General features: G+C 37.1%; 3 protein-coding genes across 4 annotated transcripts in view; 2 read left to right on the top strand and 1 right to left on the bottom strand.

Moving 5' to 3' along the window:
• The window catches only part of PLGRKT (plasminogen receptor with a C-terminal lysine), an 8432-nt gene extending 5609 nt beyond the window's left edge, over positions 1-2823 (bottom strand). The window contains 4 exon segments of the mRNA XM_058824397.1: positions 65-156; positions 1214-1309; positions 2242-2381; positions 2686-2823. Of these exon segments, the coding sequence (XP_058680380.1) occupies positions 65-156; positions 1214-1309; positions 2242-2381; positions 2686-2823 (466 nt within the window).
• A 21914-nt stretch (positions 2824-24737) lies between these two features.
• Positions 24738-37022, top strand: LOC131571269 (programmed cell death 1 ligand 1-like). Of its 2 annotated transcripts, none has more exons than XM_058823917.1 (10): positions 24738-24899; positions 25976-26182; positions 27145-27191; positions 29256-29324; positions 30008-30358; positions 30817-31098; positions 32282-32392; positions 33992-34042; positions 34989-35054; positions 36027-37022. In XM_058823917.1, the coding sequence occupies exons 4-10, from the start codon at positions 29270-29272 to the stop codon at positions 36047-36049; spliced, it is 939 nt and encodes a 312-aa protein (XP_058679900.1). In that variant the 5' UTR covers positions 24738-24899; positions 25976-26182; positions 27145-27191; positions 29256-29269; the 3' UTR covers positions 36050-37022. The 2 variants fall into 2 exon arrangements, with proteins under 2 accessions (XP_058679900.1, XP_058679901.1); XM_058823918.1 differs by lacking the exon at positions 24738-24899 and adding an exon at positions 25309-25356.
• A 9907-nt stretch (positions 37023-46929) lies between these two features.
• LOC131571385 (programmed cell death 1 ligand 2-like) lies at positions 46930-56345 on the top strand. Its single transcript, XM_058824086.1, has 6 exons — positions 46930-46985; positions 48197-48559; positions 49605-49886; positions 51240-51380; positions 52145-52186; positions 54270-56345. Exons 1-6 carry the CDS (start codon positions 46931-46933, stop codon positions 54350-54352), a joined length of 966 nt encoding a protein of 321 aa, XP_058680069.1. The 5' UTR covers position 46930; the 3' UTR covers positions 54353-56345.
• The last annotated feature ends 15744 nt before the right edge of the window (positions 56346-72089 follow it).

The following is a 72089-nucleotide window of genomic DNA, read 5'->3' as shown; positions in this document are numbered from 1 at the left end:
TTCCATTTTATTTTTTATTTGGTTCCACAGTTTCTTTTCTGCAAAACATTTTCACAAGCCTTACACGCTGCTGAAGTTCTCCTAATGGATCTGAAGTGATGAAGATGACTTTTGATATTTGGAAAGCAATAGGATACCACATTGCTCCTCTTCAACCTATGGACCACATGATACACAGTAAACACATTACATATAAATTCTAAATTCCAAGTGCTAATTCTGCTCTGTGTGTACTAATCTCCTTTTCAACACTTTTATTTCTAAGAACTACCCCTTCTTCCCTGTGCTTAGCTGACTCTTCATAATAAAATCCAGAGAAGTTTGTTTAATGCTGTTGGGGAAATGGTCACAGGTATACAATCCTGCATGACCAAAATGTATTTGCACCTGCATGCAGCAGGAACTACAGCAGGTGTTGTCTAATTAACCTACCACTATTTCCCATGAAGCATGCAGAGTTAGGAAACCCAAGTGTTAGATCTGGAGGCTAAAGACTAAGTGCTGAAACAGGTTTTTATTTTGTTTCAATACAGTTGTGCCAGTAGCAGACAAGACAATTAGTTAGATTTAGTTAACTAAGTCAGTTTGTAAAGGTGACATGCCATGGTCTGATGCTGTTTTCACTTACAGTCTACACTCACTGAGCCAGTCTCCTTCACTAGGAATCAGAATTAACATAAATGCATCTCCATGAACTTCAACACAATGTATATAATTTAATAATATAGACAAGGGACAGCTATGAGGCAAGACCCCACTTTCCAGGACTCACCTTTCTTCAGTCTTAGCAGGACACTGCAGTAAGATCATCACCTGATGGCTGTGTTTGGTCATGAAGGTGTAAGTCCATGATTCATGTCTCTGTTCCTTTATATTGTAATCCCTAACCCTTTCCCCAAAAAACCAGCAAGAGAGTGGAATACAGAAGTAAATCACTACATCTGTCACTTCTTCCAGATATCCAATTCTTACATCAGCTGTATTTGACACAAGAAGATAAAATAACAGTCTTAAAAGAAATGAGTACTGTTGACTAGCAAAATATCTGATTTCAACAGCAGGAAAAGAAATGAGACATAATATTTCTGTCAAAGAAACCGTCAAATATCTATTACAAGATTTCTCCCAGCCATTTAAAAAAAACATAACAGGTTATCTGAAGCTTGGTTCTCTGTGAGAAGAGGACAGACTTACATACCTTTAATCCTTTTGCAATAGTGTCCCATAGCCCACATCATAATGATAGGAAAATACAAAGCATAAGGGAAGTATTGGCAGTAAAACTGCTGGGTTCTTCCTTTTTATTGCTCTGTGCAAGAAAAAAATATTTAGTATATTCAGCACATCAGCACTGTTACTCTAGGCTGACCTTGCCTGTCTAGGACTTGTGTATTCTTCTAAAAATCTCTAATCAAAGAGCAAGTTTTTATTTCCTCAGAAACATTTGTCTTCTGGTCGCCTTCTTTCTCAACCCAAGAGTATTTTAAAAATACAGTGGTGATTTTTGAAAATATTAACAAATATGGGTTGATCTAACTCGTTTAGCATGCATGTGCAGTGCCATATACCCAGCCACTTGCAACACATAACAATATAGATTCTATGTTCATTTCCAAATGCTACAGAGAACCCATAATGCATAAGGTGCATTTAATCTTCACTATATACACAAAACCACAAATATTTCCTAATTCCCTCTAAATGTTTTACAGTCCAAGAAAACATTATCAACCAAAAGTACTGTAGGGCAAGTTCTTCCCTATTCAATATAGCTTTATTAGCCAGGTTTCTTTTTCCCTTGGGTCAGTTGATTCAAATTTAGGTGAGCAGACTTCAGAATATGTCCACTTGTTCCCTGCATTAAAAAAAAATCTAGATGGAGAATGTGCTACTCACTAACAATTCATTAAATCTCAGTACAGACAATAAAATAGCGTGGCTTTTAAATACTCTCCCCTCTTCCACAATCAACTGTTATTTTATAGTGGACTTTTTGTACTTCAGATATTTTATTGTCATATTATTGTCAGCTCATGTCTCCACTTTTAAATAAATCTGAAGTACACACATAACCAGAACACACTCAAAGCAGTGTCCTTTTGTCATTTGATCAATCTCTGAGCAAATGGATAAAAATAATATCTGGATAAAAACTGGATAAAACCTGTAATGCAAAACCAAGACCCAGCAAAATAAAAATATATAATGTAATATACTTACATTTTCTGTTAGGGAATAAACTTCATATCCAGTTGTTAAAACTACAGTAGTAAGTGTCCAAAAAATGTCCTAAAATATTTGAGAAATTCTCACGTCCAAGCAATCAGCATGGCTATTTGCCTGTCTCTCATCAGGTTCTGCAGTCCTAGTTGCCTTTCCAGCTAAAGAAGGGAGACAATTTAAACAAATCTAAGTCATACATTTATTTTAAAGATTGACTCAATCTCTCAGTGATCTATAAATCCAAAACACTAACTAAGAAGGCAGTCTTTCATGGGTTTTGATTGAGAATGGCCTTCTTCAGTAATAGTTTCTACCCAAAAACCATTTAGGTCAATTAGCAAGTGCTTTTATGCAGAATCTTTCTAATTGTGCTTCTCAAGGTCCAGACAAGCAAAATTGCAGTGTTAGGTTTTGAGAGGGACCCAAGTCTCAGCAGGACTCTCTAGATTAAGATTCTCTGACCTTTGCATTTCCATGCTGATTCATAGCATACCTGCTTTCCCAATTCATTCTGCTTAATTCTAATATAGTTGCAATAATTTTAGAGTCAATCTTGGCAGCTCTTTGCCCTTTCAGGATTTCTTCTTCCTCATGATGCATCGTAAAGCTCATAACTCTTCTGCAACACCACAGTTACAAATATAGAAAAGCACTGTGAAGACAACAGATTTTTAATAGATAATAAATATATATCAAAAGTCCATAAGGAAATACTTCTATAACTAAAATTTAAAACTGTTCAAAAATACAATATAGTCAATATAATCACATGTCCAAGAAGAATTTTCTATGGTACAGAAGAATAAAAAAGCAGACAATTAGATTTTTTTTTTACTTACATGCCCCATCTAAATCTACTGTTACATTTTCATTTAAATAAGGTAAATTCAGTATTTCTCAGAAGTTCCTGTTAACTATACAGAACACAAAAAGAATTTCCTTTTTAGAGTGATGAAAAAATAATAATTGTGCCAAAAATAAGCAGTGTGAAACCAAAATGGAAAAGTTAGTTAACAGAACAAGAAGAAGTCTTCTTCACAGCAATGTTTATAATCCATCTTGTGGGGGAAAAATTGAATACCTGGGTTTGTATGTCTAGGCTAGCTAACCAAGTTGGATGAGAAGTTCAACAAGGTACAGGAAACAGAATACCAGCTGCCTAAATGAGTGTATTCTAGGGAAGAAAGAACAAAGACTGAATTCAGAAAGTTCTCTTCTAATGAATCTCTAAAACTAATTAAATATGTTCTTTTCTCCTGCTTTCTAATTCAAGAATAATTTAAAGGATTTGTAATTACTTAAGGTTTCCACCCATTTATTCATCTCCATTATTATTGATTTAGCCTGAACAGAACAATTTCTGTTAAATTGTTACTAATTATTTCTTCAGACTATGTTGATCTTGCTGTCTTATTTACAAGTTCATTCAGTGTCTAGATAGGTAGAAATCATTTTGAGACAGCATAATGAAAAAAGGACAGATCTAATTACATATAATTGTACACAGTAGGAAAAAGAACATTCACTATAGTCTCACAGTACTATTTCATCTGTTTCTCTTTACTCAAGACTTACATTGCAATTGTTGTTCTCACAAAAAATATCAACAGGCTTTACCTTTCTGATAGCCATAATTTTCAGATAGCTTTGTTTTGTTTTTTTTTTTCTTCAGAAGAAGTAATAATATAATGGCTGACCGACCACTTAATAAAATATCAAAATAATTAGATTTTATTTTGTCACCTACAAGGCAGTTGGAAATTCTAAAATAAACAAGTACGCTGCCCATTAATTAGACCCATTTTGGTCCCAAATATCCTAAGCCTGGTAAATTGCTGAGGGCTGACATGATAAGATAAAATAATGACATGTAATATCCATTTAATGACTTTATTTTCATCTTCAGTGTGATTATAGGTGTAGTTTCCACATATATGAAAAATATTAAGGGATCCTTTGTTTGCCTGTCAGCACAGATAAGGACCTGTGCTTCCAAGATGCATAGTATTACCCTAAATGAGCTTCAATTTGAAGAAGCACATGGTAAGGAAGTGGGACAAGGATATGCTGATGAAATACAGGTCTTGCTAAAAGGGAACAATGGAGAAGAAGAAAAACAGACAGTTTAACATGCACAGTGTTTAGAAAGAAGTAAGTATGGGATAAAAAGAAGGCTGTAAGTTCAAACTTAGAAAAGTAAAGTAAAGGATCCTAACAGGATTTCTTTAAAAACAAATACACACACACACACACACAAAACCCCAAAAAAACCCCAACAAAAAAACCCCTCATACTTGTTATACTCTGACATCTCTTGTGCTGAAAGAAAAAGATAAGTCACAAACAATAAAGTCAAACAAACACCATGCTGCAGGAGACTGTCATATCAAATTCCAGAAGTCCAAGGGTACTTCCATGTATATCTACAAGTAGTTCATATAAATAACCTATGATAATTGAAAACAACTTGTTTTCTATATTATAGACAGCAGCCAGATAACATTATCAAACATTTTTCATATTCTTTTCTAACTAGATCTTTTTTCTTTCACTTGAGTGAAATAACCCTCAACTTTCTCCATCCAAAAACAAGTGGTGGAGTGAAATGCATAGAAAAATGCCTGCAATTTCTTTTCTTTGAGCAAACTTCTTCTATGTTGATGTAAAATTTAAACTAGATGAAACACAATACTGTATTTAAATTAATTTCTTTTAAAAAATATATATATTGAAGGGAAGTTTTGGAATTACAAATCTTAGAAATGAACGTTCTCTTTGTACATGACAAAATGTGACAGCCAAGAAACAATTATTTCAGAGGAATACTAATCCAGAGAAGGCAGTAAAAAGCAGGTCTGGCTAAAAAAATAATTTAAATCTTGCTGCTACTGAAGGTTTATGTTTTTACAATGAATAGTTTACAAGATAGCACAGTGTAGCCCCAAGAAAGCCCTGAGATGAGTTTGGGGATCCTAAGTAAGCTACAGTACTGATGCTGAGATTTGTAAACCAATTTTTATTTAGTCACAATTTATACAGAGAAAACTTAGTAAAAATACATCAACACATGCTCCACAACCCCTTTGAAAATTCAGATACATGAATACATTCTTCAAAACCCCTCCAAAACCTATGTGGTTTTATGCCAAACCCAGATTATGTCTCTCAAATGCCAGAAGTTCCCTTTGTTCTGTACTCCGTTATTTCAACAAATATCTTCATTCACGCTTTCTATTTTCAAGATCAGTTTTGTTACTTTGTCATAGTTTCATCTTGCAAAACAAAAGAATACAGTGCTGTAGTTGTTAGGATTACAACAGGAATCTGAGTAATTAAGAGATTTAGTCTAAGTGCTCTAAGTGTTCCAGGGTAATTCCACACTGACTCCACTGGATATCAAACTCTCCTTAAGGAGAAGGAAAAACTGAGCAACAATTATGGCCAAAGTAGTCTTACTAAATACAGTTTCATCACATGACTTAAACTTAGCAGAATAACTGTAGAAAAACCAGTTTGGAGTACCCCCGAGCTCTTTTCAGGGAGCTCTGTAGCCACTGCGCAGCACAGCAGGGAACACCTCTCTGGCATATTCTGACAAAGCAGACAAAAGGCAGGGCACCTGCCTATCCTGTGCAATCAAATACTGCTTTAGCATTTCCAGACCTGACATCTGATCAGTTAAATAGATTTAAAATCAATTCTTGACTGTAAAAGCATATATACCTTTAAATAAATTTTGGATGCTCTAAGTATCAAAATGAAACACCTACATGTGCACTCAGGCAACTCCTCTAGACTACTCTTTTAAAAATTAAAACAATTCCTGTGCAATATCCTTATGCCTATCCATTTAACATGCCAATATTAAATGAATATCTGGAGCTTGAGTAGTTTTGAATGACCAAGATATCCTGACGTGCTGGTTTTAAACTGGTGAATAACTAGATGGTGGTAGACCTTAAGGCAAAAAAACAGTGCCTTAAGCGACTGCCTTAAGACCTTAAGACCTTAAGGCAGTCAGAATTTGAAAACATATGTATATAGGAAAAGAATCAGAAGTCTACCACAAAAAATGACTCGAAATTAGATGAAAGAAAACCAAACCATGTTTGACTGCAGTTCAAATCAATATTCCATTTTCAGCTGTTAATTTCCTAGTAATTGTGTCTTATTTTCCTCCACATGTGTTCTGTTGAAAATGTCAGTCACACTAGGATAGTGAAAGACTTTTGATCTATTCACATGCAGATTTTAGGAAAAACACCATGTCCACTATCTTAGGACTTACTTTACAACAATTTTTAAGATTACTTATTTCTCATTATGACAGAACAGAAGTAAGAATTAAGAATAGTAGGTATTGATTTTTACTGCAAAACATTTTATAGAATTTCATAGGCAACAAGACAAAAAAGTATGTCATTCAGACTTAGCAGAGATGGGCTGTATTTTATTTAGAAAAGTCTTACTGATGGGAGAAGCTGATTATTGAGAAAACAAGCCACAGGTGCACATCACACTTATCAGGTGAACAACCATCCAAGTGCCATTGTCTTAGGGAACAAATTCTCCTTCATTTTAATTACACAAATGGCCCATCTACATAGCCATAAAAACTTCAATAGGAATGATTTACACGACTAAATTTGTACTAAAAACTACAGATAAAGGATCTGAAGTGTAGCTTTAGAACAGGAGGAAGAGAGATACTGTAATTTTCCTAGCCAGGTTGCTGTGCATAGCACAAGAGAGCTGAAGCTGTAATGTGGATACATGGGTGCACATCCCAGCATGCTTTTCAATTACTTGTATCCTGTAACAATCAGACCATGATTTTATAGACACAGTTAATAAAATAATAAAAAAGTGGTAATAGCAACTTCTATATTGGCAAAAATATTGATTGCATAATTTTAAAAATTAAGTATAGTATTTCAAAATAAATGGGTACCAGTAGCAAATGACATTTTAAATTTTATAGCACTCTCAAGACGGCCCAATTAGAAATAACTTTCCCATTTTTTCTTTAAATACAGCTAGTAGTTTCTCAACACTGTGTGAGCAACTGTAAGGGGTGATTGGGATTTTGAAGTCTGTCACACAGAAACTGTTAGAGTAAAAGGAAATCAATGTTACAAAATGAATCATGACAGATGAAGAGAAGTGAGGCACAGAGGGAAAAGGTCAGTTACTGGGAAACTGATAATGCTAATAAACTAGTCAGTGGTAACCATCCTTATCATTTCTACTGATTATTCTTCAGACTGCCACAATGATGTCAAACCACACAAAAGAGCATTTATACCATCATTTAATTGATTAAAATCCAGTGGGAGAAAATTCTTATCTGAAATAATTTAATCGACTTTGACAACTTGCAAAAAAACCCCTTCTCTGGATTACAAGTCACATCTTCACTTGACTAGAAATTTCTCATACTTTAGACTCTTAGCTTGTTTTCTCTCTTCCATGTGTAGATGGAATGGATGCTACTTTGATTTTGTACCCCCAAATGGGATGGAAGGTGGTGTACAAATACTCAATAGAAATTAAAAGGAGAGCCAGTGTGAAATGCTCTCTTCTTCACTGCCCACATGTATTAAATATTATTTCAATGGTGTATTTTGTGTGTCTAAGTGTCTATGCAGAGGAAGAGACAGTAATCACCCCTCAATAAAGAGTCAATTTGCAACCCAATATGCTTAATGGCTCTCCTGGGAGATATGCTCTTTTACCCAATCTATCTAAAATACTGGGCTGAACAAACAATTAGCTTGAGAGCAGTCATGGTAGTAAATCTGTAGAGAACGTATTTCATGTCACTATCATTAAGACATAATTATACTGATGTCCTGGTAAACAGATATTTGGACAGGAAAGGAATTAACTACCTTAAAAGAAATAATCACATAAACACAATTTTTACTTATGTTCTGAAACCCAGTATATAAATCTAAGAAAACTGAAACTTTAAGAAACTTTTGGGATTCCCTTACACTCATGTAAAAGAGCTCTTCAGTTTTGTCACAGATTAATACATCTGTTAGAGGCCATGGCTACTCTGCCTATAATAGGTTATTTTCACTTACAGTTTTTCAGTGTTCAGACACTCTGAAAGCATTCTTTTAAAAAGTACTAGCTTCTAACTTCTGAGAGCTGTAATGAAAAATAAGGCTTAAATGATAAAAAAAAAGTGACAGTCACACATAAAAAACAATCTGCAAATCCCTTCCAAAACATGTATGAAAGTTAGTGTGCAGATAGTACAGCTATATGTGGCATTTCACCAGTAGATGAAAGACTAAAAGCTCACGTGACTTATCCTTGGTGTCCTTCTTTCTAATCAATAAGTAAAACAAGAAGCTGCTGCAAATGGTTCTTTGGCAAAAATAAATGAAAAATAGAATAGTGATACCTATCTCTACACCTCCATTGTAAGCCAGAGTGCAATACAAAGATGACAACTTAAAATAATTATGCAGTGTCTGCTTGTTTCTATGACCAGCATGCCCACAGACATCTCAGGAAATGGGCCTCTAGATCAAACAGTTAAAATAAATCAGACCTAAATGTTTTATCCTGCTGCTGCAAAGATTGTTTGCAGATATTTTTCACATCAAGTACACACAGCAATTAAAATTATTGGCACTGCAAGAAACTGCACTTTAAAAAGAAAACTTAATTTTTAAAGCTTCCCCACGCAAAGACAGATTACAAATTATTTACAAGCAAAGAGTTATCAGAAAAAGAAAAGGGTCTCACAATATTAGCCACAAGCCAGAATATAAACTGCACTGAAAAAAATCACACAGAATCACAAAATGTTCTGAGTTGGAAGGGACCCACCAGGATCAAGTCCCAACCCTTATCTGAAGGGTCACGGATTGAACCCATGGCCTTCATATTATTAGCACCAAATCCTTTATATTCCTTTTTTTGTCAATAAGGTACTGAAATTACACTCTTTACAAAGAAGAAATAATATCAAAAGCCCTTAAATCCATGTGAGATTTTGTGCTGCCCAAACACAGACTCAATTTAATGGCACTAACCCAGCATTCTTATTTTTCTTCTATGTGGCTTTTAGGCAACAAACATGCAGCAGAGTGCAGAAGAGCATACACCACCTGCATTTAATAATCTTATCAACAAAAGTAAGTGAAATTTTAAGGTACTGTTACCAGCATTCAGAATTCTTAGAAGTTTTATACGAGCTTTATAGAGACAAACCAAAGTAATTGAATAGCCAGTTATGTAAAAGCAGGTATCAATGTTGAAGGAATAGTAAAATAGATCAAAACATATAAAACATAGAGTGAATATTACAAAATCAAGTAATTTATATATCTGACTAATAACTGAGTAAGAGCTTTCCCCCACCCTCCCAAACTTAACATTCAGGAAATAGTATTCCATAGAAAGCAAGTAAAAGACTAAATTTTACTTCAGTGGACTTAACAATAGACTAGAACGACAGGTTTGCTCTATTAAGAGGAAAGGAACTATGGTAAATTTGTTGTGGCACAGGAAGCAGTTTAAGAAGGCATTTTTCTTTGAAGTCAGTTAAATTGCTCCAACAAATTGAGACTAAACATATAAAGGTAAGCTGGAGGTGCACTTCCAAGCAAGACAAAATTTGCAAGCTTTATTCACAATGATATGTACTAGTCACAGACATTTCCCCAAAAAATGCTGGTATAATTGATTCAACTGAATAAATTGAATTAATATTTGTCTCACTACTAGTGCAGCAACCAGTCTGTTTTACATCTTTTGTTGGTAGTCATTACATATTAGAAATAGCTATTAAAATCTGCTCTGTGTTAACCACTTCATTTGCCTCTTTACAGTGATCAGGCAGAGTACACAATCTGTCAGCTAATACCAACCAAACTGGCTTTTTCCCTACAAGACAGATGGTTCTAATCTTCCTCAGTACAGGTATCATTTATCTTGTTCTGTTCCATTTCATGAGGAGAAACTAATAAGGACATAGAATTGTTACCAAGAGCATTTATTTCCCAGAATTAAGCCCAGATCACCTAAGGGGCAAAACAATTTATGTAACGCTTCAAGACAAATGCATTAGTGATGTCGTAAGCGCTACTAGTATCTTGTCAATAGAAAACAAATCTAGCTATTTCCCACCCCAAAGGGAAACAGATGGTAGTAATCTGGAAAGGCAAAACTTGCTTACATTTTACTTCACAAGAAAGAACGGGAACAATTGGTTTCATTTTACTAGAACTAAAAAAAAGTCCTTTTGACTAAATTTCACCGAAAACTTTGGGGAGGAAAAGGTTAGGGATTTTCATGACCCTGAAGAAAATGACTCAGTGTCTGAGCCATTAAGAGAAATTAAATTTTTCAGGCATCATCATAGAGGTGGTTGATCTTTTACTAACAAAGATAAGGTGACAAATCTATAGATGGAAAAATGTCATCACAAAAAGTTTTATTAGGCTCAGGAAGAACTGCAGAACCTGTGTCAGTACTTTCCTTTTTTATCAATGAAAGAGAAGATGCATGAAGAAAATTTTCTTGTTCAGAAACTCATTGGCATTTCAACACTAGCCATGTTTCCTGCCAAGAGTCAAAACATAGTGCACACATGCATTTTAAGCACCATTTCATTTTAAGATCAACTGATAAATAATTGATAGCATTTTGACTGAGTAATGAGTTAATTGAATTTATTAAGGAAATAAAATAAACAACCGAACCCCAAAATTGTATTTGTAAATATAATCCTCTTTAAATGAAAGAGATGTCATCTCCCCCCTGCCCTTACTCACACTTTCTCATACTCTCTTTTTCATTTCTACTTACAGCTCATTACTCAAAAAGAGTTCCAGAATAAAGGACCAGGACATGCGCCAGATCTAAGTCCCTACCAAGAACAAACAATAGGCTTATGAGGTGCAGGGCCAGGAGTTGGACATGATGATCCTGATGGCTCTCTTTCACTCAGCATATTCTATGATTCTATGAATTCCTTGTACCTGTTTAAGATGGAGTACCAAGACTGAGCCTACTAGGTGTCAAAAAGACTTTAATGTTTTTGGTTTTCAAGTCTCGGTTTTTCCTCATCTAATTTCCATTAACATTTTGCATTTGTCTTTAAGAATATAGTCCAGTGTCTAGTTTCGCATAAAACCTCTGCTGATCTATCTTAATATTATCTATACATTCTTAATATATTTTTAATTCTAGGGAATTTAAAACAAACTGAGGAGAGGAGATCAGAGGAGACCCATGAGCTGCCTGATAAATAAATCAGGTCTTCCTTATCTCTCACTCACAAAATTCTCAGTATCTGTAGTAAAGGAAGTCCATCAAAGTGCTATGTGTAGAATCCATGATGCAGTTCAAATATCACAAAACCAATAACTTAAGGAAGTTACTTATTTGTACAGAAACATTATCTTCTTAAATATGCAGATACAAATACTGCTTGTACTTTATCTCTGCTAAATATGTAATCTCATTTTTCACTTGAAGATATGTTTAAAATGCTTCATTTGTCTCTTTTACTATATACATCCTGTCACATTTTACCATAGCAACTTCACTAGAAATTTCTTCAGAAGTAAGAACTTCAAAAACCACTAGAGGGTTACCTAGATTATCAAACAGAATCCAATAAGAAACAAACTTAAAACTCCTGCTGGAAGGCTCAAACTTATTTCTTACTTGGCAAACACAAACGTTACACCTTCTTTGTATATTTTCAAAATTACAAAGAGAACATACATTGAGAAGAAAATGTACAATACATTGAGAAGAAAAGCAAACAGCAGTAATAAACAGCTGTATAACTGAAGTTACAACATCTTGTTTTGAGATACACATGAGTGTCTGGATATAAACTGAAATGTAGTCCTATTCCATATCTTATAACAGATCTATATTTTTCAATTGTTTTTACATTTTTATTTCAGAAAAAAATTTGATATAATTTAGTCAAAAGATATGGCCAATTAATAAGCATCTATGGGGTACTTCTTTCATTTCAGATTTAAGGATAAACTGTTAAACATGAATAGAAAACTGCCTTGTAACTTTCATTTATTGCCATTCAAAACAAACCTCTTAAGGCAATACAATCCTGGCAGGAAGGTAAAGCAATCATTCTATGGTCTGCCCCTAACCAAGAGCTGACAGTGTAAAGGAAAGAAAACATATGATATTAAGTTGCATGTATCTATGGTTTCAGTGAGTTTTTGGTATATTTCTCCAAAACCAGATACTTTTGTCACACACCTTTTGTAACATTAAATTACATTCTAATGATATTAATATTTACACATTAGTATATATGATGAAATAATATCCCAAAGCATTTTCTTACAAAACTGAGAGCTTTAGTGCCATTTGTAGATATAGCAAACACTCACCAGCAGTTTCACTTCAAGCTGATTTGTGAATGCATGTGACTTGGCTTGTGCATACAGTGTGCAATGCATAGATGTTTCTCCACAGGCAAAAGCTGAAGAACAGATGAAAGCACAGAACCCTTGAATACCATTTTCAGAAGTAGAAATCTAACAATTTATAATTTGAATGAACTAAATAAGATGTTTTTTCTGCAAGAGATAAATATGTTTGGCATTTCCATGTTGTGTAAAAAGAAAATTTCACTTACAGAAGAAGATGCTGTAAAATTTGTATCTATGAAAAAGCAGACTATGCCTTACTGAACTAGAGGATAAGTTTCCCTAGCAATGTTTTATACTATCTGCCCACTTACTCCACAGTTTTAACTAGCTGAGGAAGAAATGCCTTTTGTTTTTATTTCCTTTATTAATTTGCATCACTGCCAAAACTTCAAAAGAAGCTGTTAAAACAAAGTGGGGCGGGGGAAGGGGGGGGGCAAAAGTATCCACTGAGATACAGAACTATAAGGGATTTTCCATACCACCATCTGGTCCTAATTAAAATAGGACAATGAAGTTTTATCATGACTCAAAATAAACCTAGATGATGTTAGTGACCCCAAAAGAAAGAAAATATTAAAAAAAAACAAGGAAAGATGTAAAAAAACAAGGGAAGATTTAAAAAAAACAGGAGAAAAAAGAAAAAAAAGAAAAAAAGGGAAGGAAATTATAAGTACTACCACAGCATTGTCAAAACAAAGAAAAATAAGCCCTTACTTTTCTAGATTTACTTGATCTTGACTTTTTTTTTAAACCAAGAATATAGAATCTTTTCCATGCCCACACAGGAGGATACAGGGAGCAAGTCTATAAACTCTCAAAGAATAACTGCTATGAAAGCAGATCTATGACTGTTTCCTGGCTATCCAATATTACCTGGAGAAAAGAATGCACTTTAGAGTCTGACATAATAAAACAGAGAGAGAGGAAGGACAGCAGCAAGTTGGGATTGAGACTATCCAGAGATTCATGCTGTAGACAGGTTATAATAAAACATTTTTATTATTGGAAAATACAAGATCTGTCAGAAGTATATTATTTTTCTAGCATGTTTATTTTCTTACAAGTTTAGTGGCTCCCATCAAAGATTAATTTAGGAGACTGTATTTGACTCCTGAAAGCAATGATGTTTTCCCACTGAGAAGAATATCTTTTTGTTTGGTAAGAAATCCTCCTGCTAGGAAAGAAAAAAAAACCCCAAAAGTCTACCAAAAAAACCCTCCAAATCACTCCAACTGCAACTCCCAAAAACCAATAAAACAATTACATGCCATAAGCACCAACTGTTTTTTTTTTTTTGTTTCCAGCACTTTCAATGATTCTTGGCTCCTCCTGTATAACTTATTCTCAAAAGCTACACTTCTCAAGAGTTTCAATCCTCCAGTCTGAGCCTGAAAGACTGGCAGAGCTGACCTGCTGTAATCTCAAAGCAATACTTTTCTAATATGTTTTGCTTAAATAATGGTTATAATCTTGTACTGAAATTTCTGATTTCAACTGACTTATGTATGTGCTAATACTGGATATATAATTCCGCATGCAGTGTAGGAGAAATGTATCTGCTAACACAGCAATATATATTACAAAACTTCCAAAATATACAGGAGATTGAACAATTCTTTTCCAGGTAAATTATTTCCACAAACAAGATTTTTGCTTTGTTTTTGCACTCTGGCAGGCAGGGCACATGGAGGCTTTAATTCCCAATTCCCTTCTCCATCCCTTGTCATGTTATTTCTGTGTCATTATCACTTAACATACTTCTAAAGTCTGTCTGACAGCTGTCAGTTAAAAGTTAGACCAAGTCACATCTTGTTTCAACAGACTGCTGTTGTGCATGTGGTGCCCAGTACAAGTGCAGACATCAAACAGTAACTGCTCATAATTCTCAGTCTGGGAAGAAAGAGAGGTAAGAAAATCCTCCCTCACAGGATCCAAAAAATACAGCGAGCCACAGCCTGCTTCTCTGAGTGTTAGAGAATCATGAAATAACTTGGGTTCAACCTCAGCTGTCTTACTCAGAACAGCTATGTGATCAGACCAGGAGACCAGGCTGCTGAGGGCTTTCATCCTGCCAGCTCTTGAAAACCTCCAAAGATGGAAGTATCACTGAGCTTTTGCTCCACTGCTGGATTGGCCTTGCAGGGGAAAAGGTTTCTCCTTACACTCAGTCTGCACTGTTCCCCAAGTCCTGTTTCAATGTATACCCATTACCTCTTGCACTTTCTGGCTGTACTTTCTTGATTACTCGCGGTTGGTGGGAGGCTGCCCTCAGGTCCTGCTTCCCAGAAGGCATCTCATTTCAGGCTAAGTAAGCACAGTGCACTTGGCCTCCTTGCAAGAAGTGCTCCTGCCCTTGGCCATCTTGGTGGTCTGCTGCAAAAGCTGCTCTTTTTCACCTATGTTATTCTTGCACTGGGGAAGAAGGGGGGCAAAAAGTGGATGCAGTATTTAAATGGATTTAACAAAGCACTGAACAGAAGACAACAGAAAATTTTGTCAACCTACTAGCTTCACTACAGCTTAAAAAGCCCTCATTTGTCCTTTTGACTCTCTCTTCTGTCAGGGTACACTGCTGACTTATGCCCTAGTTGCTGTTTTCCAGTGTCCCCTCATCTCTACAGAATTGCTCCCATTTTTCAGCTCTCAGTCTGTGTTGTGGCCAAGGACACTTAGCTGACATTTAAATCATGTCAGCTTTCCTGAACTCTTCTATTCTTCAAAGCTCCTATGGCACCTCGCCTACCAGTTTCCCAAGCAAGATTAAATCCTTTCTCCCAGTGTCCAGGATCTGCAACTCATCTTGCTACAATCAAGCCTGACTGTAATATTATAGTTCTCCCTCATTTGTAAATAACAAATTCAGCTGTGCATGATGGCTCTTGGATGGCCGATCTAGTACATACACACCTGTATCAAGCAGTTATTACTCACATTTTGCAGAATGTACCCAATTGTTTATGTCTTCCTATTTATGGCAGATTTTCAGAAGATATTCAGCAGATTTTAGGGAGACTACAGTCTCATGAGAATCAGTTAGTAATCCAGAGACTTTCTTCAGTTGTTTAAAAGAACAACTTGTTTCTTCATGTATTTTGTCATTCTGATTGATGACCTGCAGCACGCTCCCTCCAGAGTGCCACGTTTTGTGGACTCTCCTTTGATCTTAACTCACACACTACACCTTCTCATCATGGGCATCACTACTACTTGTCTTTCCTTCCTGTCTTTCCTAGAGAGCTAGTACCTCTCTGTTAGAGATTTCAAGGTGCATGAACTGTCCTGCCATATCTCAGTTATTCCCATGATGTTGCAGTACTGTGACCAGAGACAGCTCTTGTTCTTTGTGCTTGTTTCTCAGGCTGTGTACATCTGTGCTTGAGCATGTACAGCCTTCCTTTCTCCAGAACCATCAACACTGCAGAAAATCCCAGCACACTGTCTCATAAAAGTTTCTGCCAGGACTAGATACATTCTAGGCTTCTTTATTTAATATCTTCTGCAACAGCAGAATGCTCCTATTGTGCTGCTGTAGTAGAAACACCTTTTTTAAAAATTTTTTGATTTGGAGAAAACACAGAGGTTTTTCATGTCCTGGGCTTTGATGCAAACCCCAGGAATTCAAAACCAGAGTAAGGTGCTCTGCAACAGCTTAGAGAATTCTTTGTGCTCCATTTACTACCCTATTTACTTCACTTCTCTAAGCAGGCCCTTATGCAACACAATTGTCTCTTCCTTTCTCTGACTCTGAATCACTGCTTCTCTCCTCATTGCTTTTTTGTAAACTTTTCCCAGAAATGCATCTAGGTGAAAACTTCAATGGCTTGATAACATCAAGAGACGCACTTAAACCCTAGGTCTGATTATATATATAAAGACATTAAAGCAAATCAGTCTTTTCATCCATGCCTTTCCATCTATCATCTCATAATAGAGAAAAGAGTGATACAACAAAATTACAAAGTACTCCTTAATTCAGATCTCATTATTGATGAAGCTTATATGAGAAACAGTAAAAAAGGTCAGTCAATAAAGGATTCAGTGTATCACCAATTATTTGTGGAGTTCCAATGAAAAAAATTCTTCTAATTAAGTAATAGAACACTTATACACTGAGAATATATCTGAAAACGGTCATGAAGGATTTTAAATGCTACTAGGACTTAGTTTTTTAGTTGTATGCACTAAAAACCACTGCTTACTATGCAGTACTATTCTTATACACATCAAGATATCTTCATCTTCTTATAATACCACTGGAAAAATAAACAAAATCCCTGTTATTAAAACAAAATCTCAGCTTTCTCCTCTGTAGGGTTACCTTTCAAGTAGTGCAGACATGCTATATACAGGAAAAGTGGCATATTAATAAATTTCCCCTGAGTAGTGCTTCCCAAGGAAAGAAAGGAAAAGCAACTTTTTAGAGCCAAAAGCAGTATAAAAATAACAGCAGAACATAAACTAAAATCTAACTGGCAGAGTGGAGTGGGGTGTCACAGGAGGTAATAGCATAGTACAGACTTGGTGGGGTTCTGTTCAAAACTAAAGACAGAATTTTTGATTCCTCTATATGTATTAGGAAATCTGGCTAAAATTTGGCAGGAGAACTTGGGCTTTTCTATGTGAGGCCCCTAAATCAAAAGCCTTTTGAATTGTGCTAGACTGTCTTTTACACATCACTGCAAAAATACTACTCTGAGATGCAAAGTTAGTAAGCTCTACTGTGTACAATCATAGAATCAAATTAATTGGCAGTAAATTAAAATTTAAATCTGTACTGTGCTGTGATATTCTACCATGATTTTGCTTCTTATCATTCTAAATAACACTACACAGAGTATACAAGATTGTTTTCATATTTTTAATATTATTTGAAGACAATAAACTTGCATTATGCATTTAACCAAACTTAAGTCTCTCTCATCACCATAAAGTCTTGAGGAAGTATCTTCAATATATCTTCACAGTATGTGAAGTCAGACAATTACTTATTTAAAAAGCAACCTTTTTATTTAAAAAGGTGTCAGGCTTCTTGACACCTAATTCTAGCCAGTAAGGTCACTGTCTAGAAATATTAATAAGAAATATTTAAAGTGTTCTGATCCATATTTAGGAAAGCATAATAGGCCACAAACATTTCTGCATTCTTACTTGCCACTTTCAGATATGCATCTTTTTCCAGGCTGCCTTGTACATCCTAAATGGCTTTCTTAATAAATAGTTATTACAATAGATTTCTTAAGGTATACATTTGGGATGTTAAAAAAAGACAAGGAATAGAAGAGGACTAGAACAGAAAGTACAGAACATAGCACTTTGACTAAAGAAATACATGCAATTCCCATATTTAATTGTGTTAAGAGGACACACAGAACTCATAAAAAAATTAAAAATCTGCCATAACTGCTCTGTGGCCTGGAGCAGAGACCTGCTCTAGCCTATTCAGCCTCACTAAAAGCACTCTGCAAGGCCATATACTAGTCTTGAGCTGTAGATCTGAGATAGTAAAGTGTTTGAAAATAATTTTGCAAACTACACTTTAAGGAGCAGGCTTGTGATAAAAACGAAGCCTCAACAAACTTCTACCACAAACAGTGTCCACTTGACACAGACTGGTATTTCATTCTGGAGCCACACAAAGACAAAACAAACAACTGGCAAGTCCTTCAACATCAAGGCTAACAGTTGAGGTTTTATTATTCTTCCAAAAAGCATTAAGATACAATTTACAAGGCCATAATGCCTCCTTTCCAGAAAGGCATCCCCAGAAAAAAACCCATGCACAACATCTTTTAATATTCTCTTATGCTAAAATAGTCAAGCTGGTTTGGTTGTCCAGCACATATCAGAATGACTCTAAAACTGACTGAGCTTTAGCATGCATCACAGTTTGTGATGTGGAGAAATCTTTATCAACTTCTGTCATGTTATTGTCTTCTTATTTTTGCAGCTGTCTCTTTCAATTCTACAATCTTCCACATGAAATAAGTCAATCACTAAACAACTGCATTTTCTCTCTCTTTAGAGGAGAGCATACACCTATTTGGGATTGTTTTCTTAAAAAAAAAAAGAAATAAAAAGTGTTCTGTCATAGAAATTAATAGAACAGAAATCTCTGACTCTCTCACCAATACCTACTGTGTTTCATTCCAGGTCTACCCAAAGAGTAACTAGCTCATTTCTGTGCAGTGTCACAACATCACTGATACTAGGGCAAGCATTCTAGGTGAAACAATTTTGATGACTTTTTGATCCACATCAATTAGCTTGGAGTGACAATTTTACCTATTCCTTTAACATCTTAATCATGGGACTCTTTAAGAACGTTCAGAAGCTATGAAAAGCTCTGAGAAGTTTGGATCCCACATGTTGTTTTGGGGTCAATTTAGTCAATTTACATTTAAAACAAATCACTATTTTTTAATATCTTATAAAAGATTGTATTGTATAAGTACATCATATTGCTTCAAGTGTAAGCTTCTACTTTATTAATAAATATGATGGTTTTCAGAGAAAGATGGGTGAACTGACAGCATTCACGTCCCAGTATTTCACCTTAAGAATACATATAAATGCTTTAAGTTAAGCTGTTTCATTCTGGTCCTAGCATGACCTAACTCCTCCAAGCATTTCTAGTCACAATTTTGTCTAAAGCAAATAAATCAGGTTATATAATTTTCTACAAATAGCTTGAAACTCTAGCAGAAAACCCCACATCACAGGTTTTGTCACATATGGAAAAGACAAATGGCAATCTTCCCTCTTCCCTACACTCTCCCCAGGTTTGAAGCAGGGTGACATTCTTCCATCCCCTAATCACATGAAATTTAGTTCTCTTCCCTGCCCCCACTGAATCTTTTACACCCAATTCAGCTGTACACTTCATGTATTTTCAAAAGACGGGGGTTTTCTAACATGGCAGATGTGTCTGCAAACAGTAGGAATCGGAGATGATCAGGTGTTTGTAGTGCTAGAAAGAAATATACTATTCTCAGCATAACTATTGTCAAAAAGAAGAAATACAGTGGAGGGGAAGTTCCTGAAGAACAACTTGCAAGAATTTTGGACATTGATGTATAATTTTGAAAGGGCATTTTTGTAAATGCTTTCAAAGTTTGTTCTTTATAAATGCCTGGGCATTTGAGCTAGAACTAGCCAAGGCAAAGACAGACAAATGTTAGCTACCTCTACAAATGTTAGCTTGAATTCAAGCACTTTCCTCAACTTTATTTACCCAACAGAGAAGCAGTTTGTGAAGCAATCTTCCACTGTAATTTCACTATCAATCTGTCAAACTGAAAATCTTCCTGTTATTTGGATTTCCAAAAACCTTGGGGGTGGGAGGAGCACCTCTCTGCAGGAGGGGGGAAAAAATTGAACACAAAACTTGTGGTTGCATCTAAGAAACATGTAACACAGCACAGACAGAAAATTATGTCTACAAGTCATGCAAACGGTTGCTCTTCGTTGAACACTTAAGAGTTATCCACTCTTATTATATAATCTTTCTTGATGCTATGTTTCTTCTTCTTAGGTCACATTCAGAGTTTACTTGTGATCCTACAAAACCTACTACTGCACACTGCTTTATAAACTAGAATACGCCATCTACTGGCAATTTAGTAAATTGGAAGTTCATCCATCACTACTTTAAACATTCTAAAAATTTTACTTGTGTTCAATTTAAATGCAAAACTAAAGGAACGGACTCCAGCTAAATCCTGCAGATTGCATTCCACCACTTGGCATATAAATATTATGAGTAAGTTACAAGATATTTAACAATAAATCAGAAAGCTAGTGCTATACTGTAGGTCTGTTCAGCACAACTTTCTGAGCCCTAATCAAAATGGTTTTCCTTTTTCTCTGTTGTTATTTTCTTATTTTATGAGAGAGAATAAAACATCCCCATGCCCTATTCTGAGGTTTCTAGAAAAATTCAGTGCAGCTACCTGATTGAACTTAAAGAAAGAACTGTTCAAAAGATTTTTTAATGGTGGGAGAGTTGAAACATTTAACTCATATATTTTAAGAGTATAAGATCCATGTTTTAGCAACTCCATTATAACATATTCATTTCAACATATACATGTTTCTTAACACTGCAGTGTTAAGAACAGCTCAGTAACACAGCTCAACTTCAACATAAATGTACTTTTCAAAGTAGGTTTCCAAGCTTCCCCCCTCCTCCCTCAAGCATTAGAAGCAAAAGGATGAACTCACATTAACTTGTTGCTTAATGCTTCTTATCTTGCTCCACCTTTCATCATGTGTCAGAATGTTTTCATGACATCATCATCCGTAACTACAGGCTGGCTTTGAAATCCAAAGAAACTACATTTTCATACTTTTCATACTTAAATTTCTGACTCAGTATTTTTAACTAAATTTTCATACTTAAAATTACTGAGTCAGAAATTATGCTCTGTCAATTGGCCTTTAAAACAGTGATAAAATAAGTGCTAGAATTACAAAATCACAGAATATTCTGAGTTGGAAGAGACCCACAAGGATAATCAAGTCTGACTCTTAAGTGAATGGCCAATATGGGGATCAAATCTACAGCCCTAATAATATTAACAGCATGCTCTAATATCCAGAATTCTTTTGGCACTAAAGAGTATCTCGTTCAGTTTTCCAACTTGAGTCTGTGAGGATACACAGCACTTTGAACACCACCTCACAGTGCAATTTGACATCTTGTCTTACTGCAAGAATTAATATTTTTCCAGAAACTGTCTACTCCTTCAATTTGCTGATATCTTGATTTGCAAATGCTGTTTTTGACGATATTTATTTTCTAAATTCAGGCATTTTCCAAATAGTTTGGTTTAAAAAATACTAAGAAGACAGTTGTCTTTCCATTTTTCCTTTTTTTTTTTTTTTTTACTGATAGAGTAAAAATGACAAAAAAGTAAGGAAAAAATATTTTTCTCTTGTGGAAACTTGCTTAGCAGTTTTACTTGAAGTAAAAACTTGAAGTAAAGAACGTCCAAGAACTTGAATTATTGTAGTGATATTTTGAAAATGTCTGTGGCTTTTTGAAGTATTCAACAAGTATTCAATTTCTCTCCTAGATCTCTATGCAGCAGAGAACCAGGGGAGAAACTTATTGGTATACTCCAGCTCCACTCAAGATGGCACTACTGCACCGACAGCCACTGGCAGGTATTTAACAAGACTTCATCAGAGAGAATTGTGATTGATAAATTTGTGAGACTATAACATTCTTTCAAAGCAGGTTACCAAAGATACCATCCACTTCACCCGCCAAGCCCCTTGCAACCAAGCAAACCATTTTGGTCTGTCCAAATCTTTCCTTGAGGAGAAAGGAGTTTCAGAGTGCAGTAGACCTCTGTAGTGCAGCCCTGGCAAACCTCTGTGTCACAGAGATCTGCTTTCTATGGAGGGGTTAGCACGATGGGGCAGCAGATTTCAATAACACAGGAATAGATAAGGGAGAGGTGGAGGAACAGAACTGTGACTTTTTGCTAGAAAAACAGTACAGGTTTCTGAAGAAAGGATCTAGGACTTAAGAAGTAGCATGGAGAATGGAGATTAGTTTCCATAGGGCATAAGAAACCACTGTGGAAGGGAGACTGGCTTGAGCTACATCAGACTTCAAACACTGGCAGGAGCCCACTTGCAGCAGGGGCTGCAGCTCTTGCCTCGCTTGGTTGGTACCACTTGTGGCTTGAATTATGTGATTTCACTGATATTGTAAATATTCATGGCCCCACACTGGGGAATATAGCCTCTCTTGTTCTAATTCTCAGTCTGTCAGGTCATGGTATGGAGAGTTAAAAATCAGACAGCATCATATATTGCACAGTGCTGTTAGATTGTCAGCATTTCTGGAGGTAGGCAGTATTTCTCTAGTCCAGAAAGCAACAGGTATTGCTGCCATTAAAAAAGAGCCACGCAAAGTGATAAAGACATTTCAAAGTAACACAAATCTGGTATCCATCAGACAGGCAGTCATGTCTCCCTTGTTCTTGTAATATTTTTTAAAATAATATTTAAATTATAAGGCGTATTTTCTCCACAAACAGCTGGTCCAAAAATGATTGAACCTTGGAAATGCTGACTGTGATACCTAATTTAAAAAAAAAGAGTCAAGTAAAAACTGAAATAGTTATAATTTGAGCTGATGCAGATATCTATTAGGTAATTTATTTGTGATTTTTACATGATGAGGAAGAAATAGGAACACAGAATTAGAACTAGAAGAAATATTTGAAAGAAAGCAAGTGTTCTTCCTCTTATCTTTATATATAATGCACTTGGATGAATCAGTTTGAATTCTACCATAATGACTTGAATGTTAAACAATTCATTATTCTCTTCAATTATGTAATCCAGATTAAGAAGGAAATATATTATGCTAGAGATAGCTTGCAGAACTAGTATCTGGAAAGTAGGCTGTATCTGTATCAGTCTGCCTGACTGATTTAATTGAAATATTATCTACAAAATTGAATTCCAAAATTTATCAATCAAAATAGTAGGTTTGAAAGAAACTGAAGAAATAAATTGAAGACCAATGTCCTGAATTTGTAGTATTTAGCAAGCCAATTTCCTTGTTTTACAGTATATTTACTTAAGTATGCCAGAAGTGTACTGACTGTAAACATAGATGACCATAAGACATTTTAACCCCATAATAACTAATTATTTAACTTGTAAGAGTAACTTTTCCTTTTACATTTTAGGAATGAATATTCAGCAAAACAATCCAGACTTCTAATATTTTACATTAATGAAGAAAGATTATTGCAACCTTGTAGATTTTTATCTATTTTTTTGTTTTACTTTTTGACTTTTGAAAATAGAAACTGTGTGAAGGAAAATCCTAGAAGCTACATAGAACTAAGATGTAGCTTTGACACAGCATTTTTTGTTTGTTGTAGGGGAAGTCCCTATGTTACTGGTCTTCTTAGTTAACTTAAAGCATTTATCATAAACTAGAAGCTTCCACTTCATTCTGGGAATGTTTTTGCAGTCATTTTTTGTTCTTACTGAAAAGAAACTTCATAGATTGGCTTACGATTATTTTGTCTGGTTTTATGACTCTTTTGTAACTCATGTACACCACATAGTTTTGTAAGTAAATTTGCCCTTTACATGTTTATTGCTAAACAATTTGAAGCTTCTTAAAATATGAGCTTTCTCTAAGTCATCTGTTTGGGCTCCTACCTGCCTTGAGACCTCTGTGCTTCTCTGTGCTTGTGGAGATATGTCTCTGTTGGGCTGATATCCCATGGGAAGGGCCTGGAAGCAGCAGGGACAGCAGTCTTTGTCTGTCTGTGTGAGGGATGTGCAGAGGAGTTTTTATTGCATAACCTAATATCTACATTCTCCTTTCTGAGGGACTCATGTTATGTGTTTTTGGAAGATTTGAACACAATTAAACCGATTGCTGTTAAAAACCTCCACATCAATGTCCTGTATCAACAGAAAACCCGATGGCTTCCAGGTAGGGATTCCTGTGGTTTCTCAAACACCTGCTGGCTTGTGGCCCACAAAACCATTAACTTCATACTGCAGGTTTCAGTACCTGATGCTTAGGGTATAGAGAGCACAGGGGTTTCGGTGTCCTTCTCTCCTTCAGTGTACATTTCTTAGACGTGTATGCTACCATGTATCACAATTTTGTATTTGATTTATATTTTACCCTGTAAATACACTCATTAGTAAAACACTCTCATAACCACTCTTTGGTTCTTTGGTAATGTCCTGAGTAATATTCTTATTTCAGGGTTGCTTTCTCGCAGAAAAGTTATGGCTGATCTTGTTATGTTTCATAACATAAGAAAAATTATCGCAGCATAAAAACGATGCACAACACTGAATGTCCAGATTATATTATCATTAAATTGGAGGTTGTTTCCCAGAAGGCTCTTTAAGTGGCAGGGAATAGAGCTATTAAAATAAATTACTTCTTTGTCTCTGGAGAAGCAGGACATAGCTCCGGGAATTCAGGGATATCCTGGATACTGTGTCATTTCCAGTCCTCCGCATGAATAATGGAAATGCATTCGTTTAGAAAGTGCAAGCGACCCGTTTACAATAAATGATCTCACCATGTTGAAAAAGAAAGGATTAAGGACAGGCAACAGACGCAGGGTGAGGCAGTACTGGTGTCGCTTTTGGTTTTGTTGTTTAGAGCTCACGGCTCTCAGGAACAGAGAAGCTGCCTAGAGAACTCCCTGCTCCGCCACAGCTGAAGCGCTGGGAAAGGTGAGGCGCAGGAGCACGGCGCGGGGATTTTCGGCACGGCCTTCCGCGAAGGGCCGCGGCGGGGAGCACTTCCCGGCACTGCCGCGCCCGGCGCAGCCGCAGCGGGGGAACCGGGGCTGGGGCCGGGGCTGGGTAGTAGCACACCTGGTCCGACAGAGGCCTGGCCGAGATGGGGCGGGAGACGCTCCGCAGAGCTGCGGCGGCCGCGGAGAGAGCCCCAGGCAGGGAGGAGCCGCCAGGCTGGGAGGAGCCGAACGGCGGCAGTGCGGGGCGCGGGGCTGCCGGCGGCCCGGGCCCGTCCCGGTACTGCACCGGCCTCATCCCAGCCTGAGGTGAGCACGGCACCGGCGGCCCCCCGAGCCTGCCCGGGGCGTGCTCCCTGGAGGCGTCTGCTTGGCAATGCCCGGTGGCAGGCTGGACTGAGTGAGATAGGTGTCTGGGAAGTTCGGCAAAACAGGTGAAAAACCCCCAAAACTCAAACTCCACCACAGCAGTATAGAACTGTGCAGTAAAATGTGCTTGTGTGCATGTAGATGTGTATGTGTGCGTGTGTATATATATAGGAGTGTATGTGTATAGACAACAAAAATAAACAATAAGAACAAAAAGAAACTTAACAAAACACCACCTGTCCTGGTCCTTTATTTGCTGCTAAAAATTTACATGAAAAATGCAACCCTGTGACCTCAAGGTAAGCAGTGAAAAAGCAGTAACTAATTTCCTGACATTGAAAGGTCACTACATTGAAAGGTGGCTTCTGTGATCTCACGGTATTTAATAAATGTGTTTCAGTTTCTTTCTGTTACACCTTTTTTTTTTTTTTCCCCTCTACTGATTCAATATAATTTAGCCTGTTTTTAACAGCAGCAAAAAAACCAGTGGAAATTAACATTTATCGGTCTCACCTACTGCAAATATCCACCTCCTCAATCTCCTAAGGTAGTTTCATGTTGTTACAACCTAAATGTTACATCCAGCTATTTTATATACCACGGTTTCCACATTCATCTCACACATCAAGCAAAACCATGAACCTTATCAGTTTTGTACATTACGTGTTTTTTCTTCCACGACAGATATTGTGAGCAGGCTGTCAAGTGGAAAGAAGAAAACGGTGAAAAATTTTAGAGTGTTCATTTTGCAGTATTTTAATTCTGAGAACTTCAACCATTTTCTGATGTATGTGAAGACAACTTAAGAGAAGGAATTTACACTGAAACATATGGTTAGAGTTGTATTTTGTGCTCTTGACTCGATTCTCCCTCTACAGTCTACAAGTTAATGTGAGTTCATCCTTTTGCTTCTAATGCTTGAGAGGGGAGGGGGGTTCTGTATTCTTAAAGGACTTCTAGAATCAAGAAAATGAAAAAGACAGTACTCTATTTTTTGCTAGCATAGTACGTAGGATTAAGAACTCTTTTTTCACTACACAGTAGCAAGGCAAGTGGCCTTCACTGTGTCCAAATCTTGGGAAGAGAATATCTGTCTTTACAAGAGGAGGGTAGGAAATGCTTTTCCTGTTATTCCTACGTTATTTCTATTCCTATGACCTTTACGGACATGAGAAAATTGTGTGGAAAGTTCTAGTTGTTAGCAGCTTTTTGGCGTGGCTTGAGATTTATAATCTAGGGACCCTGAGTATGTGTAGATGGATGACCACCTGCAATTGGTATTCCAAGGACTAGTGCTTACACATAGCTTTGATTAGATTATGTGGTTTTAAAATGCCCATGGCATTTTATGTTCAAATTTTTGCAGCATTTGTCTGTTTGGTTACAGTGAACCACTGTTAGCAATACAGAATTTTCCCTGCTGGGGAACTTTCCAATAATGGGGAAGTTTCCTAAAGAAGTAGGTGTACTTACATCAACATTTAAGTTGTCACATGAAGTCTTTTGACAGATAGTTCTGGTTTTTCCTGTCATTTTCATTTGATTGTGGCAGAAACGTGCAGCAGCAGTACTGAGGAGCAATTTGTACAGTTTAGAATATAATTTGCTTTTAAAAAACTTCCACAGATGTTGGAAGCTGGCAGGAGGACAGAAAAGACACTGTGGTAGGTACTGTAAGAAAAATAGCAAGCTTTAGTAAAGGACTTTGATTGATGTCAAGGTCTCAAACTATCCAGAGGATTCTTCTGCTCAGGGTAAAACAAGAGAAGGTTCTATAATGGTTATTGGAGTGGTTTTCTTTTTGCATGTGCACCTGGATTTGACCTGGACCTGCATTTTTTTCCCTCTGAAAGTGAAAAATTGAATACAGCTGCAAACTTTCTCAGTCTTGAGGAAATTTGTAAGTAGTAGTCATACTTCTTTTGTGTATTGTAAAGCTTGTTTTCCTCTACAGTGGGAGAAGGCATTCTAATAAGTGTCAGCAATTGTAGGACATAAACATGGGTCTTGGGACTATAAAAGCTAACTTGCTGTCTGTCTTCCAGGAGTTAATCAGAGCACCCCTCCTGGACATCATGCCAATAATTCGTTTTCCTGTTAAAAAGGTGGATAGGGGTTGCAGGCAGGAGTATGGGTATCTTTCCTGACTGTAGAGCACATACTGTTTGTTCCAAGCAGTGTACTAGTTCAAGCAGTCTGCTTTGTTATGAGCAGTCTACAGCCACTACTTTAAAACAAAACAAAAAAAAAAAAAAAAGAAAAAAAAGAAAGTATTTTGAGTCTGAGTGTGCTGCAGCTCTGGTCATTCTGATAGGGGGAGTGCACAATACCCAGTCAGTCTCAGTGATAGGCTTGTCTCCAGAGTAAGGGTGATTATGGTACTTTTGTGTGATGGGTATACCTCTGTCTCGTTGGAGAAGCTTTACTTTGGAGCTTAGTTGGTGGTCTGGAGTGCTTGTTACTCTAGCAGGGGAATCATGATGGAGGCATACTGATGCATACACATTCAGAGAAACTCTTGGGGACCCACAGGATTGGGCTGCAATTTTCTAGTGCTTTCAAGGACATCACTTGTGGCTAAGGAGTAAGTCTGGCACCTAATTACTTTTTGAAGCCTAGGATTTATCAATTAATCAGATCTTGCACCCCGAGAGTCTTCTTTGAATTATTCCTGTGCCTATTTTTAGACTATGCTTACATTGTTAACAATGTAATGGATTGCCTTCCTTTCTCAGCTCCATATGCATTGCTTGCTGCAAATCAGCTGTTGGGATCAGGCAGCAGCAGTCTGAGGAAAAGAAGTAAATTGAATCAAATTGTTAGAAGGAGTCTAGTTCCCTTAAGCCACAGCACAGTAAGGGCACATGTGTCTTATGAATTCAAGACAAAATTGTTTTTTCACTGTCATCTTAAAGTTGACAATCAGAGAAGGAAGGATGAAACATAAAAATTGTGAAGAATGGCAGTCAAGATAGAGTTTCATCAGTTAGGAAGTTTCATGAGCGTTACAGTTGTCTAATTTCTTATACAGATTCTGAAACTACCACTAGGAAATAGCTAAAGGCAATACTTCGTTATTTTGGTGGATGTTTATGGGTCCAAAATTAAAACTTTATTTAGAAAAAAATTACCATTTTCTGCGTTTAGGGCTTAAAATACAGACTTACCAAAAGCAGTGGGTGTGTTAAGATTAAATGTATGAGTCGATATTAATAAGCATTTTAAAATGTTAAAATGTTGTGTAGGACTATAAAGCCTATGTCAGTAAAGAGGGGAAAAACTTCTGACAGAAAAGTGAAATGACTTTTGTATTCAGATGTAAAGCAGCAGAAATTCAATGCAATAGATTCTGCTTGTAGATTGACTGGCTTTGTCACTGTTTTACAAAGGCACTACTGTGTGAATGGTTGATTCATAGTTGTTACTGCATAAATATATGTTATGAAATGAACATATATTTATGAATTGTTTTCACAGTATATGTAACTTTGTGAGCCTTCTGGTATGTACTGTGGGACCAGGGTAAAAAAGCAGGGTGTATTCACAGTATGTTAAAATAAAATGAACAGGTGGGGAAGAACCAAGTTCTATTTCCTGCACTGACAGTATAGAAAATTCTTTCATTCTCCTAATGGGAGCGACATTCCCTGCTATAGTTAGGCTACAACTGGGTATTTGTGAGTATTTATTCACTTATCAACAGATAATGATAAAGGATTTATTTAGCCATCTGTCAAGAACAGATGTTTAAAGCAAATAAAGTAATATGTTTTTCCTGGACCCACCCATTCAGGAAGATTTCTGCCTGATTATCTACTGGGTGCAGTTTCATCCTGTTCTTAAATAGGGTGGGATCCAGTGTCTCCTGTCCAATTCTTTGTGTGGATTGCTATGAAGTGTATTTGACAGTGCAACTCAGAAAATGAGTATTTATTTATATTTGTCTTATTTTTTATTGGTTTAGGTTCCATCTGCATCATGGGAAGGCCTTTGTTTTTGTATGTATTTTTATTCTACTGGCATTTCCTAAATGGTAAGAAGCCGTAAAAAGCAGTAGAACTATTTTGGTGTGTTTTCTTTCCATGTATAAGCACAGAAATGTTAATTTCTCCAGTTTTCCTTCAGCTGCTAGCATTTGAGGTTTTTTCCCTTAATGCTTTAAGTGAAAAGGTCTAAGCATAGCTTTACATTAAACCAGATGCATGTATTTTGATATGGGGCCAGGTTAAAATCCCTGTCAGTTCCAGCAGAGGCACCTTTTCAAACAAGGTACCATTAGCATTACACCAAAGGTTTTCTAGACTCTATCAGACCTGGGAAATGTTGTGTATTGTTTAACATTGTGCGTAAAAAACAATTGGCATTTATATAAAAAGAACATTCCCATTGCTAACACTTGCCTGTTACCACAACAGAGTTTTCTCAAAGCAACAGCTGATGGCTGTGCATATACAGTTCACTGTTTTTAGTACAGCATCACACTGTGTGTGTACACAAAGCAGGTGTCTGCAGATATGAGTGCCCATTGTGTGTGTATACAGCAGAGGTCTTGTGTTTTATCACATACTTGGACAACTACATACCAAAATGTTTAACTTTTCAGAACAGAGAATGTACTTTGGTCCTTAAAATTTCCTATGGATATGGTAAGACATGACTTTAAAGATTAGGTGTATTATTTAAAAACTAAGTTTTCTTCCAAATTTTGTTTTTCAGCTTTATTCACAGTTGAAGCTCCTCAGTCACTCTGCATTGTGGAACGTGGGAACAATGTGACCATGGAATGCACATTTCCAGTGAATGGGAAGTTAGAGTTTAGAGATTTAAGTGTCAGCTGGGATAAGAAAGATGAGTTGAAGCAGGTTTATGTACTTCACAAAGGAGAGGAAGACCTCAAAAATCAGCACAATGACTTTAAGGGAAGAATAAAATTGTTGAAAGAGAATCTGAACTTGGGACAGTCTGTCCTTCAGATCACTGACGTGAAGCTCAGAGATGCAGGAATTTACCGCTGTGTTGTTGCCTATGGGGGAGCTGACTACAAGACAATCCACCTGAAAGTTAAGGGTGTGTATGCTACTATCAGCGGTTCAATATTGAGATACTCTTAAAAGATTTCAGAGGAGATCCTGAAGTAAGATATATCTGGATTAGCAGCTAAAGAAACCTAATTGGAGACAGGGGCTGTCTGATGGTGCTTGCACAGCTGTGTAACTTAGGCTTCTGTTTAGGTTGAATCCGTGTTCTGTCCTTTAAACCTCCCATTACATGTAAGGAATCAGGTTGCAAATCATGTGTAGAGTACAAAGACCATAAAGCCTAATGAGCTTTCTAAACCACATCAAATTTGTAATAAATCCTGTACCTCCAGTTACAGACTCAATAGTATTACTTACCTTTCCTGTCAAAATCCAAGCTGAAACTTGACCCTGGGGGCTGGGGAAAAAGAAAAGGTGTCTTTCCTTTAATACAGGCTGTTCTTCTAGCTTCCTATTGGTAATGATTTTTTTCCCCCAATTGTTTAGCTCCTTACAGAATTATAAACCAAGGAGTGGTGAGCACAGGACACAACGAATGGAAGCTGACGTGTCAATCAGAAGGATACCCAGCAGCTGAAGTGATATGGCAAAATAGAAACTACGAAGATTTGACTTATAAGGCAAACACAGAATTTGAAACTGCAAATGACCAGTTGTATCGTGTGACAAGTACCCTCACAATCAAAAGTGGAATTGATGACATTTTTTACTGTATATTCTGGAATAAAGAGCTGCAAGAAAATACAACTGCCATTTTACACCTAGCAGGTAACACTTCTGAATTTCATTTATGGTAATACACTTCAAGGTGCTAATGTAATTTTGTCCCAGTCGAATTAGCTATGATTTGTTTCTTTTTCCAAATTTTGAAGAGGCTAGACAGAAATACCTGTGTCATTAAGTTTTGTTATTAATGTATACTTTCACCATACTAACATGTTCATCATGCATGTATGGTCAGAATATAAAGACAGGGATTTTGTGTGACCTGCAGGTATCTGGAAATTGAGTCTAAATCTTTTAAAAGTTCCATTATTTGGAAGACATGTAACTTAGCATCTGAAAATTAAATCCTTCCATCTTCCAAGATTATTCTAGTTTGTTGATGATTACTGTCACATAAACTTAAACAATATGGTCTTTTCCTGCCACTACAGCCTTTGCTTTGAGCATATTTAAATTTAAGTACTTGTATACAGATTTTTTTTCCCTCATAAAGTCAAAATTAAAGGAAAATTCCTATATGGACAAGACTAATACAATTCCTAATTAAACCTTTTAACTGGGCAGCTCCTCTTCTGCTTTTGCTTTTGATTATTCTTTTCGGCACTGTAGCCTGATATGTTTTCAACCAGACAGGAGACCCAATCCAACTCAAAAACAGTATTTCTCTTTGTCAGACTGTCACTGAGGTCATTTCCCTGATGCAGTTCACCATCTAGTTTTAAGAACACCTGTGCAGTCACGCTTTTTGGACACAACAAGGGTTTGAAACAGCCGTGTTTAGAGTGAGAAAACCAAGTAATTCTTTCAATGGGCAAGTCTGATTTTAACAAGAAAAATATCTGGGATTCAAGGAGACCATTTACCCTTTCCATCTGGAGCAATCATTACCAGATGAAAAGAGCCTCTTTCTCAATTACGTTTTTCGTGTAATCCTGGGAAACTAAGCCTGATGTAACACTTTCACAAGCAGGATTCTGATGGGATCAAAGGCACTATCACATGGAATGCAGAGAACAGAGAAAAATATTAATATGTTCTATCTTCCCCTCGCCTTATTTGAAAAAAGTGTTATGTACATCATTAACACCTGACCTTAGACACAATCTATAAAGTTGTTATTATGTCTTAATTGCTCATAGCAAAAATAATACAATGAAAATGAAAGACAAAGGGAGGATCCTATGCAATTATGTAATGTCTTATCTCCCACCTGTTTTTCTTGAAGATTCAACTGATGGCATTCTCCAGACTAAGAGCAGACGCTTTGTTGGAGCAATTCTCATTGCAACTGCTTTTGTGGGATCAGTGCTTCTATTTCTGCTCTGCATAAGAAAAGGTATGCAAATTATTTATTTTAGAGTGTCTCAGTTATTAGCAATCTGCTTTGTTAATTCATCCTCACTGAGTGGAATGAGACAGTTTTTTACCATATAATTTATTTCTCTTTCTTTACTGGGCTTGAGTAGATACTAGCAAGTTGACAGAGGGAAACAGGTTATCAACCCCTCACAAACACCACTTAGCCATGCATGTTTGTTAATTTTTCTTATAGGTAAGGATGTAAGCAGTAAAATTAGTGTCTAACCTATTGCATCATCATCATCTTTTACCTACTGGAAATTGAAGGCTCCTCTTCTGTGTCTTCCTTTTTGACTGGGGACCAGAATGCTGGTAGCTGGTAGTAGGATACTGGAGGTTTTTTAGTGGTTCTTATTCTGCATTCTCTGAAATAGAGAATTTCACTGACCTGTGAGAGCACCTGTTTTTTTTTAAAGTGAATATTTCATTGATTTCCTCACTAAGTTTTGAGCTTTCTCAGTTCACTTCCTGAATTAATATTGGATATTTTCAGCATCACAGTATGTACAAAAGCTAAAGCGTTTGGCAATAATTTGTTTTCACTTGCTAGCTAACAAAAGAAAAACTTGAAGATATAATTTGTAGGTTGTCTGAGTATGAAAAGACTATAGCTAGCACCCAAAATAAAGGAAAAAAAAAGTTTTAAACTTGTTACTTAAACGGAAAGAAGTACTGTTAATTTCTTTTTCTTTCATAGGTTGGGTGGGGGAGGGGGGTGGCTTTTTAAAAGTCCTTAGAAAAGTATTCATAAGCTTAACAGGCTTGCAGGTGATTCTAACAGGCTGCAAGAGGACTGCAGATAATCCTGCAATTATAAGAATATACTTGCCCTAAGAACATAATAGGAATAGGAGGAGAACATGAAAGTGGAAGAAGGGACAGCAAAATCCTTGACTGCTCGAAAGAATCCCACTGGGGATTTCATTGAAGGTCAGAAGTTTCCTAGGTTGCTTGACTAAGATTTATTGTTTGTGTGTGTATGTGATAATGCACATCACATTAGCTTTCATATCTATCTATACACACATACACGTGTGAGTGTGTGTGTGTTTGATAAACTACAAGTTGATTCAAAAGCTAAACTGTAAGTTTACACTGTAAGTGACAAGAAGTTTTTATCTTGAATCCTAAGCTGTCCTGGGTTACTGGACAAGTGATTGTTTCAGAACAGAATCTTCCCAGAATGTGAGAATTTTTCCCCTCAAAAAGCACTGAGAAGATGATCCCCTTTCTGTTCCCTGTTTTCTGATATGTTCAAATTCTGGGTGAAAAGATGCAGTGGGAAACCATTTGAACAAGTATTTTCCAGTGATGTTAGTGCATAGTATCAATGGAGTTCCAGCTTAGAAACAAGAAAAGGAGGTTGGAAAGGAAACCAACAGATTGGGAGTACTGAAGAATTTATTTTAGAGTTTTGGAAGAAAATTAGTATTTTGAGAACAAATGTAATGTGTTATTACATTTGTAGTGTAATGGGCTATGTAATGTGTGCCCCTCCCACCAATGTGTTTAAGCTCCTCAATAGATCTAAGGCAAGTATTTTGGGTTGTTTTTAATTTGTTTTGTTTTGTTTCAGCTAGAGCAAATAAGGGCAACAGAACACCTGTGGCGAGTCCATCAATAGCAAGTATGTACATACGACATAAATCTAGCAGAGCGTGATTCTTGTGGAAATAAGAAATTCTTTTGCTTGAGAATTAACTTTGTAATGGTGACAACCAAATGGAGATTTAAATTCTATTTTATAATGCTTTCTACATTTCATTTACATAACAACTATAAATTACAATTGAAGAATGGCTTTTCATGACTGTGTCATCCTTTCAAAAGGAATGAAAAGCATACTTGTTCCAGGAACTGATGCACTCCTGATATGCACAAGAAAAGGACAGAGCAGTATATTGTGTTTTGGAAAGTCTGCAATAGGATGGGACAGGCTCCCTGGAACGTAATAGCTCAGAATGGCATCACATCCTGATGTGCAGACTTTTTGCTGCAATTTGAACTGTGTTGGCACATTCCTCTGTTTTTTCCAGTATCATAGCATGCGTTTGGGGGTCTTTGTCACAACATTCGTGACAGAGAGTTTGGCCCCGTTGAGAGAAACTCAGGGAAGCTTTAGTTTCTGTGTTGATATTGATGATATTTACTATGAGCAAAGCTTAGTGGAGGCCAGCACCACCATGACAGGTGCTATTGAAGGAAATGAAGAAAAGAGACTTAATATTTACAGCAGGAGAGAAGAGATTAAAATCCTTTTGCTGCCTGTCAAGATGGTTACTGGCTGACTTACTTTTAAGTTGTGGTATGGGTATTTGGAGACCACCACAAATTAAATTGCTGTGTGAAAATTGGTTCATGCTGGCTATTGGCATTTTTCTGAAGAAAAGCTCTCTTGAGAGTACTTGCTCAAACAGAAACAGCATTTACTGCTAATCTCATCCCTTGCTCTACATTCAAGTCACTCTAGATCCTGAGTGGCCTGAGGTGGCAGTTTCTAACACATATCTATCACTATAGGAAAAGTTTAAGCTATGCTCACTGCTGCGTGTATATATGTCCTTTGCTTACAGAACTTGCAAAAGATAAGGATACACACAACTGCAGAGATGCTTCTTTTGAAGACAGAGAGCTGAAATGTAAGTATAAATGATGAAGGAAAAATTAGTAGCAAATTTTACACAGCATAAACCATCCTGGTCACTGGAGCATTGATTAAGGACTGGTTTATTTAGCCTCTTGTTTCAACAGACAGAGCCTGCAAGAAATAATACAGCTTTGCATTCTGTGTCTTACAAACTCACCATCATAACTCATTGTGTACTGTTCTTTACATCAAAGAATGAATCTAGTTTTTAAAATAGAAAGATATACGAAGGAAAATATGATGTGGAGATATATAAAACCCCAAACCAGTCGCTTTTCCCAGCTTGCACTTTTGCTATAGAAAGAGCTGTTCATGCATATCTGTAAGGGTGGTGGTGGCAGTGAAGGAGGGGACAGGAACCTGTCACAGCTACTTGAGCAGGTCTCAAGCTGTACGATTTGCTCTCAACAAAGCAAGAAAATATATGAATCAAATATCTCAAATCTGTGAAATATCCTATGGTGTGGAACAAGAGGGTGAAATTATTGAAGTTTTTCTCTCACTTTCTTGCTGACTTCTAAAGCACTTCAATTAATTGCATCCCAAATCCCTCCCTGCTACACTTTACTACAGTAAACTTACAGGTAAGCCTGCTGGTCCTGCAGGTGTAGATCTCCAAGCACAAGAGTTAGGGTCTGGGGATATACCACTGGGAATACTGACAGAGGGAGCACTAAAGGTATTTAAAAGAATTTTAAAAGGTTTTGAAAGAAAGGGGGACCTGAGCAACAGCAATCTCACTGTATTTGCTAAAGAGCACTTCCCACACTGTTTTATGTTTGAACTACCACTTTTATTTACTCCCATGATCATCTTTTCCTGTTTGATCTTTTTAATTAATTTAATTTTAGATGAAGGAAACTTTTTGGTACCTTCATACTCTAGGAAAGGGGTGCAAAAAGTGTTCTGTGCCTTCATCATTTTGTAATTTGATAATTTTTTCATGTAATTCTTCCTGTTACAGATATGCAAATTGAGAAGACCTAGAGAGAACAGGGGAAGACTTTTTCCCTCTGTTGTGAAGATTTGTCAGCTCAAATGTTCTGTGTTCTATATACTGAAGGGGATATTATTTTTTTGTATTTATTGTGTGATGGCAATCTTCTATATTGTTGTAACACAGGAAAAAATTAATGAAGTTAAAAAAATTATTATAGCATAAAAAATATTGAATAGATTCTGTATATGTGACTAGATAGTGAGGTATTTATTTAAACATCAAAGTTTCTACCTTCTCAAGTTTAGGCAAATGTGTCTTTCAAAGATTTCATTTAATTAAATGTATCTTTCAGGTAAAGCACTTTAGGTCTATGACCATCATGAATTTCATAGCTAGCTCTTGATAGGTCGTCTTCTGAACCTTTTTTTCTTCCTTCTTCACCTGAGCTCACAATTTCTTGCACATAACTGGTTTTCCATAGTTTAAAGAATCTTTTCAATACTTTGATCCTCATAAAAGGTGCAACAACACAAATTGCCATACATGCAGGGCATTTTCATTATTAAAATACCAGATGCTCTCAGCTAAGCCTGAAAAAGATGATTTAAAATTCTTGGTAATTATGGTTTGGAAATTAAATAATACTAAGCTTTTTGATATTTTCTTTGAAAAGCATCGTGGGCATTTAATTTCCTCATGATATTGCTGGCACTACTTGGTTACTGCTCACTGTCTTCTGATTTACAGTCTGGGGATAATGCAATTCTTTGGACATTTAGGAAAAACAGCCCTTGCTTTAGATTATCATTTTGTTTTCTTGGGAATGGGAAAAGGAAAACATACTTACTTCTAGGACATGAAATAACTGCACATGTGATTACATAGAAATGCTGAAGTAACCTGTTCTTGGTTCCCATTTCACAAGTTATTGTTGTCTATATTTTGCTAAGTGCCTAGCTTTTTGTGGGGGGGATCATACACAGGTGAAAAAAATTATTACAATGGTATTCACAATTGTATTTTTTTAATAAAACATGTTTTGCTTTTCTTGTGGTTTTTCCTGCTTTCCTTAACCTGTCAGCAAGTAGTGTAAGCTCTATTTGCGTATTTCTGAGAGAAAACAGTATCTAAGGATTAGGTGTAGGAGAGAGCCTACAGCCATGACATTCCTCTAATGGCTCCCACAAAGAACAGATGGCAGAGAACTGGAATCTCATTGGACTCAGATTTTATTTTTAATTTGAAAATAAATAATGTATTGTGCAGTCCCAAGAATGTGGACACAGTCCTCATTTGTGAATGCCAGGGCTTCACTGCTGGCAGTATTCAAAGTAGCTAATGCAAGGTTGTGTTTAAAAATCTGAGAAAGCTGTCCTCTTTAGTAGAATAGAGAAATGTCTGTCAGAATCATAATGGGGTTGGTCAACCACAGTTCAGTAAAATAGTTACTACAGAGTCATTTCCCTGATTCATTGCAGACCTTGTGTATTCTGATACTGATTATTCCCATTTGACTCTTCAAGGTTACCATGTGAACTTGAATATCTCCTCCTGCTTCCCAACATGCTTTTTGAATCTAGGTGTCATTGAAGGTGATAGCCAAATTTTAATTATTTACAGAGAGGTTTTTGAAATATCAGGGCCATTTGTAGACAAAGTACTGACTCAGCACAAAAATATACAATCATATCACCACATAAATAATTCCCTTTCCAGACAAGATAACCTTTTCACTTTCTACTTCCTGTTTGGGACTGGACAGCTGTGTGCATTTTACAGTAAAAGTGAAGAAGTCTCCTCTTGTTAGTTCTTATAAGCCTTTGCAAAGCAGTGCTTGCTTTGTGTTATGGAACTGAAGTTAATGTCTTTATCAAACTCTACTCTACAGCAGGAACTGTTACATTTCTCTTTTCCCAGTAGGAGAAAGGGCAAGTTACTGTTGAAAGTGCTGTATATCAGATGAGTAAGATAATGAAATGAGGGGATAAAATTAGAAATTCTTTAGCTGAACCCTAACTTCTAAAATGACAGTGATTGAATTCCTGAGTGGTTGATGGGAAGCATAAAATTTTGCTACTTCTTTAGAAAAGCAGGACATGAGGCAAATAACAGGTAAAGCAAAAAGCCCTGCCCTTACTAAATAAGCTCTCTTTTATATTTCTCTGAAATACAAGGCTGAACTTGTCTAATCTTATTTTAGAAATTAAGCTTTTAGTAGAATTTAAGTTTTGTGGCTTCACTTTTATGAATACAGGGAGACAGGCCCACATGTTTATCCTTCAATGCCATAAGTGGTTTCAGGTAAAGTACTTTCTGCTCATTACACAGGGATAATACATACCAAAGTGAAAATAGAGCATTTAGTTCATGAGAACTAGGTAAGTGGAAATCCTTCCTATCCTAAGACAAAAAATGTAGTTAAACACTATAAGTGTAATAACATTTTTTCCTTCCATTAAAAACATTTGCATGATGCTTCAGTGTTTTTGGATATCTGGAAGACAAAATACAGCAGCAAGCAGGAGCAGACTTAGCTTCAGTAAGCTGCATTTTACTTCCTAGTAGCCAAGCATTATTAGATTTTCAAAAGTGCTCAGAAAAGCCTGGTTCATGTGCACAATCAAAATTGGCTTATTGGTATTTCAGTTCAGGACTCATTTATTTTACAAATGTAACAATGAACCAGTGTGGTGGCTTGCTTTGTGATGTGGCATTTAATTTTGTAGAATATGAAAGCTATTGAAAATTACAATTCCAATAAAGATCTAATAATATGAAAAATAGAATCATTGCTGTTGACCTGCACAGCTTTCCATGGAGCAGAACTGCAGGACTTTTGACTGTGTCCCTTTTCCCCTTAGGTTAAAAAAATTCCAATGGTACATCATTCAAGCATGGGCTAGACAGGAAAACAACAGAGGTGTTAAGAGTGGAATTTCTGCTTTTGCAGACCTTAACCATAGGACCTCTGTTTTTTTCAGCATATTGTCCCAGATTCACTGTCTCTCTCTCTCTCTCCATATTTTTCTGGCTCTGCAAGTGTATGATTGTCCCAGGCAAGTCAGATGCTACTGGGTTCTTGTGATGCCCAAGGCAAGTCACTGATTCTTGGGCGATTTCACTGAGCTGACTCCTTGTTCCAGTATGGGAACACATGAAGAAAACATACTGTAGGCAGGACTAGCTCAGAATGAGCAGAAGATGGTGATGGTGATCGTGAAGTAACTTTGGTGTTTCTTTTCTGTCATCCAAATCATTGACTTCTGCCAAAGAAGTCATTGGAGCTCTTCCGGGAAAAGGTGAGACTACTCGTGAATTACTTTGTGTGACGGGGCTACACATGATAAGCTTACTGAAGAAGAATAAAGTAATGTAACAGTGGTTTTGTTGAGCTAGTTTGCTCTGCACTAGGCAGCAGGAGACATAATTTCATAAATCAGTCTGGAACTGTGAGGCAGGCAATCATCATACATCTTCCCAAACCAGCTAGGATTTGCAGGAGTAAAGCCACAATCATTTTTTGTGTTGAGGTAGAGCACAATTCTCGCAAGCAGTGAGAATCTAATAGGAGACAAAAGAGAATGTGTAGCACAAACACATCACAGAATCACAGAATCACAGAAGTTCAAGACTGGAAGAGACCTATACTGTATCTCTTTTATGTCTCTCACTCATTATGACATCATAAATTAAAATTCACTCATTATGTCATCATAAATTAAAAGATAGAGTGATGAAAAATGAAAATATGTGTCCATTGATAAAACTGTTTGATAGAACAAAATACTTTTATATTGGAAGGAGATCTATCAGTCACCTAATCAAATCTTCCACTCAAAGCAATGACATCGTAAAAACAATTGCACAGGCTTTGTCTTGTAAAGTTTGGTGCATTTGTAAGCATGGAGATTCACAACCTCACTGAAGTGTTTGATTAGCCTCCTAGTGATTTTTGTTTTTTGGTAATAACATCAACCTAGATAAAAATTAAGAGGAAATAGATTCTGCAAATATTAGGTAATTGCATGATGAATTCTTGTAAAATTCATCTGATGAAAGTAAGAAAATGTAACTTGATGAAGGTACAACAGTCCTAGTAAATGCAAGTTCAGATGCCAATGCTGTACACTGCTTTAAATGATTATAAACCCACTGAAAATCATGGGCATAATCAAAAACAGAATTTGAACACATAGATTTTACAGAGTGATTTGTATAATTTTGTTGGATGCGTGCACATTCTCAGCAATGCAGAGAAATGACCTCAGTGTACATTCAGCATGAAACTGAAACTAACAATGTCCTGAGAAAAGTCCTTTCAACAGAGTCAGGTTTTCTATGACATAAAGATCAGCCTACAAGCTGAATAAGATCAGCCTACAAGCTGTGCTATTGGTGCATGTTATACACTGTCATACGACTTGGGTAGTTTCTGCTATTGTGCAAATAGGATAGAGTTTTGGGAATCTTTGCTGTTACATGAATCAGATTGCAATGACCTGCGTAAAGATCTGATGTGAGTATAACACTGATAAAATGCAAATTGATTTTTCCTGTATTTCTGGCTGATGGATTGAGGGTTTTTTCCTAGATTCTTAAGATTTACTTAATTTATTTTCAAAATATTACTGGGATACAGAATCTGATTGTGAATGAAAGACTGGATAAGTTCCAGATCTTAAAACACAGGTCCATATAAATTTCTAACCCTGATGTTTTTAGAAGTTGAAATTCTCTTACAAATCTATCTTCTCTCATAGGCAAAGGCAGAGGAGTGGTGCTGGTGAGCCTCTTCAGCTTGTACATGAGGATGTAGCTCTTAGTAAATATTTCATCCTGAATTTCAGGGAGGATTTGAATGGAGAAAAAAACCTCTGTATATATTTGTATCTATATATTCCTATTTACATTCTTTCAGTTGTTAGTAACATACTACCTGCAGGTTGTTTTGATTGTACAGCAAGTCTGGAGACTTTCACCTTCTGCATCCCACAAAAAGCATAGGCTATGAAGAGGAGAAGTTCTTGTGCCTCTAAGAAGTCTTTCTTTCTGTAGAAGCTAGAGATAAAAAAGAAAATTTGCAGTGTATCATGCCAAAATGTCAGTCTGTATTCAGTAATGCTGCTAAGAGTGGAAAGGCTCTGAAAAGTTCTATGATATACGGAACTGCTTTTTAAATGTAACAAAATTTCACCCCAATTCTATCCTAGTATCTACAGAAAAAAAAAAAAATTAGCTGTATTAGAATGATCATATTTGTCATGGAACAAAAAACTGACAGTGGAAAATATTCAACAGGTGACAGTTAAACAATGCAGGGAAAGTGAGAATTCGCAGATAATGTGAGCAAAGGAGGAAGTGAGAAATTATATATCTTCATCTGAAGGCTGAAGGAAGATGGAGAGCAGACTGAAATTATGCAAATAGGCTGTCACGTGTAAACATCAGGGACAAACCAATTGTCCCAACAATAAATTGCCTGTGTGGTGAGATGGGCAATAAGGGACTGCAACGAGTGTGCAAAAGACAAAAAGAATGGCAGGTGAGGTGGTATTTGGATAAGGCAGGTTTGAGAAAATAAGAACAAGAGATTATGTCCACAAAATATACTGAGACAGGCTGAAGGAATGGCCTTGGAACAAATTTTAATATGCATGGTTAGGATTTTTTATTAAATTCCTGAAATAGAAAATAAGTACCTTCTTTCTGATGGTGAGATACAGAACAGTTGTAGTTTGTATGAGTATCTAATGCTTGTTTTTTGTTTATTCTCTTGTTTATTTTCTGACCTAGTATTTTTAAACTTTTTTCTTTAATTTTTTTTGTTTCTTTCTTTTTTTTTTTAAACTAGATCCTTCCACAGAAAGTAAAATCAGTTTAGCCTTTTCATGAAGATGTCAAAAAGTGGTGTCTTTTTGCACATGTGAGAGTGTTAGAGGAAAGCTGTTGAAAAAACTTGCTTCCATGCAAGTTTTTGCAAAATGTACAGAAGGCAGGGGAGTTTCAGTAACAGAAAAAGACAAAATAATCTGTGACCGGGACTATATAATCTTTTGCTGTGTACATAGGTGCATGAGAAGATAGTCTCTTTGAGAAAAATAACTCCATTTCACACAAGGAGAGTCAAATGGAGCCAAGTCAGATTCCTGTTAACACAGCTGGATTGCTTTTGATTAAGATGAGTTTGTAATTTTGGATTATTTCCAGAAGGCACTGTCCTGTGCTTAGTATGGGTACTAGCTTTGCAGTACAATTAGACAGAGAGTGCAGAAGGAGAGGGATTAGGAAAAGCATAGTCATTAGGAAAACATAGCTGATCTAGGCTCACTAATGTTGCAGAGTCTGTCAGCAGAGGAGGAAAAACATTGAATGTAGGAGTGAGCAGATCAACTGCAATATTTGTATTTCAAATCTGTAACAAAGTCTACCAGCTCAAGATGTCTCAGGTTGCAAGACCGCTAGCAAAACCTTCTTTGCAGAAGTGTACAAGGCAGTTTGTGCGGAGGTGAGCACTGGCCAACTGGCCAGCCTGGTGATATTTCCATCCACCCAGCTCCCAGCCGTGGAGTTCAATGTCCCCACTTCTCTCTGTGTTGTAAAAACAACTGTATTTTACCTGCTACAACCCAGCAGGATCACATCAAAAATGCTGCCAATGGGACACCTTGGTCTCAGGGAAATATGATTCAAAGAAGGGTCTGTCTACCATAGCCACTTAAAAAGAACCAAGTACCCCTTCCTTAGTCCTTTAATAGTTTGGTATTCCAGAGTGAAATCTGAGAGATTATTGTGAACTTCTGTGTTGATTTGACTCCTGCTTTAAGCCTGGAGGAAAGCCAGTGTGCTTGAAAGCTTGTTTAGCTTTTCCAGCTGGTCTGATTATTCTATTGGAAGCTATGGGTCTAAAAAGCTCACCTTACTTAATGCTGCTAAATTTCATTATGTAGACACCAATTGTGTTTACTGTTCTAAATCATCCATTTGCTAGAAAAAAAATATTTTAATAGCTGAAACAATGTTTCTGGGAAAGGGTTTCCCATTATTTATTAGACTATAAGGTCCCTGTGTCAGTGACTGTGTCTCTGGTTGTTTTGTTTAGTGAACAGCACAGATTCTCAGGATATTCAGGATCCTTTGTTAAGCTTGTGTTGAGAATAATCATAGAACTACAGAACCATAGAATGATTTGAGTTGGAAGGAAACTTTAAAGGTGATCTACTCCAACCCCCCTGCCATGTGCAGGAGCAATCATAGCAAGGGTACTAATCAAAGGTAGAGGATCTTACGTTAAGATGCTTCTTTTACTTAAGAAAAGCATTATGACCTTTCATGGATGAAAACAGTAGGATTTAATTTACATTACTCAGATGTGGGTTTCAACTGTTATTACAGAGGAGTAGATTGCAAAATATTCCGTGATCTTCATGTTCCTTTGCTTAAAATACTTCTTGTAAACTTAACATTACGAACATTGTGAGAGTTGTCAGTAATGCCAAATCAGTCCTTACTCTTACCACCAGACTGGTGCGAACTTCAGTTCCCAACGCACTGTGGTAAAAACACACAGGAGTGTTTTCTGAAAATAACAGTAAATAACAATAAACACATACCAAAGAGGTCTATACAAAGCACAGCTACTTAAATGAGCTACCCAAGCTTTTGCTCAAGAGCTTGACAGTTTAAACATGTAGCAGATTGATGTTCATATTTTGCCACCTGTTTCAGTTCCTGAGAGCATCCTTGTAACATCCAGTCAAGATAAGCACCTTTTCACTTCTGTCTGTAGAATGGAATAAAATCTATACAGTATTTTAAAAATTTAATCATATAGTTGTATGGAGCTTAGAGCTTGTACAGTTTGAAATGGGAGTCTAAATTTTCCGAAGGAACAAGAAATATCCTTCTCACTCCTTAGAGAAGGATTTTGGACTACCACTAAAATTTTTGTAGGAAGTAAGGCCAAAAATTACCAAATTTTTTTTAGACAACTGTTATAAACCCTCTGGATTAGTGAGCTGGGACCAGGGTTAAAGTTACAGGCATGATCAACTGAATGAATCAAGAGGAGAAAAATAATACTTAGTATAATTTCCATCTTTGATGGAACTTCAGTAATTTATTATCATTACCATCTGGATTTCAGTCAGCATTCACTAAGAAAATTTACCATAATATATTGCTTGTGGCCCAATGAAGTCAAATATGGGTTTCAACTTTATACTTTCAGTAAAAGCTAAAAATCTGTACAAAAAGAAAATAAATATTGTATTCCTCATTTTCCTTGATCGTTGTCATACTTTTGTTTTCATTGACATGTTCAAACTTTTTGTCTTGGGCCCCAAATCTTCACTGAAACTATTAAAACTCTTAAAAATCCATGATGATCTTTAGATGTTTGATGTGATGCTTTTTACCACCTCAATTATCCAAGGTTTTTTCAACTTAACTCTCATAATCACAGAGCACTGTGTGATAACTTGCTTTTTCTTCTGCAGATTGGTCTGGGAAATCAATTTACTGACTCCATCTGAATTGCTCTTGAAATGTCATGCTACTTCATACTGTTCTCAGAAGTGTATTTTCCTCACTTTGCTGTAAGATGCATTAAGTACTAATTTTTATGGCACGGTGTTCCTTCTTTTATCCCTGTGAATTTGTAACAAGCATATGATGAATACATTTTAGAAGTGGCCTTTTTCTTAACAGAAAAACAAAAGACTTTTGCATAAGCTTAGGATAAGTTAGGATAGTTGTGTACAAGGGACTGTTGAAGAGCAGGCCATGACATATGTTTTATGAAGAGTAGGGAGAACATGAGGGCTATTCTGTAACATCATGAATGATTGGTAGTGCAAGCTCAGAAGAAATCACCTTCTAGATGCTGGTGCAGGCTTTTCTATGGAAGTGTGTCAGAGCCACATGATGAAGGTGCATGGGTAAATTGCACTGAGATTGCACAACAGCTTGATGTCTGCTTGTGAGATTATGGAAATAAAGAAGGATGCCTTCTAATACAGATCCTTACTGACAAATCCTTGATATTTCTAATACACATCTGTGCTAATAGATCTTTGATCTTTTAAATACAGATCCTTCCTCCTTCCCACAAGCATTCTATGACTGCTTTCAGTATCCCAAGTTAAAATGTTCTAATATTTGGTTTCTTTTCTGTATTTATGTGTAATGCTTTTCTAAAACTAATCCCTCTGGTCAGACAAGATTTTCTTGATATGTAATAATTATGATTATCTGCTGGGGCAGATTGTGTATCTTCTTATTTTTACTATCAGTAATATGTATATTTTTTAAAATACTATCTCTTACATTAAAAAATAAACATCTCTGCATTTTCAATGTACTGTAGATGATAAAAAGAGAGCAGAATACCTAAAATGTCTCACATAAGGTTAATCCAAGGATCTAAATATTGATGAGAAATAGTTTCATTCTTCATTCAGTTCTTTCCCTTATGTCCATCTTCTAATAGGTAAGCTGTGTGGAGAAGTGAGTGTAGTAGGAGACTGAGGATGGTAAATAGTAACAGTCTTTACTTCTGCATCTGGAATATAGAGATACTGATGGTATCTCTTTCTCACACAGCCATAGTAATTATGATTCATCATGTATTAAATGCCTCTGATAAAGGAAACTAGCTTTCATTTACATATAGTAAGTCCGCTTACAGTAGTTTGCATATAAACCTTTATTTGTTACATCATATCAAAAAGTCCCATAATTTTGGCTGCTAATTTGCTACGCTTTGAGCCTCGCTTTCCAAGATACTGAAAGCTCAAGGGTAGAAACAATGAGAGAAATGCAGCACCTGAGAAAATTGGAACCAGAATGTTTCAAGCTGAGCCCACAAAAGAATAGGGAAGTAAAATAAAACCCCTCCTCCAGTAAGTCTAGCTCTGGGGAAGTCTAAAATTGCTCCTTCCCTTCTTTACTTCCTTGTAGCTTATTTCTGGATCTTATTCACTATTTCTTTTCAGATTATACTACATGTTAACAAGCTTTATTCAAAGTAATTCTTCTGTCTTTTCTATTATCTCATTAGTTTTGTTATGATTTTTGCCTCTGGTGCTTCTTTGCTGTTTGGCGTTTTTCCTCTTTTTTTAGTTATGTTGATCTGTATACAATAGTATGAAAAATATGTGATAGTTTGCTTGCTACTGGAACACAAATACATTCACTCTAAAACTGTACTTTTCTCCTTTTGCATTATTCCAGGGATGATGGTTTACTATCAGTAATACAAGGCAATTTGTACACATCAGACATTGCCATATGTAAAATGAAAGAATAGCAGCAGTAAGTCTTCATTCTAATCCTTTCTGAAGCAAACTTCAATTTACCCATCCTGAGATTTCCACTGCCTAACAATGTGTTCCAGGTATTTCCTGGTCTTTAGGTTTAAGGCAATAGGAAACTGCAAAATACCCCATGCAAGGCAAAGCTGAAACAAAAGCAGGGTTAAAAATCTTGTAAACTAGATCATGTGTAAGTACGGACAGTTATAACATCTGCTTGTGTTTGTTCATGAATCTCTCCTACATGGGCAAAGTCAATTGCAATTGATTATTATTTGTGGATAGTAAAAAATATAAAAGCATTTCCCTGTCAGACTATTTGAAACTGCCTGCAAGCTACAGATCCTGAAAATGTCATGACTGAAGTTGTGGAATTGTTTCATTTCTCTTTATTGCCACTGTTTCATTGCCATTGGTTCATGTTCTTTGTGTGTGCATGAGTTGCTCTAATGCAGATTTTCCTAGTTTCTGCTGGTAGCCTGGAGTTTGTTTCTTTTTTTGCTGTTTATGAGCTGTGATGGATTTTAAAGGCTAGCATGGCTCTGATCTGCCTCAGCAGAAGGTAGTTGTTGCATGTTCTAATGCAATTCTACTTTTATTTCAGATCTACCTGAGAAAATGTTCCAAATCCTCACAATACTGTTGCTGGAAACACAGATCTCCATGGTATCAGGTAAGAGAGAAACTCCTTTTCAGTTCCACTAACAGAACTAATGCAGCTTTTAGTATGTGGGCTTCAGCACCCCTCCAGCAATACTTGCATGAACGGTCAGTAATGTCTGGAGCCTCTGCTTTCCATGTTATAGAAGGCACAGGCACTGACTGAGCACAGGACAGGTGTCTGTCACTTTCCAGAGTCAGAGTTCTTTAACATATTGTGTATTGGCAGCTGAGATGTCCAGCATCAGTGGCATGGCTGTGAGAAGGAGAATGACCAAAGCAACCAATGCCCACTGGGAAGTGTGAGATGGCATAAAGTATAATCATTTGTGTTCCCCTGTCCATGCCTGTAGCAGAAGCAGCTCGGCTAAAACCCAGAAGGAGCTTGGCACTTTTTCACATAATTTTCTCCCTTGCTACAGTTGCATGGACTTTTCTTCGCAGTGTCACTACCAACCCTTCCAAGTGCTCCTGAATTGTCTACCAATACGCAGCACATCCAATATGAAAGTAGAAACAAAGTATATTGAATGATGTATTAGAAATAACCATATCAAGTTCACTTTAAAATAGCAACCTATTGATAACAATATTAATTTCAGATTGGGTGAATGGCTGAGATTATTTTGATATATTTTCTGTAATACTGTTGCACATATCTGAGAAAATGTGTGAGATCAAATGATACTCACATGGTTCCAGGTTTGTGGAGACTGTAATTGCTACATAGCAATTTTGAGCTATACACATTTATCCAATGCAACTCCATTTAACAGGAACTACACTGGTATTCCTTTTTGTAAAGGATAGAGAAATTAGATTTACAATTTCCACAATTAATTGTTGCTTTTACTACAACCTTAGAACATGTAAGAGACCATATCAGAGTTTGATAAAAATGGTCCCTGTGTAACCACTGGCCTAGCCTTAAGTTACTCAAAAAATGCAAAAAAAACCCCAAAACAAACAAAACTCACCACCAAAAACTTGTTCACTCTGACCTCATCTTTCAGATTCCATAATCAATACAGAATATAGATGATTTGCTATTATTACTATATGGTAAAAATATTAGTGTGAATATGAACAAAAAAATGCTTAAAACTTTTAGTCAAATCAGTAGCCATATACTCCTGGCTGTGTGACACAGTTTTGCCCAACTTTAAAAAAAATCAGAACATATTTTGATGAAACAAATGAAACTGTTCTCTTTTCCATACATAGCTTTATTTACAGTTGAAGTTCCTCAACAGCTCTACATTGCGGAGTATGGGAGCAACGTGACCATGGAATGCAGATTCCCTGTGAATGGCTCAGTGGATCTAAGACTTCTGACTGTTGTTTGGGAGCAGAAAAGGCAGGGCTTGTTGAAATCAAAAGAGGTGTACACATTCCGCAATGGGAACACACTCCATCCGTCTCAACATCCTGATTACGTAGGAAGAGCATCACTTCTGCACAGTGAACTGGAGCTGGGACGAGCCATCCTCCAGATCACCAATGTTAAGATCACAGATGCAGGATCATACCTTTGTCTCATTGACTACCAGGGTGTGGACTACAAGTACATTGCTTTGGAAGTAAGAGGTGAGTGGTTAAATTAAATGTAATTGTATACTCATTGATATGTCTCTACTAAATTCCCACAGGCTTGTAGAAATTGGTTAATCTGAAGGAATTTGTTGCTAGTTGTCCCACTAAGACTTTGTGCTCAGCCCCCAGCTGAACCAAAACAGTTGTCTTAGTGGTGGCTAGCATTTCAACAGCTGAGCTCCTCCCGGGGCACCTGCTGCAGGGGAGGGACACCATCTGTTGTCCTTCTGTCCTTCTTTCTACAGCCTTCTTCTCCAGTGCCACCACCTCCCTCCTCTCCTTTGATCCCCTTGTTGGGCCACCCTCTGGTCATTCCAAAAAGTTTCTCAGAGATGCTCTGATACACTTTTGAATCCTGCTGCAATGACCCAAGTGGCAGGGGATTCCCCAAGTGACTGCATTTCCCAGAGCAAGGACGTGCGATTTTCTGTGTTCACTGAAGCCAAATGGGCATTAGTAATAAACGTATATGTTATGCAAAGTAAGACAGACTAGATCTTTGAAAGATTTTTGGTGTTTCCTACTAGTTGCATGGCTGTGTGATGCAAGGCAGCATTCATTTTCCACCCAGATACTTAAATAAAAATATTTATCAAATGCAAAATGGACACAGACATTCTTAAGACCCACATTAGTTCCTATTAAAGGCAATTTTTTTCTAATATGATGAAAATATTACACTGTTTATAAGCTACGGTAAAACAAACATGAAATCAGGCTTTCTGAAAATAGCATATTCCAAATGTGAAAATAAGAGTCCCATAAGATTCCACTTGTCTCTTCTATCTTAATAAATCATAAATTTAGTGCCAACTGCTGCCCTGCATAAAGTACTGAAGTGTGTTCTTTTGCTGTAAGGATGGTAAGGATTGAATAATCCATTTTGCATTGTTCTACAAAACATTCTTCATAATTTTAAATAAGTGTTCCACAGATATAGCCAGAGACAATGCATAGGATTAAAAGGAAGCAGGGAAAGTGAAGTGGGAAAATCAGTGTTGTTGCATTCAACAATTTCACTCAACAACTTCTCATGCAGCACCTTACAAGAGAATAAATACTCAAGTAATGAGAATACCAGGTGAAGACAAGTTTGTTTTTATGTGCCAGTCAGAAGGCTTTCCTCTGGCAGAGGTTTTCTGGCAAAATGAGAACTTCAATCTCAGCGGATCTGCAAATACCACCTATACACTGACTGCAGATGGTCTCTACAATGTCACCAGCATCCTGACATTCAAACCAAATATGAGTGAGAACTACACGTGTGTCTTCTGGAATAAAGAACTGAATGGAGAAACTTCAGCTCACTTTTCCACTTTAGGTTTGTATGACCTTGAACTTGTTCATGGCACTGTTCATACATACATCATGTGCTATGCTCCATCACTGGAGTTCAGTTCCAGAAATCAGTGTAATATTGATTCTTGGTAAACTGAACTAGTCACTATTATTTGTGTCTTTGAAGTCTCAGCTAGCTTCCACTCCAACAAACCTGTCTGTATTTTTCTGTATATTTTAATTTTAGAGTAGCTTTCCTTATTTTCCTGCCAATACAGAGGGAATTTTTTAAGCTGCATGGGCATCTTCCCTGATAGTCTCCTACTTAATTGTTCTATCTAGCTGTCTACCTTGACTTCAGCAAGGCTTTTGACACTGTCACCCCTAATATCCTCATGGCTAAGCTCAGGAAATGTGGGTTAGATGAACAGGATCAAGAACTGGTAAATTACAGAGTCCACAAGGTCATGATCAGAGGAATAGAATCCAGATGGAAGCCTGCTGTCAGTGGCATTCCCTAAGGATCAATACTGGGTCCAGTCTTATTCAATTTATCAACAACCCAGATAAAGGAATCAAAGGCGCTCTCCATAGGTTTGCTGGTGACACTAAACTGAGTGCAGTGGCTGACCCACCTGAAAGCTCTGCTGCCATTCCATGGACCTTGATTAGCTAGAGGGTTGGGCAGAGAGAAATCTAGTGAGGTTGAACGGAGTCTAAGGTCCTGCGCCTGGAGAGGAATTCCCTCATGTGCCAGCACAGGCTGGGGCTGACATCTGTGAAGTGGTTCTGCAGAGAAGGACCTAGGAGTCCTGGCAGACAAAGAGCTCTCCATGAGCCAGCCAAGAAAGCTAATGGTATCCTGGGGCACATTAGGAAGGACATTGCCAGCAGGTTGAGGCAGATGAACCTGCCCCTTTACTCAGCAGTAGTGAGGCCACATCTGGAATGCTGTGCCCAGTGCTGTGCCCAGTTCTGGGCTCCTCGGGACACGAGAGAGAGAAGGTACTGGAGAGGGTTCAGCAACGGCCACAAGGATGATGAGGGGTCTGAAGCATCTCTCTTATGAGGAGACACTGTTTAGTGTCTTCTTCTTGGAGAAGACTGAGAGGAGGTCTCATCAATATATAGAAATATTTCAAAGGCAGATGCCAATAGGATAGTGACAGACTCAAACGCCATACAAATGAAAGATTTGACTGGCTTTTTTAAAGGCTTTTCACAGTAATAATTCAGACCAAATTATTCGTATTATGAGTGTAAATCACTATGTTGATAAATTTTAAAAATCCTTTGTTCAGTCAGTGCAAGACTTTGGAGAAACAGAACCAATAACTTGATAAACAATGCCTGTTTTATAAGTTATAAATTTACTCTCCTTTAATGTTTTTAACAGCTTTAATGAATACACAGTATAGTGGACAAAAATTCCTGATTTCTTTAATCATCCCCACATGTGTGACTGTAGCTGTCCTTCTCTCTGCACTAATAATATTTCAGAAGAGAAAATCATTCAAGAATGAGCAACCCAAAAAAGGTACATTTTACTTCAGATGGTGAAACTTTTCACTATTTCTTTACTTTTTCCTGTGAACAACCTTGAGGAAATTTCAATAAGGCACACTTGCATTACTCCAGTCACATTTTTTTTCTAGATGACAAGAGGGTAGAATATGAGATCTTGGATAATTTGAGTTGGGTTTTATTTTCCTCACTGTGTTACGTATGTGAGACAAGGTGTATGGAAAGATACATTTTTAAAGCTGACCAGTTAGTATTCTGTACAGAGCACAAACTTTGCCTTGCGTGAGGACTGTAAAAGCATAGTTTGAACAGTGTTTTCTTCATAGCTACAAAGACACTGTGGCTACAGTATATTACACAGAACCTTTATTTTTAAACTCCATTATGGCTCTTCAACTAAAATGGTGTGATACAGGACTACTGCAGTATTTCCTTTTTTGTGTGCATGTGCAGTAGTACAAAACTAATAAAGCAAACAGACTGTTATTCTAGTGTTTTCTTGCACATGAACAAACTCTAGTAAACCAGACTATATGTATTTATAGTCATGAAAGGAGAGTCTTAACTTTATGACTTCAGAATTTGATTCAAGTTTTGTAAAGTTTTTGATTCAAGTTTTGTAAAAGAAATGTAGAGAAGTTTATTTATTTGATATGATTTAATAACAACTGCGCTTACAGCTCAGTTTAAAGATTTGTTGAATAGTTACAGTTACAATATAGTTTCTTTCAAATCTAGAAATGTTTATGCTAATTTTGTATATATTTACTTTAACAGGCAGGAAAAGAAAGCTGAACCCTAATGCAAAGAATGAGAAAAGTAAGTCATAGGCAATTTTTAAAATTTACATTTACAGATTTTTCTTTCTTACATCTAAAATCTTAAAAAAAAAAAATGTAGATTGAAACCTAAATAATGTTACATCAGAATAGAGAGTACTTTTGAGTTTAAATTCTTTTATTCTTGCGTTTTTAAAAATGCAGTTTCTAAAGTTTTGACTTTCTCTTGGGCAATGTAAAAATTTATAAATATTGGTTCCCTTTCACTGAGGTACCAGTACCTTTCATATACAACTCAGCACACCTCTCTGTATACTAGTTGGGGTTCTAGTAGTCTTGGCTGAGGATACTCACAGAAAGCTGGTTGTTTTGGATAGCATCAAGATTTGTGGCAATAGTCTTATACTTTTAAATCAGGCTACAGGTTTTAAACAAATAAAATGATACCTCATTTATCTGGAATATTATATCATTTCCTAGGCTACTTCTTGTCTTATGAGAATCTGACTTGCCGAGACATCCAGAAATTTTTACATTTCAGAGGAAAGACAATACCTAAAAAACTGTCAGGTTGTATCTAACTGTTCCATACTAAAACTGAACTGAAAAAAAAAAAAAAAGATATGACCATAGAAAAACCATAAATCAATATGACAAGAAAAGTCGTAATATACCTACTGACATAAATCAATTTTGTTACCTAGAGATAACAGTTTGACAGGCTAATGCACTGTGAGGTGAGAGGCTGTGGCCAGTGTTAGGTACAGAGGTACTTGGTTCAGCCATAATTCCCTTGGTGTCAGAGCAGACCCTCACATAGTGTATTGAGGTCAGCCCTGAGGCTGCCAAGGAGGACAAATGGAGTAATACTGTGATGCAGCTAACCAAGTGAACACAGAGACAACTTAGGGCTTTTCCAAGTACAGGATTTTTTTGAGAATCCACCCATATTTCTCACTGCTAAAAAAATACATTAAGAAGTCATCAGCTTAAAAAATAAATTTTGTAGTTGAAATGTAGAGATTGGATGAAGAGGGCATGAATTCACTGATTTCCAGATCACCTCAGGTTGTCATGTGTACATCTTAACTGTACGCATTTGATCCACTGCCATCAGTAGACATTACAATTGAAACAACACTTTCAGAAAGACACTTTCACCTTCCAGAAACCTTGCTGCAGGCAAAGTCTCATTCTTCTTTTTCATGTGACAGTGTGAAACTTTAGTGGCATCACGCCATGCACTAATGAACACAAGCTCAAGGCAAGCAGCATTCTGGAGAACAGCGTTGGTGCATGTCCGGACATCATTCCAGGGCATATTGTCCGAGCATAGCTTGGCTTCCCCCGGCTTTTTGTATTACTTTTGTATTTTTCCCCTTTGTAGCCTTTTCTATGCACTTAGTGAAATGAAGAAATTAAAGGAGACAAGGCCATTCTTTGTGGTTTTACTTCTTCATTTTAATGACAAAAAAACTTTGTCTTACTTGCAACATGCAGTAAGTCAGATGACAAACATTTATATTTCTCAGCATTGGATGTTTTTAAGAAACCCTGGAAAGAACCTTTTTTCCATGATGAGTAGGTAGTTGAAGCATAAAGCCACAGATACTTTACCACAGTGCCTTGGAAATGACCCATACAGTCCTGGTTACAGTAACAAGGACTGTTAATGTTACCACCTTTAACTAACAGCTCAAGCTATATCAGAACTGAATATATAGGACACTTAAACTCATCACTGAAGTCCCAGTTCTGCACACTTTTAATCACATGCACATATTTACTGACAATCATTACCATGGATGCTCTCTAAACAGATTTCAGTTTTGTTATTTCATTTAAAAGGCTGAAAATGAGTGATAGCTTTGTTGTAATAGAAAACTCAGAATTTGGACTACAGATGAAAGACATAATTCTTTCCTCAGAAAAGATTACAGTAGATGTTCTTGTAAATTATAACAGCTTTAAGGAGCCATTGTAACTTCAGCATGATAGTCTCCTGACAACCAGGAGACTGGGCTTTCACTCTTTATCACTCAGTTGTTAAAATCAGGCTTTTTATTCGTAAATCACTACAGATTTATTTTTAAACTAATACTATCGCATTTTCTTTCTTTAAGGTGATGATTTTAACTCTCAGACTGAGGCTTTATACTTGTCAACTGCCACAGCTTCAAGAGACAGTGGGAGTGTGGGTCTGTGAAAATTCTTCATCTACATTCCATAATTTGCAATTTTTCCATCAGTTTTTGGGGACTTCAAAGGAAAATTACAGCACTTTAGCCTTAGGATAGAAAGTGGACTCATGGGGATGTATTTACACTGCTGTGATGGAAAGCTGTGCCTCCTCAGATACTGTATCTTCTTGAAGTTACTGAGAACTATGCTGTCACCAAATGTGGTTTACCACTGTGGAGAGGTCAGCTGAGTGCATCTGATACACTTTACTTTTGGACTTACTGTTGCTCAAGGGATTTTTCTATAAGAATGCCTTTATCAACTGTTCCAGTCTCAGGAATGGTGCTTGGAGTAAAAAACTCTTGTGGAATTTGAATAAAAGCTGTAAATGCTACTTTATTATTATTATACCCAATTATCTTTCTGCTGGAAACATCATCACAAGCCCATATCCCATTTCCAAATTTTCTTACACAATAAACTGCGTATTACCAGAAGTATCCTCTTGCATCATTGTATGCACTTGTATAAAACTTTTATCATTGCAACAGCTAGAAGATATTTCATATCACAAGAGCAATAAGAGGTTGAAATTAAATCAAAGGACAAATAAATAAAAAAACCAAACCAACCCAACAGTAGCAATACGTCAACATGATGTTGCATAAGAGAATTTTAACGTCTATATAAAACCTCACAAGTAAGTCAGGTAAAAAAACATGAACATAAAAAGTTTCAAATTTGAACTGATTATTCAACAGAATTTTCTTTAGGAAGAATTTGGAAGCAAAAGTGAAAATGAAGCTCAGGTAGATTTCTGCACTGGTTATTTTTAAACAGTAATTTTGCCTTTGTTCAGATGAAGAAGTGAGTCTTTTCTGTGCCAGGCTGCTTTTCTTCCTAATACTGGAATGCCAGATTTGGGAAAACATCCAAAATGAAACACCTTTTCCTCTTAGTCAGTCATGCGATAGTGAAGCAAGGGCACTGGGTAAGATCTGTCATATTGTGTTGAAAGACCAGTGGCTTTGGTAAGCTGTGTTTTCTACTAAAATAGATGTAACAAGATTGAAGAAAGGTGTTCACATGGAAGCCACTTCTGCTATGACCTTGCTCTTAGAAGAATTCCACTGATAGAAGTTTTTGCATTGCACTTGCTCTGAATTTGGATGGGAACTGCTTCTCCAGTGTCACTTTGCAGCTATTTATTCCAGCAAAAAGTGGACCTACAGTGCTGCTATGAGACCAGAACATCAGACCCTCTCTTGCTTCACCAGGATATGTGGTTTTAAAAAGCAAGACTGCCATTGATTTTACTTGGGAGGAGAAAAACTAATATCTCTCTGACATCATCTGTAATTTAATATCTATGTATTGCACATTTAATTACCCATTTGTAGCCACGGGATTCAGCTGAGACAAATCCACACTAGGCTTGCGATGTCCTTGCTGACATGACAAATCTGGCACATGTCAGAGAATCCGAGGCAGCTTCTTAAAGCATTGGTTAGCTTAATATGGAATAGCAGCTTGGGAACTGCCCTGGCTAGCACCATTTGGCAATATTTAAGGGTCAGTACATAAGGTCAAGCAATTTCTCTCTGTTCCAGATTTGTACTCTGCTGGGAACTATGAGCCCTTGCTTTTCTGTCAGCCGTGGTGAAATCTAACCCACTGTGTTCCTGGAAAGAGTTAATTTTGCATTTTTCTGTTTATTTTTTCCTCATGAAAATGAAATCGAAGTAATAAAAATGAATTTATGTGGATGGACATAAATACTACACTGCAGTCTTTGCAATTAGTGATTATGATTGTTCCTTGCTGAAATGGAAGTCATCTTGTCATTACTTTATACTGGTGAGTAAATGCTGCCTTGGTGTAAGCAGCAAAGAACAAGTGTGGGTAGCATTTCCTGCCCATTTTTCAGGCAAGGCAAACACTGCCCTGCTTTCCCTCTTACTGGATTGTACACTGAAAGGTTTCACCTGGCATCCCTAGGCAGAGGCAGCTCAGCTTTCCACAACACTCCTACGACCTATCCACTCTATTTCATTATGAATGGAACAATAGCACTGTTTACTGCAATAACTATAAGAATACCTAGAAAAGCATTTTGGCTCATGAGTTTCTATTTTCACCAGCTCTTGCTGGATGCTTATGAAGCTGACTGTCACATCTGAGTATGTGAAAGTTACCTTGTCAGCAGCTTGGCAGTCTATATATGTCTATGAATTCATGCAAGACTTGTCTTTTACTGTAAACCACTGAGCATATGATACACGTGTGACATGATGAGTCTCTGTTCTTTCTGCTTCACCTACTGTTTTACATGCTGTTATCCCCAAACAGCTGAAGTGAGTTCTCACATACACACTGCCTGCAAAATGTTTGAAGCGTTTGTGTTCTGTTTGTCTGTGGTGTTCTCTCTGTGGTTTTTGTTGTTGTTGTTTTGTTTGTTTGTTGTTTTGTTTGTTTGTTGAGTTTTTAAAAAAATTTGGGTTGTTGGGGGTTTTTGTTTGTTTGGTGGCGTTGTTTTTGGTTTTTTTAAATAGTTTTGAACTTGACCGTGAGTCATGATGTTGTTAGACCATAAAACTATTTGGTATTTTTAAAGTTTGACTTAATTTTACTGTCATCTGACATTTTTGAATGGCAGAGAGGATACCTTGCATAATAAGATACTGTTACCCTTTCTGATATATACTGCCTCTATTCATCTCCATACATTTTTCTCAACTAGGTGCATGTCATAAGCAATAGCATCTTAGTGTACTGGAAAAAGGTAGGGATTCAACTGAAGTCGGTGGAATGTTTGTGAAAACCTGTGCAAAGAATCTACTCAGTGGTTTATAGTCACCTAAAACATAGCTCACTGAACTTAAATGATGACCATTTTTCACAAGCAAGTAGAGAGTTTGTTGTCAGTATTGAATTTTTCTGGTATGGCTAAGGAAAATCTACTTTTCCAATCCACTGACCTGCTTTACTATGTATGAGTGAGGTACATGCCATTTTAGCACAGGAGGAAATGGCAAACAGGGTGATTAGTCTTTCCGTTAATTCCTCACCTCTGCTATCGACCAGAGATTTTAAGGGCTTACAGTAGGTTTATTTCAGCTTTTCTACAACCACAACATTTTCAGTAGCTGTGAACTGCAGCTTGATCTGTGATTAAGAGCATAGAGCAGAATAAGATTAGCTGTTTGTACCAAGTTCACTCTCATACTGGCAGCAGCCTAAACTCCTACTATTTTCTTGATTCCCATTACCACAGACATGTCTGAAAGCAACTGCTAACATCAATAAGGTTAATATCTCTGGAAGAAGACTGAAGCAGAAGAGATATTCTAATAGCCAATTGAAATGCCTTACAAGACTTAAGTCTGCATCCTAGAAAACCAGCAGCTGATTCTGACTATGGGAGCAATTGGAAACGCCTTTTAGAATTTTGGACATCAAGAAACCCCTATTCTTTCTTAAGAAATACTGCAGTCATCTTTTCTTAGAGAATTTCTTTCATCTGACAGAACCATACAAGTTACGACCAAAACCGATACTTACCTACTCCACAAAATAGTTACAGAGATAGGTTTTATAAACCACCTCTATACAGTGAGGGTCACTGTTACAGGAATAAGTCTAACTTGTCTTTTCCTTCTGTGGGGATGGGGATCAACTAAGCAATCTTAGAAATCCCTTCTAACCCAAAATGACCTTTGACTGTAAACTTGTTGCTAAAATTACCTTCCACATCCTTTGTAATTATCTGATTTTTCTTTTACTCTGATGAACACGTGGCCTTAAAATATAGCCTTAGATCAATGACTATGATGTGGTTCAACAAGATATCCTGGTTCTCTTCACCATATGTCAAGCATGCTGTGTAATACTTTTTTACAGCCAGTGCTTGTTAATATTTCACTCAAACTCAATACACAGCCATACAGTAAAAAGTAGCTGAAACAGGTAAGTGCACTGTACAAATATTGTTAAAAGCTGACTTTAATGAACTACTGAGTTCACTTCTGGGTTTATTTTCAATGCAATTTTCAGCAGCTAATGTTTATTTACTCACAAGCACATTTCCTTAATGGGCTTTTCCAAGTGAGAAGTGAAACATCTTTTATGCAAAGTCTGTGTTAGAAACTACTTTACATAAAGAATGATGCAGTAGAAATTTGCACACTGGGCTTAAGCTCATTCCTTACAGGTGTTTTTCAGGCAGTAGGGCGAGATGATTACCTGAGTCTCTGCTGGTGAAGGTGGTGCTTTCACTGGTGAGGGGAGGAACCTATCTAGTCAGAAATCTGGCGTTCTAATCACAACATTGCTAGCAAGAGGATTTCTGTGCTACTGGACAACAGTATTTGTGTAGGAAATTAACCTTTTTCAGGTGATACAATGAACATAATCCTTACAGAAGTAAAATAGATAATTGTCAGTCTTAACTATGCAAACGAGGTGAAACAGAGGCTAGTATCAGTGAATAGATGCATAAACTTAAGAAAGTCACTAAGAAAGGAGAAGCTGTTGGTGAGAATAGGGAACAGGAGAAGGTCAACTTTTTTATTTTTCAAGAGGGACACAGAATGTTTGTGAAAATAATAAAGTCAGATGAAGCACTGTGAGTTCAAAGAACTTCCCAGTTCATATAAGTTATAACTGCTGAGCCATGCTTCTGTACAACCCCAAAATATTGCAGTCCTAGTGCACAGATCTCCCTCAGACTGGTAAGAAAACTGAGAAAGCAAGACAGCTTTCTGAAAAATTTATAGAGCACAAGCAACATTTTACATCTCCAAGCAAAGTCTTAGATTTTCTCTATGTTTGCCATGCATGTACTTTATGCTCCTAAAGAGTTGTGAAGTAAAATGCAAGAGAGTAGACCTTGCTGAGATTCTGGGGAAGATGTCAGGGGTTAGAGCCTGCTTCTGGTCTAGTTAAATGCTCAAAACCAGGCACAGAATCTAATTCACCAAACCTAAGAGATGAAGAATCTGGTGAATTCCCATCTGTGAAGCTTATTTAAATGAAATTTCACAGAGACAGATGAAAATTAGTATATGTTGTGATTTGGAATGATTTCTGCTGTCCCATACATTCTTCTCTTAATATAGGTTTAACTTCAGAAAAGACTAGTCACTCCATTGTTTTAATTGCCACTATCTTAGAGTGTATGAAGAACTGTTTGTGTCCTTTATAAAAAGTCTCAAACTTCTTTTCCACAGAGATGTTCAGTTCTCCAAAACTAAAATTGCTTTTGTCAACTGCTGCAAGAGGACAGAAGGTTAGAGCCCCTGTCCTCCTAGAACCTCCACTGGAGGAAGCTGGGTTGGGTACTCCCAGGATTTCCACAATGCTGAGTTGTACAATTGTATCCGAGACTGTTGCAGTGTGTTGCAATTTCCTGTTTTACTTCCCATTCCCTTCCCAGGTGTGGCAATACCTCTCTCCCTTCCCCCTCACCCCCTCGCTGAGTGAGTTCTGTCAATCAGGCTTAACATTCCAGCAAGGCCTCGTGTGGCTGGTCAAGTTCAAAGGATGCCCTTCAGGCCTGGGGTCATTGGCCTGTCTAGGTGTCCCTTGTCCCCTGACACCCTCCTCCTCCCACCTGGTTGGTGCTCACCTGTCCCTTCCCCTCCCCCTGTCCCTAGGCTTAAACTGAGCCAGGACCATGTGCTTGGTATTCTGTTGGAGCTGTTACCTAAGATTCAGACGTCTGTGACCATGGAATAAAACTTTGGATATTAACCCTCCGGCAGAATCCGTCTCCTTTTCCTCTTCACCCTAGCCTGAAGCCTTCCACCTGAGGTAAACTGAGTTTCTACAAGCCTGGGTTTGTTTCAGTGCCCAGCTGCAACATCCAGCCAGCCAAAAGTGTCTCTGAGGTGAAACACCACAGTTGTCGCCTTTGGCCCAGCAGCAAGGGTCAGAGGAGCCAGGGCACAATCTACCTGGTAATATTGGGATCATATTCCAATATGAGACTGCAAAAAGATGGGTGAAAACAGTCCAAGGCTGGGAAGCATTTTCTTTTCTTCAGCCAAGGCAGACTTGAACAAGACATACTGTGGAAGCCAGTTCAGGGCACAGGCCAACTCTGCTCACAGATAGTCACTGCCGACTGTCTGGTCTCTAATACTGCAGACATCACTGTTCTGGAAGCCATACTGTGCACTAGGATAATGTAACACTCCTAGTGCTTCAAGGCGACTGGTTATTGTCTAAAACCAGTTTAGTAGTGAATTTGGCCTGACAGGAGAATTTTCATAGGTAGAAGCTAAAAGTTTCTTGCCTCAAATATGGAAAGTTGTGAAGAGTGATAGGAAGTGATTACAAAAATCAACCAGACAGACAGGATCCCAGGACCATGGAGAAAAGGCCAAGAATATTCTCCAGTCAAAGGTCATCATCTATGCATCTGCTGTGTGCTAGGTATTGATACAAGTCATGCATCTTTTGTTGATATGCATGTTTTGAGCTTCATTCGTTAACTGATATGCCTCAGGTACTGCAGCAGAATGCTCTGTATTGGGTATTGTTCACTCTGTCCTAGAGTGGACAATACCCAGCTTGAACAATACTCTATTTGAACAACTCACCAGCAATGGACGGAGGAGAGGGTGCACACTGCTTTTGCTATCGCAGAATGCTGAAACTAGCCTGACTCATCAATTCTGAACTTTAAACATTCTAGGGAAAAACAATGTTTCCTGGCAAACTGGCTATGGTGATACAAGGCTCCTAATAAAGGAATCAGTTATATTACTGGTAACGTATTTAAAGTTGCCGACTTGACACAGCTGGCCTAGAGACATTTGCCTGATAGTCACTTTACCCTATAAAACCCAGTCTGCTTTCATTAAGCATCTGCCCAAGAGCAGGCCATACAGCCTACCATCACATTACTATATTTATTTGAAATTTGGGAAACAGTTGCAGGTAAAAGTAGCAGGAAAGTAGCTGACTATGTTTCTGAAAAAGAGAGAGTAATTACATTGAGAACTCCGATGACTGCTTTCAGAAGCAATAAGGTTTGGCCCCATTTTCTATCTTTGGTGTGAGTTCTCCTAAGAAGACATGAGAAAGGGACTACTTTTTTGTACTGAATCTTGCTATTTGTCATCTGATCTATTTCACAAGAAGTAAGAATTTCCTTAAAAAGGGATTTAATTAGCTGACTCCGTGTTTCTTAAGCGAAGCAGCAATATCTCCTATCTGAGAATCTAGAAATGTTTTCCAAATGTATTTTACGGATGGAGAAGGTCAGTATGTACCTTAATAAAAGCAGACAGAAGGAGATCAAAGAAATAAGTGTCACATCTCTGAAGTTTCATTACAATCTTCATGTAACTAGTTTTACAATCTATGCAAGGTAAACTGTCAGTGAGCTTCAAGAGCAGGGCTGCCCCATGAGGGGCTATGAGCCAGGAACAGAGGGCAACCTCAGCACCACATCCTCCCCAGCAAGGCTTGACACCAAGGTTAAGTAGGACAAAGGTTGGTAACACATCTCTAAACAACCCCTTTTCAGTCAAGGTGATTGAGTCAAGTTCAAAACCCACCCAGGAGTCCTGACTGGGCACAGCCAGCCACGTCTGGACACAGGACAATCTACAACAGCATGCACCAATGGCCCAGTCAGGAAAAGCAGCAAGTTGGGATGCCAGGGGACAGAGCTGGGCACAGACCTACCTATAGCTTGGCTCAGGCAATGCTTGGGTGCCTGACATGAACTTAAAAGGGGGTTTGTGGGCCCATGGGCACAGGATACACTGCTGGGGTCACCAGTGAGTCTGGCCAGGGTACCTAAAGCCCTCTGTTAGACATAGCCACGCAACAAGGTGGAGTCCATTGCCTTCTATAACACATCTTGTGTTCATTATTCTGAGTTTTAATAGCAATCATCTTTGTGTTAGAGTAGGATGACTCCTATAAGTCCTGTTTTTCAAGCAGACACTTCTGGAGTAATCATATTCCTTCTGCTTTAACTGTAGTATTTAGCCACTGCCCTGCATATTGCCATTTTTAAATATTAAAAGGCTTGGAGTTTCTTTTGCAATAAAGAAACCCATATGCTCAAATATATTTATTCATACTTACATCTAAATGTCTGTATACAAAAGTTAAGTCAGTAAATTCTTCATTGCATGGCAGCCCTACTTCTTTCCTTGTGAAATTCAGAACTGTTTGAGATCTCAGCAGAGCTTTGGAAAACTCTGAGCAGAAGTTTAGCTGACATGATCCCTGCACCCACTCAAGATTTTTTTTTTTTTCTGAAAGTTTTAATCAAGGAAAAAACCTTGTCCCAGCTTCTCTTACCGCTAAGTTCTGCTGAACTGACCACAATGCTGCTGACAGATCTTATCTCAAGTTAGGAGGATTGGTTACATGCTTTAGTGACCTATTCTCTCTTTTTCAAAAGAAACTTGGTTATATTTAAGGAAATGTCATCTGACATCTGCTTCTGACAGACACATAGTGTGACTTTGCAATTTTGCTACTTCTCACAAGTCAGCAGACCAAAAGACTGGTAGTGCTGATAATGCAATAGCAAGTGCTAGAGATCTTCTTTGCAGCAGTTCTGCCTTTACTGAATAATCATGTTCAGACAAGGCCTCACTGACTAAGGAAAAGAAAACAAACTGCAAAATGCGAGAACAAAGCAAGTACTATTAAAAAAAAGAAAATGACAAAAATAACTGATACTTTCCTGCATCATCTCCACCACTCCAACAGGGAATACACTGCTAAAAATCTGAAACAAGTTTGACTAAAGCAGCCCTGAGGATGTGAAAAGAAAATAGTTAAATAGCTAAGCAAACTGTGCTGATATGCAGTTATTTAACTGCTGTGCTGGCATACTGTGTGCCTCAAACAGCCAAAGGATTCTAATGGGTATCTTTAATCAGGAATATCATAGTTAAATTAGTAAAGGTTTTTTGTATGCTACTCTAATGGTTTTTAGTCCGATTTGCTGTCTGGTCCTTCTCCTCTCTTGCTGCCTTCCTCTGCATATTTCATATTTTAAATTTCTCTTGAGCAGTATGTGCTAATAGCCACAAGGAAAAAAAAAAAAAAAAGAAGAAGACAATGTATTTGTTAACATTTTTACATATATAACTAGCACCAAGTCAGAGCACCACTGTCTGGCTGATGTTTCAAATAATCCCTTTCTTGCTAGTAAGTCTCTAAAGACTTTATTTTACTAATACAGAGATCTGAATATTTTATGCTGTTTGACTAAGATGCCATTTCAAGTCAGAATTTTAAATACAACCAGAGAAGCTGTCTGATGCCCAAGCACTGTGCTCTGTACATGGATGTTGTAGGCATGCGAGGGCTGTTTCTGTATGTCATGAGAAATACAGCTCAAGTCGCTTATCATAGAAACAGTGATGGAAAACAACAATATCACTCAGAAATCTGGTTATCCTTCTTCTACTTTAAAAAAAATTCTTGCTGTGTTTTTTCTTGTTTTAAGAATATTTGCTGTGCACTAGCATCAATGTGTGCATGCTAGTATATACTTTGTAACAAGAGAACTTTGGAATCTAGGTCTGGCATTCCTACATTTTTAGTGACATCTAGCCCTGGTCAAAGAGGCCAAACAGTGCTATCAACATGAGAGAGGTTTCTGTTTTACCTGTCATTTACATCTTGAAACACCAGATTGCTAGTATTTTCACTGGGTTTGTCAATATTGAAATTATAATGTTCTCTTCTTGTGCAAAAACCAGTATTACTGCACCTCCATTATTCTACCGGCAGAAGCTGAGTTTTCAGCTCCTTAATTCTAATTTGCATGTCACATTCGGAAATTTCTCTTGAGACCTTTACAGCAAAGCACAGGACTCTGCCTGTAACGTGGGAATTTTAGTTTGCTGCCTCAGCAAGAGGAATATTATTTTGAAATTTACTTCTTAGTGGGAGTAGAAGAAAGAAGGAATGAAATCTCAGTATTTCAAGGACTACATAAAAGTCTCACATGTCACCTGATTCAAGACAAGACTTCTTTTAAATACAGCATTTCTTCAGATTTTGAATATCAATGGCATACCCGCTTTTCCCATGCTTACACAAAGCTAAATCCTGAGGTGTGCTGAGCCGTCACAAGGATCTACGTTCAACAGCAGCTCCAAAACTGTTGCAGGACTAGATCTATAAACCTAATTTTTCTACTGACTTCAGTTATCAATGTCCTGTGCTTGCTTACAAACTTTGCAAGTTGGTAAATTCTTCCAGCTGATAAAGCAAGGTTGCAAGAGCAGTTTTGCCTGTATGCCTTCTTATAAGCTCTCAGATGTCCATTAGAGGAAATTAAACAAAAAAAAATTTGCAAATCCATCAATTAAAAATAATTTGTAATTGGTGAGTCACTGAGGTTCTGCTTTTTTAATGTCAACAGAGATTAACTAGAATTCTATTTGTACAAGGTTTCAAAATGGATACTCTATCAAAGAATAAAACATGCCCTTTTGAAAAGTGTTGCCTGAGTAAAGCTGAAGGAAGATCATTGTATTCTGTGATTGAAGGGTTAAAGTTTTACCCCATTTAATACTGGGGAATGCTTGTAATTATGTGCATTCCAAATGGAGGCAACACAGGAATGACAGTGATTTTCGTTCTGGGCATTATGATTTTTAACCTTTAGGCAATCTTGTTCATCCTTACCAAGTTACAATACATACCGGCTGATGAACTGATTTTGGAAAAAAGTCATAAAATGGTGAGAAAACACATACCTGCAATGGAACAGCCTACTCAAGAAGTGAACACACTGAATTCGCCCTTCTGCTTATTTAGTACCTAACCAAATGTAAATTTCACTGGATACTTCCTAGGTCTTATACTGGAAAGGACAGTGAATACCAGTCCTTGCTCATATCACTGAGTTTGACAGATTTTCCAATGTTTCCCCCTCATCTCTTCATTCTGTGTCTCCCATTCAAACAGATCTGAACTCACATAAGCATGGAGTGGCCTGATTCTGTTCCTCCTCTCTGGTTGATCAACATATATACAGGTCTTCTCTCACATATGTCAAAGGTACATTCACCTTTGCAGTTCTTTTCATGTCATGTACAATATTTTTTCACATTTATTTTCAATGAATTTAACCCTTGGTCATATCCTACTCAGCAGCCTGCAGTTCTGATGCCTTTAATCATTTCTTGTTGCCCTTGTTGACATCAAAAGGTGAAAACAGCCCACTGTGTTCATGTGAGAAGACCACTTTGAGCTTACTGACAAAATAATGTTCTTATTACTATCAGTAAAGTAATATTGAGCTGGCATTTGTTAGGGCAAAACATCAGTGACTAAAAAAGTGTTTAAAAGATTATATTATCAGTGCATTAGAAGTATGTTCCAGTGATTTTTAACTTATAAATATGAACCTCTTATCAGTACAGTATGTCACACAAAAAAGTATAGCTAAACAGTTGAATCTATTTACATACTATTGAAGCCAATGTGAGTTGCCAAGGCACTCAAAGCACCTGCTTGCTAAATGAGTCATCTGACTAAACATCTTCCTGCCTGCATCTACATATCCATCTACATTTCCATCACGGAGATAATTTCAACATATTGAGGGCTGGTCAAAATTTCTCCCTGTCCTAAATAAGTAAAAGAGAAAAAAACCACTTAATATGGCAGTATAGTATTCTTAATAAAATCTGGTAGATACTCTTAATAAGACTGTAATCCAGTCACTCCAAGACTTGTGTTCCCCAGGATTATTTGAGAACAACTGGGGCTATGTTTCATCATATGATGCCTAAAGAGATGAATATTTCTGCATGTTCTTATTTATTTACTATAACTAAGTAATAAGCCAAGTCATAAAGCAGTATCCAAGCTGAAAAAATGGCATCCAATGATAAATTAACAGTTTTCAAAACTAGTAAGCTTTGGTGTACAGAATTGTATTTTCTTCTGCCAGCATGTCAGCCAGTTTGCTTCCCACTTCATATTTTTGTGGGTATGGTCTACAAAAGCTGAAATGCTCCTCTTTTTTTTATTAAATGCAAACGAGAGCTTTGATTACAATTAGGAAAATATCTATTTAACTCTGTCAAGGAACTGCTAAAAGGTTGGCATGATTCAGTGACTGAAAAAATGTGATTACTGCAGTATAGCCTAAAAGCAGAAGTTCATGTAGCACTTCTCCTTTCGCTTCGCTGTTTGATGCAAATTTAAATCTACTGAAGAACAAACTCTAGAGCTCCACACAGTGTTGACTTGCCAATGTCACACCTCTGAACAGGCTACAGAATACCTAAAATTTTTTCTAAATGTGGATAAAGTCAACCAACTTTCTATAATTTTTCAAGTGCATTCTTATTTAATGGTTTTATTCTTAATTTAGGTTATTGAATATTTGTCAGATCTATCTAAGAATATAACTAACAGCATTCACATTTTCTGCGTGTATTTTCAGCTAGTCCTGATGTCACATCTTTTGCCACTTCAGATCTCCAGTTTCTGCTGAAGTATGAGCTTCTGCTTGACAAAAGCTTCCAATCTGTCTCCTTAAATAATTTACACACACTTAAGTGTGGTGATGCACACATTCTTAGTAAGGTTTTAGCAACAAAGACTTTGATGATATCCTAGAGACCACAAAGATGTCCCTGCACAGTCTCAGACTAGAAGACAGAACTCTTGGCTTGTTACTGTCCTCATTGTTCTGAGCCTCCTAATTAGAAAACATATTTTGCGTAATGTGCAGGGCACAGTCAGGAATGAGAGCAATTTACTAATAAATACAGTAATGAAAAGGCTCTATTTTATGTGATGATATTTTGCACTGAAAGGGTTACTATTTAATCAATGATGATTTGGAACGAGCAATCGATTTTTATGCAATTTACCAAGACAGGAATTATTTCCAATTTCTGTCCTGCAACTGGAAAGTACTTTAAGCCACAATACATAGATTATTAACAAATAGGTAAAAAAAGAATTGTATATAATTTCTTTTACATTGGACTTCTACAGGAAACAGCTCAAAATATGGTGCCTTCTCCGACACTGTCAATTTCCATTGTATTCGCAGCTGTATTCTAGGGAAGTTTGGACAGTTCTATTTCAGTATCAACTTAGCTGAAAGGGACAAAAGACCTTTAAAAAAAAGTTGATATTTTTCAGTGTAATCATTGTTCACAAAGAACTAAAAGCTGAATTGATCACTTTTTTTTTTTTGAAACAGCCAGGTCAGTACAGACAGAAATAAGCTTGTAGGGGAAAGGCAGAGGGGAGTTGGAATTCCTGTTGCTCAGAACTCTATATGGTTGTAACACGAAAACTAATAAGAAACCAGGCTCTTGAAACAAGCATGTAATTTGTGTGCCATTTCATGAATCACTTACAGCACTCTGTGTATTTTTCCATGCAGCTTGGGAATAAAATTCCAAAGTTCAGCTGATGCTCAGCTAGGAAAATATTTAAAAAGAACCTGCTCAACCACTACAAACACATAATCAAGACAGAGTGCAGCTACTACATCTTTCTCTAACCACCAAAAAAAAAGCCTGCAGAGGGCATTGCTAAACAGTGGCATCTTAACATACTTTTAGAGATTATTTAATAGACATCTCAGACCAAATAAGTGCCTACAACGAGGACACATAGAAGACAAGGTTAAGATCCACAAAGATTATATAAGAAAATCCCAGTGTTTTCTTTCTTGTTTTTACTTGTTCCTTATATCTGCTCAAGAGGAAATCTGTGGATGTGTTTTACATCCTGTCACCTGAAAGTCAGGGCCCTGCCTCTTGGATATAGACAGTGATCCAAGCTGCAGAGGATGTTCAACAGACCAGCAGATCAGACTCCTGCCTCCAGCATCTGTTGTCCTTTACTGTTCACCTTCAGACCAAAAACATTCAAATTCATCAGCAGAGTTGAGGCATGATCTATTACAGGTAACACTGTATTACACGTGTCACAGATAACGTGTATGGCTATATTATGTATAGCAATATAATTCAAGTGCACTTCCTTTGAATTTCAGATTATACAGATTATACAATAAAGCAGATGTTCACAAAATTTCAGAAATACCTAGTAAAAATAGTAATTTAAACGTATAATACATGGCAAGTCTAGGCCATCCTATCTACCAACGCTTCCATATGCAAGAGCTACTACCTCTCCAACTCTTTTGTCTGCTACTCCCATATCGACCTAATACACTCTAACCCTACTGTGCAGCCTGCAGTTCATGTAGGTGGTGTTACCTGGTAAAAACACGCAGTTATCACCCCAAAAAAGTTTCATTAATTTCCTTCTACACACAGCAGCTTGCATGGTTCTTCGGCCAGTTTATTTACAGTGAATATGTCTTTCCAGCACTGGTTCATAGTGAAAATTATGTTAGTAAATGCACACCCGAGTCAGTTAGCTCCTTCTACTCAGTTAGCTCCTTCTACAATCCCTTTTTCCTCTTGCAAAGTCATATATAGTTTATATACAGACTCTTTATTGAGCAGCAGTGACCTAATGCAATTAAATGACCTGCAGTTCATTATGTCGGTGCTTTACAAAGGAGGCAGCACTGTGTGTTCCACAATCTGAAAGAATTTAATTATTTTCTAAAGCTGAGATTTCAAAAATGATCTGCGATTCTGGATGTTTCATCTTCCAAGCATCAAATATTAAAGGAACGCAGTTCAGAAACCACAATGGCTTTTGGCAAAGTAATTGTGTACACAAAGCAAATACTTCAGTGGTAAGCTATTCACGAAACCAAGAGCATATTCACCAGTCACTGAAACCCAGATAATAAAGTCTGAAAGAACAGACTGTAATTCTAGGGATATTTTTACTGATGCAGAAGACTTTTTTTTTTTAAATACCCTCCACTGAACTAATAGCAGTTATGAAAACCAAACTGAATTCCTCAGGGCTAAATAATCTGAAGAACCCAGATTTTCTGCAAATATTGTGCTATGTATGTTAAATCTGATAGACCATGGTTTTGGCATTCAAAAACTTTGAAATACTTGTCTCCCTTTTTGTCTGGCTTTATATATTGGTATGGTTGTTAATGCATGGACCAAGCTCTGTCATGATTTCCTATTCTATTTTCTAAGAGATAAGTAAACAAAAGAAAGTATTTTGAGCCCAAATTTATTTGATTTCTAACCTAACTAAATCACAACCATAACTTTACCCACTGTAAAATCCACTAGTAAGCTTCAAAATTTTAGCTTTGGGCTCTTGAATGCTTGGTGAAAGCCACTTTTCAATACTATATACATTTTAGAAATTTAGAATACAACTTTGTCAGTTGTTTGGTTTATCCACTGGAAAAAAAAAAAACCAAACCAAAACATTGCTGCAACACACTGCTGAAAAACTCAGGAAAGTGGTTTCTAGTGCTACTGTTTTATACTGCTGGTGACATAAATTGTTCAGTCAAAAACTGAAATGGTACTGTGTGATGTGTACAAAATACACTATAAAACGGATGGCAGCATATTACATATAATCAGAGAATGATCTCAAACCAATCACTATTAATTGCATTAATTTATAAATTATCAAAAGGTAAATAAATTTGTGACCATTTGTGAGTGACTGCTAGAAAAATCAGCTAGAATTTCTCTAATTGATTTTATTAGTTGCACTTCCTCAGCTCAAAATTAGCTTTTTACTGTATTTACATGTAGCTGGATATAGTAAACAACTTTGAAAAATTGTCAGAAAGTAAATCTAAACATTAGGACTAAGAACTGTACTGTATTCTGCACCAGAATTACTGGTTTTTGTCCCAGTACTTCAGGTCATGCACTGTACCTAAGCACAAATTACTACTCAATTGCTGCCTTGAGTAGTAACAATATAATAAACTTCTTCCCCTTCTTCCAAGCAGTCTCTTCACAGGAATATTCCTTCAAGCTCTCTCAGCTGATTTCAGAAATTGTCTGAAATAATCACAGTGACTTTCCTCTTTACTAATTGCAACTGACTAGCCTTAGCATCTAACCCACTGTTTGTTTGCTTTTCTTCCTTTTACTTTTAAACTATGCAAGATTTTCTTGTGGTGTTACAAGAAATCACTTCCCTTTTACTGGGTTGGTTTTGGAGTGTTGGGTTTTTTAAAATTTCTGATATTATTATTATTATACTTTAGATTTCATCATTAAGGGTGATAACAACCATTATAACTCACCCTCTGAAAACACCTCTGTGGATGGTCTGTGGGAAAATGGTTTGAATATTTGTCCTACCTCATCCGGTTCATCTGGAACTGTTTTCAATGTAAATGTCCATTTAGTGGATCAGTGGATGACTAACAACATGGGCAGTTTAAACAACAGGGTAATCTATGGCAATCTTCACATTCCATCAGCAGAAATCTGCAAGGGAAAAGACTCGTTTGTTCCACAACCAGTTTAAGTGAAGATGACTAAACGAAGACATTTTTATGTACATAACACAGGTGCTCACTCATTGTCACACACTTAGTGTGTTTTATATGACACAATGCCTGCATGTGTAAGCAGCATGGCAAAAACTTTATGACACTGACTCTGATTGTGCCTCAGTCTTTCTGAGTTTTCTTCTTTTACTCTGAGCTATATTGCTAGCAGTGACAAAAGCAGGGGGAGGAGTACTTGTTCTTTTTAAATTTAATATGCAGGAACTAATACTGTTACTGCTCATGCAAGAGCTGCAGACACATTAGGTGAGAGCTAGCTGCACAATCTAAGGGACAGCTCAGGGCAACACCTGCACATCTTAACAGAAGCAACTACACAGAACAGCTATCCTCATCCAACATTTTTATTCCAGACCTGCTTTGTCACCAGCAGTATCTCCTCCTTCCTTTCACTAGCCTGCTAATATCCAAACTAATGGCATTTCAATGTCCCTGCATGTTCCCACAGCTCTGCATGAGCTCTTCCTTGCCAGGACACAATGATCTCAGGAGTGTGGTTTCCAAAACCACATGACTGTCACTAAATAGGCAGCTGCAATCAAGACTTATTTTCAACTTGGTGAAGTTGATGACAACTGACAAGCGGACCTTTGTGTGTAAGGGGCTTTCACAATTCTCTTGAGCTTTGTTATCCTATTGTTGCCACTATCTCCTGTAATGGCGCCTTGGCATCCACTGCCAGAGCTGTACAAGAAACTCTCTGAGCTTGGCCCACTGCACACATTTAATTTCCACACAACTTTCGCATCCTTGAGTATTATGAGTTACACTCCCATTCTGCAACACTCAGAAATGCTTTTCTAGCCAACTACAAACAGACTATCATTAGAAAAAATTGATCACTGCTGTTTTACCATCCTAGGCATCTACATTTGTTTTTGATTCAGTCTACAAAAAAGTACCAAAACCATTACATGCTTTGGATCACAATTGTATTATTGGTGTGAGGATTTCAGTAGTCACACTTTTAACAACATACAGCAATCTTCATGATTTCTAACTTCAAATATGTTTCTCATGTCTCTCCACAGAGAAAAGAACAATAGCAGCAATCCAAAAATTGCAAAGGCTTCAGTCTCAACTTTTTCCGAAAACCTGTGGTTTTTGTGCAGTTACTACAAAATCCTACCATGTAGTGGCTATTAAAAACAGTAGCTGCTTTCTTCATTAATGCTGGTCTTGGCACACAGCATGAGCAGCACGATCTGAAGTATGTTTGCTTCTTACACAGCCATCTTAGGATGCTGCAGCATTAACTAAGGAAGCTACAAACAAGGAACATGCAGGTCTCTTACTAACTGCTTAATGG

This window comes from Ammospiza caudacuta, chromosome Z (genome assembly GCF_027887145.1).
Source record: "Ammospiza caudacuta isolate bAmmCau1 chromosome Z, bAmmCau1.pri, whole genome shotgun sequence".
Lineage (NCBI taxonomy): Eukaryota > Metazoa > Chordata > Aves > Passeriformes > Passerellidae > Ammospiza > Ammospiza caudacuta.
The sequence above is the reverse complement of the archived record's forward strand: the minus strand, read 5'-3'. Positions and strand labels throughout refer to the sequence as shown.

Excerpts from the sequence above, each read along its gene's own strand:
- LOC131571269 (XM_058823917.1), top strand. The coding sequence starts at position 29,270 with ATGGGAAGGCCTTTGTTTTTGTATGTATTTTTATTCTACTGGCATTTC. Across the intron at positions 29,325-30,007 it reads CTACTGGCATTTCCTAAATG|CTTTATTCACAGTTGAAGCT; the intron begins GTAAGAAGCCGT and ends TTTGTTTTTCAG. Across the intron at positions 31,099-32,281 it reads TGCCATTTTACACCTAGCAG|ATTCAACTGATGGCATTCTC; the intron begins GTAACACTTCTG and ends TTTTTCTTGAAG.
- LOC131571385 (XM_058824086.1), top strand. The coding sequence starts at position 46,931 with ATGTTCCAAATCCTCACAATACTGTTGCTGGAAACACAGATCTCCATG. Across the intron at positions 49,887-51,239 it reads AGCTCACTTTTCCACTTTAG|CTTTAATGAATACACAGTAT; the intron begins GTTTGTATGACC and ends TGTTTTTAACAG. Across the intron at positions 52,187-54,269 it reads TAATGCAAAGAATGAGAAAA|GTGATGATTTTAACTCTCAG; the intron begins GTAAGTCATAGG and ends TCTTTCTTTAAG.